The sequence below is a fragment of the Uloborus diversus genome, chromosome 9, assembly GCF_026930045.1.
Source record: "Uloborus diversus isolate 005 chromosome 9, Udiv.v.3.1, whole genome shotgun sequence".
Taxonomy (NCBI): Eukaryota; Metazoa; Arthropoda; class Arachnida; order Araneae; family Uloboridae; genus Uloborus; species Uloborus diversus.
Genome location: NC_072739.1, coordinates 157,793,369 through 157,865,457, shown reverse-complemented (window position 1 = coordinate 157,865,457; position 72,089 = coordinate 157,793,369).

Genomic DNA, 72,089 nt, shown 5'->3' with positions numbered 1-72,089 from the left:
AGCGAAAGCTTTTTCATACCACGTTCTCATCAATTGGGTGCATTACGAAAAAGATCCCCACAATCGTCCCGCCAAGTCCAAGTGCCCGCCCCTTCAAAACGAAAAAAAAAAAAAAAAACATAATAAGCCTACAAAAAGTAAACTTTCAAATCTCACTTCAAAATACCATATTCTCATGCGCGATGAAGAGTTTTGCTTCCCCCCCCCCCCCTTTCCATTCTAATCCTGGCAGGATTACGAGTTGCACCTCCCGTTCGAGGGCCCTCATCCTCTTTTAAGGGTCAGCCATCCATGGATCTCAGCTGGGGTAGTCCTCCCCTCAAAGCGCGCGCAATGGAGCGATACACCAGCACGAGCCAATTTAAAGGGACATCTGATTTTTGACTACTTGCCGGTTTCGATCTTTTTATTTCTTTGGACATGAGCACTGCTTTGATAACGTGACAATAAGCCAGACGCCCTCAAGTGGGAGTGAGGGGTGCTTTGCCGAGTGTATAATTGCCCTGCGCAAACAGCAAGAGGTTTGTGTACCTTTGTTTCTGGAGGACTACATGAGGTTTTAGCGTTGAAATAATGCAGCGCGTGGGAAAATAGGCAGGGAAGATTTACCCAGTGAATTGACTGGAAGACATCATTGCATTGTGAGTTCGGATGCCGATTGCGGTTAAAAAATGGAAATAAAGGAAGCGTCGAGACTCATTTTACGGATGAATTTCTTCTTAGACCTTGCAGAAATTGAGTTCCCTGTATTGATATGTTTCACCATTTATCTGATGAAAAACGCTACTTTCTCGAGTCAATTTCCTTTTTTTTTTTTTAAAGTTCCTTATGCAAGTTTAATATGATGGAGTGAAAATATCTATGACTATCGTTTTACGTATTTTAATCTGGGAAATTTTGAATTGCTTGCAATGGCAACTGCTATTTTCGAGCATATCATCCACTGCAACTTATATTTTCGTTTCTTCTGAACATTTCTAAGCTTAAAACCCAATTCGTTTTAAATGAAGCTGTATTATTTTTCTATTTCATTTAGAGTTCAATACCTCGATTTAAATAACTTTTATAATTTTACTATTATAGTACTGCTAATAAATACTTTAAAAAATCCCTTCTTCTGTTATCTCGTCATATCGCTAACTCTTTTCAACAACGTCGTATCTCAAAAAACGTGATTTTTCAGGAGAGCGATTTAAAAAAATTAATGCAAGATATCATGCCGTAAAACTATATTTCAAGATACTGATTGAACTTTTTCTTATGCATTGGGTCTTTATCAAGAAAATCTGGTGTTTCTTCCCTGGTTTCATGAAGAAGAAGTGTGAAAAGTGTAAGTGTTAAAAGGTTGCGTTTTGTTTATGACGCTCATGTACTAAATTTCAAAGATACTATTTGAAGTACCTCAAAATATGTCATTATTGTTACTAATCGTTCTCCTCAAAATACTGATATAAATGTAAATAGTGCTTTCTTGATTTAAAAATAAGAATAGAAAATGCTCTTTTTTGTGCAATATTGTTTTTGGAATGAATATATTGTCTTTAACTAAACAACATAGGTGTTTCATTCCTAATGGATCAAGCTCTATCCAACATTTGACGTTCTTGAAAAGAAAATTCCAAAAATACTTGAAAATGCAAAAACGACACTTTTATTCCCTAACCGCGAAATATTAAGTCATTGAAATGCAGTCTGGCAGAAATATGCTACTCATTCATGGCAGTTCAGAAAAAAAAGACGTAACTCAAATTTGCTAATTTTTGAAATTTGAGATATGATGTTTTTGAAATAAGTGAGCGGTATAAGCAATAGTAAATATTCGATTCTCCCCCCCCCTCTCTATCCGTTTGAGTACAAATTTAAATCACATCAATTTGAATATAAACTACCAATGTCAAAAAACTAACTATTTGAGTTATTAATAAATTATTTTATCTTATAATGGGTTGAACGCTAAAAAAAAAAGGCCAGGGAGATAAAAAGAAAAATTGGGTCTCTGAAGCCCTAAAGCGTTTATTTGTAACTTTAATTGCTTGTCTGTTCCTCAATTTATGAATCTTCATAGTACAATAGAACCTCAATAATCCGACCTAATTGGTACCACTAATGCCTCGGATGTCAGAAATCTCGGTTAACAGAAACTTTGTATGAAAACAAAAAAAACTTGCCAGGGTAGCAATTTTTTAAATGTATTAATTAGAAATACAATCGAATATTTTTTAAAAAATGAACACATAAAAAGTAACGTTTTACAGATAAAACACTAAAATAGAAAATAATTTATAGTAAGTCTAAAATAGTCAACTGAATTTTTTTTAACACTACCAAGTAAAATTATTGAAAAAAGCATTAAAAAACACAAATTTCCAGAAACTGTTTTTATTTTCAAATTGAAAATTCATCATTTTATCAAACTTACATTATTTTTTTTTTAAATAAACTTTATTATCTGCTGGGTTTACGGAAACCTCGGTTAATCGAAGCTCGGCTAATCGAGGTACTGCTGTATACCATCATTTTTGTAAAATGGGACAGGCATCTTAACTGTTCAAGACATGAGGTAATGAGTTTTTATGCTTAATTGAAAACGGTTGCAAAATTTTTGGGTTAATTCGTGATCACTTTCTTAATAAATATTGAAGAAAAGTTGTTTTACTGCGGGTATTACAAACGTGGAAATTATAAGTGTTTTGTAGTTCCCCAAATTTGCTATCAGTGAATTAATTCTATTTCATACCATGTCTAACAAAACATTGTTCCAAAATACTGTACATAAAAAATTATACATCGTTGCACTGTAAGCCATTTTGTAGTTATGTATATTGTTATTATATATATATTTTTAAATGTATGTGTACTTCTTTTAAAAAGGAAAAAAAAATGTCTCGTGTGCCGTACTAAAATGTCTTTTTTTTTTCTAAAAAAAAGGCATCAAGTATTTTCCTTAAAACAACTTTAATGTGGTTGGTATACAGATTTTATTTATATTTATTTATTATTTTGCTTGCACTAAAAGATCTATGAAAAAAAAAAAAAAAATTCTGAAGGATCGATTTTCAGTTACTTTTTACTAATAACTTAACACTTGAACAAAAAGTTTATTTTATAAATTTTTGATTTATAAATAAACCGTATTCGAAATTTAGAAACCAAATTTGAAAGCTATTTTCTCTATATAAATCTCTTTACATAAAACATTTTTTGAGAAATATTAATACGCTAACCTGAAATTCATAGAATTCAAATTCGAAAGAGATTTTTTTATTTGAATCGTCTTACATGAAACATTCTTTGACAAACATTGACACGCAAAAATAAGGTTCAAATCTAAGTACGTTATGAATCTTAGTTCAAAACAGCGCTTATTATTTTCCTGAACCAGGAGCTTACTACCTGCGGCTACTTGACACATATTTCAGAATGGGAGGGGGAAACTTTTATACATGGAGGAATAACAAGGTACGAACAAAGAATATTTGCGCGTTCAAATTCACCTTAACTCGAAGGTGGTCAACAGAGGAGATGTTAGCAGGAGGGCAAAGCTACAAGTCGCATTGCCAACAACTGACTTCATTCTTCTCATTGCGACAATTCTACTTAAACGATCGTAAAAGACAGCAAATTCGCTAAATTCTTTGATAGTTAACATTTTCATCAGCTAAGTGAACTTCATTAAAAAAAAAAAAATAAAGAAGTATTTTACTCAATCCACAAGTGTTATTCTTCTACGCTTATATTTGCACTTTATTCCTGGAATTTTTAATTTTGGCCTTTTTTTTTTTTTTGTAAATGTAAACAACGATTGTGCATCACACTGCCATGGGTAGCTAAACGGTAGTGTCTGCAGAAATGTGGTTTCAAGTTATTTGAAGAAACGCGTTTTGGATTCAATACTAACCATAGGGAAATGTTAGAATTAGAAGTCTTTTTCGCGCCTATTTCTCAGCGGAAACCAAATAAACGAGCTTGTACAATAAAGATAACATACAATAGATGGCAAAAATGCAAAAAAATGAAAAATGAGAAATTTGCAGTTACTGCTCTTTACCTGCCCTTATCAGCATAGTACGGAGTATCAACTTTCTAAAAGTGTTTTGTACTTAAAAAACAATAATTATTTGTACGTGTTCTGGAAGTGATGTGGGGCAACACCCACCCTCGTTTTTCAGACTTTATTTAGTCTGCTTATTGATAGAATCGACTAATCTTTACAGTTGTAAAAGTGCAAACATTCTGCTGCAAACTTGCCTTGTAACCACTTCACATAAGAAGATAAGTGTAATTTCATCAGTATGAGTAACTGCCAACTAGAAGGAAAAAAATCGTGGATTTTTTTTTTGACTAAGCCAGAAAAAAATAGTGGAAAACATTTTATAAGGTATCAAAAACCTTCAAAGTAGTAGGAAATCTTTTCAAACACACTTCGCTTTCTAGTAACGTTAATTATTCAAAGCAAATAAAACTACATCTAGTATGTGTAATAAAACTTTATTAACTGTTAAACATTCCAGCTAAACTGTTTGATCATTGGTTGCAGTTTTTGCGGTTCAACCGTTGATTTTCTCATAAAAACTTAAATTTCTTGTAAAAACTTGAAAAGTAAAACCATTTTTCTGCAAAACTTATCATCTGGGAGTTCTGTGCAAATATACTTTCTTTCTAGGTTAGTATTTTCGTGCCAGTTACTTTCTTCGTCATTACGTCAATTCTTCCTGTATCTGATAGTAATTTAATGAATACAAAGAAAAAAATGTACTATTAGTTTCTAAGACAAAAAAAAAAAAAAAAAAAAGGTTTATTATACTTTTGAAATGAAGCATGCTTTTCCGTGGAGTGGTCCATTTTCAGAATCCTATCCTAACTGAAATTAGTTTCCAATCTCAAAAAGAAGAAACTAAATATTTGGACATAAATAAGAGCACATTTCTCTCCAAAACAGAAGTGCTTTCTCTATGCTTGCTTTAAATTGCAAAGCAATAATTTGGAATATTTTGATATTTCCATTAGTTAATATTCAAAACTTGTACCACAAAAAGAACTATGTAATCAATTGTTACAGTAATGTTCAGTAACACTAAATCTGTCCTTTATTATACAAATTTTGAACTGAAAAACAACGTTTGAATAAGTTCCGAAATACATTCGTACTTTTTTAGTATTTACTAACTGCGTTGTCCGGCTTTGCATGGTCTTTCTCGAAAATAAAAGTTTTGTCAAGGGACGCGTGTTCACTTGAATCAAACAATCACGTTTGAACAAAAAAAAAAAAAAAAAAAATAAATAAATAAACATAAAACATAAAACTTTGCAGCAGATTCCGGAAAAATAATTAAAAGAAAAACATTTTAAATCTCCGGATAACAAAAAGAAAAAAAAAAAAAAAACAGAATTTTACTTGTTTATATTCGGGAAAACAAAATGGCAAGAGATGTTTCTTCTCAATGATTTTCTTCATTCTACAAATTTCAATGTTATGTTTAATAGTCAACTTAAAGACGGAAAAATTACGAATCCATCGATACCTGGTTCGATGGTTAGTTTACTGACGTTCGGGAGAAGTCAGGCCATTATAGTAGGGTTCTAGGGATTAGTAACTCGGACATTGCACAGATAGGTACATTCGCTCAGTTTTTAATTATGTAAGATTTTCAATTAATAAATTTGCTTACCCATTATTATTATTAGTTGTAGTAATTTTAAATTATTAAATTTTATCTGTTTTTAATACTTCGACTCTTTTTATTTCTTTAACAACCGACTTTAATCAATAATAAATAATGAAACAATTATCGATAAATAAATAATACCAAATTGAGGTTTTGAACTGGGAAAATGTCTTTATTGGTCAATCGGTAGGACTGTTTACGTCTCCCTCTACCCCCCTCCCGCCTGTCCTCACTATCTAGTAACTTTACTGGTCTAGTCAGATTCGTGAGAAAAATATTTTTCATTCAAAATATTTCGGGTTGGATATCTCAGTCCCTAATTTTATTTTCTGATTTGCACATTTTACTCTTCAATTTTCACAATTCAAAACAAAACAAAAACAAAAATAAAAAAATCTTGAATTTTGAGGTTTTGAATACACAAATTATGTTTTTCGCAATCTCGGATAGTGATAGGATCCTACTCGTTGGATTTCCTGTTTATACTATTGGCTTTTTTGCAACCCTAATTTAAATTCAAGGCGTCAAATTTCAAATGATTGCCAGGGCTGGATGTTGTGTGTTGGCAGGACGTGCACGGGGGGGGGGGGGGGAGCGGCACCTGCTGGCAGGGACCCTGGCCTGAAGGGGGTCCAATATTTTTAAAACTAGGTGTGAAATATAGGGGCAAACATTATGGAGGGGGGGGGGGGGGCCGGAAAAGTCATTTGAAAAGAAGCATTGTAATCACAAAAAACTTTTCGTTCGCATTTCGAACTAAATATCTATTTTTCACACCGCCGAATGCATGTTGACCGTCATTTTTGAAGCATAACTGTAATAATTATTGCTTTTGTATATTCCATAGTAACTGGTATAAAAACAAATTTAACTTGGTTTCAAAAAAAAAAAAAAAAGAAGAAAAAGAAGAAGATGAGCACTATAATTTTAACTTAAATATTTTTATTGAAGATTATGCTCATACAAAGATAAAATTTGCTACTACCTTTGGCTTAAAAAGTTTTATAAATCGAAATAAACTGTTTATCCAATTAAAGAAAAGACAAAAATTGTGAAAATTAGTCGGAAATGACGATTTTAACGTGCTCGGAAACTTTCAGAGTATTTTAAAATGCACGTCCAAAATTGGTGACTTTCTTTGTAAAATCGAGCTTTTGCTAATCTTTACTAATAATAAAGCCGAAAGTCTCTCTGTCCGGAGGATGTCTGGATCACTGTGACGCGCATAGCGCCTAGACCGTTCAGCCGATTTTCATGAAATTTAGCACAAAGTTAGTTCGTAGCATGGGGGTGTGCACCTAGAAGCGAGTTTTAGAAAATTCGATGTGGTTCTTTTTCTATACCAATTTTAAGAACAAAATTATCATAAGTCGGACGAGTGAATTACGAAATTATCATGACGTGGAACCGTAACATGGGTACAAGCCAATTAGCGAGAAAATTCACCATACATTATTTGTAAATATACAGATGAACTAAAAGACCTTTTAATTTTTCTATTGCGGGCAAAGCCGTGCGGGTACCACTAGTATTAAATAAAAAGGAAGCTTGGCCACGTACTATATCAAAATTTATTCTTGTGTTAACATTCACTAAGTTTAGCCATAAGAACTTGTCATTGTGCGCACATCCCACTTTAAAGATAAATTAAAATGTCTATTTAAGCTTATTTTCACCGCAAAAATGCTACAACAACGCAGCTTCACATCAGTAGTTGTAATTCGCTGCCCGCAGAGCCTCATTTGCAAGTGAATCAAAAGCCAAACTCCGGATCGTTAAAATACCATGCGAGTCGACATTTTCCCCATTATAATCCCATTCAGGCATAGATACGCAAATCAGGCAATATTTTAATAGACGGCCAATAAAAAAGAAATCTCTCACGTGCACAAATTTGATTCAAAATCAAATTGTCCTTCCTGTTATTCTCCTCTTTTCGGTTATCGAAAAGGTGTCAGGAGCTAGAGGGGGGATGTCTCCCCTCCCCTCGAGGGGCGGAGCCGTTAATAGAGTGATGAAAATACCACCTCGCCAGATGATTCCCCTTCCAAACGACCGCACCGAGGGTCCTAATTTGCAGTCTACTTCATTTATACGGAAACCTTAGCAACTTAATCTCTGCTAAAGGTCAGTCAGTCTGTGTGTGGATAAAACTAATGGAACGTTTGAGGGAGGAGAGAATAAGGGTGGAGGGGGTCGGCGGAGTTGGAAGTTCCATTCGAAACGCGGAGTTTTATAATGGAAATCGGGTGCCCTCTCTCCCCTCTGATAACAGGATAACAGGATGCTGAATTTTTTTCTTTCAGTGTTTATTTCGTGTAACACGTAATAAAGGAGGGGGGGGGGATTTTTTCTTTCGCTTACTGAGTGTGACATAATAAACTTGATAGTTCTGACACTACGAAATATGTGGTTTAAATTGAAACATTTCATTACCAACTAAAGATTAGTACTTTATACTATAAAATATTGGGTAAACTGCACTATAGCTGACAATTAATGTTATATTATTAACGTTAGCATTGTATTCATAAAGTTAGCATTGTATTTATAATGTTGGCATTGTATTTATAATTTTTAACACGATGAATACAATGTTAATGTTCATTATGTTAATGTTGTATTGAGTAATGTTGGCATTGTATTGAATAATGTTGGCATTGTATTGAATAATGTTGGTATTGTATTTATAATGTTAACATTAACATTGTGTTAATAATGTTAGTGTTAATAATGCTAATATTGTGTTAATAATGTTATATTATTAATGTTAGCATTGTATTCATAAAGTTAGCATTGTATTTATAATGTTGACATTGTATGTATAATTTTTAACACTATGAAGATAATGTTAATATTCATTATGTTAACGTTGTATTGAATAATGTTGGCATTGTATTGAATAATGTTGGTATTGTATTTATAATGTTAACATTAACATTGTGTTAATAATGTTAATGTTAATAATGTTAATATTGTGTTAATAATGTTAATGTTAATAATGTTAACATTAAAAGGTTAGCATTGTATTGAAAAATGTTAACAGTGTCTGTATTTATAATGCTAACATTATATTCACATTGTTCACATAGAAGTTACAATTAAGGCTTAGCTTGTTTGGGAGCTCACGGACTCTGGGCGCTGCCCTTTTTTTCAATTTTAAGTAAATTTTAGTATTTTAGATGAAATTTTGCTTTTTTCGTCCAAAAAAAAAGAGATTTGAGTGAAATAGGGCTCCTGTACTTCTTTTGCTAGAAAAGTAGGCCCTCATTGCAATTAATAATTTGTTAATAATTAACATTACGTTTTACATGACAAGAATCATGTAGAATAACTAAGAATCATGCATCTTTAATTTTTCAAATAACATAAAAAAAAGCTTTCAATTTTGAATTAAAATGTTAACAAAAAAGTAATTATATTGTGTTGTCATATTTATTTCTGAAATCAGAACAATTTTTTTTTCTTAATACACTTAAAACAAAGCAATAGTAATTAACAAAAAACTTATCCTAATTACTTAGATCATTATTATTTATCATGGATAGGAATTTTGTTTAACACTTCCATTATGCAATTATTTAAATGAGAAACACAGCGAAGGTGGGTTGAGGCTAAAAAAATCCCAGGAATCTTTGATTTTAAGCCACACTGCCAATCTTGATATGGTAATACAGTGAAATCCCGTTAGAATGAATAACAATACAACGAAATATTCGTTTCAGCGAAGTACATTTTCAGCCCAGATTTATTTGCCATGACTTTACTGGAGCTAACGGGATTTCACTATATATATATATATATATATATATATACATTGAAACCTCAATAAGTAGTCGACCGGTAAGTGGTCACTCCGTTTAAGTGGTCGTTTTTCTTTGGTCCCGACAAGGTCTCATTCACAGTTATGTAAAATGACCCTCCTTTACTGGTCACCAAATTTAATTTTACCCGCCTAACTAGTCACTCAAAAGTTGTTTTCTAAAATTCCTTTTTTATCGGTTCTTAGAAAATAGTGTCAGATTTAGTTGAAAGGCTGTTTGATATTTATTTTCCTTGAAATCTCGATCCTCGGTTCTGGTCATTCAAAGCATAATTCTTGCAGTGACTTTGCCAAGTGCCGAGAAAATGAATCTAACTCCTTCCAGCAAGACAGACAAAATCTAATACCTGGAGAAAGTTAGTCAGTATTTAACATCCGTTCACAAGGAACAAAAAACACAAAATTTAAAGCTTGATGTACGTTAGAAGAGATAGTTCTTTTCCGTAAGCAACAACTTCATCAGTCAACATTGAAGGATTGTATTAATGTACCGTGACTACATTAAAATAAGTTGTTGTTATTAAGTAATGTATAAGTAAGAGAAAACAAAACAAAGTAACTATCATTAGTATTTTTCCCCTTTTTAAATTTTCCACTAATTTATAGACATTTCTTACATAAGCTATTGTTTTTCTCACAGAATTCTACTGCTATTCATAAATATTAGTAAGGCTTTTTTTTTCTTCCTTAATTTCCCACTCCACATAAGTAGTCACTCCGCCTAAGTGGTCAATATATATATATATATATATATATATATATATATATATATATATATATATATATATATATATATATATATATATATATATATATATATATATATATATATATATATATATATATATATATATATATATATATATATATATATACAGTAAAATCTCGTTAAGTCGTCACTCAAGAGACCAAATATATATATATAAGGTATGTTATAAACTTCCCCACCACCAGAAAATAATTCTGAATTGTTATGACCAAAGCTTTTCTGGGGGGGGGGGGGGGAGGAGAGAAATTGATAAAGAGCGATAGTTTTCTAGAATCCTAACATCATTTACTCCAAAAAACTTGCTTCCAAATTGACATGGCGGTCACATTAGAATATCCGCTGCTCTGGAAAGTTGCCCCTATTAAGGAATGATTAGCGCGCACCAACTTTCCGTTAATTAAACATAATTAGAGCTTCTAAATTGCGAGTTTTTGCGATATTTAACGCTTTCCATTCTCGTAATTGAGAGAATAAGGACGGAAGGAACAGATTTCAGCAATCAATTTGCCTCCTGCCCGGGTAAACCTCTCGTGATATTTTTTTTTAATCTGCGCCAATTTAAGGTATTAACCTCTTAATGAAATCAATTTCTGGGGATAAATATTAAAAATGGCTTCTTAATCATTTACACAAATTAGATTATTGTTTAACAATGTGGTCCAAAATACACCAAACACTTTCTGCATTCTTCGTAAATAAAGCATCGGGGGTTTGCAAAAATTGCTGCCATTTATTTCTTGTGAAAATGGGGTAAACGATTTCTTAGTCAGATAATGGAATTCATGTACTTTTTAAGAAACTACTGAGTTTGTTTCTTTCTTTTTTCATTTTTTGCGTTTGCGCTAAAGTAATTGCTATATTATAAATGTACATCGAAAAGAGCAAATCAATACTTTTTTAAAACCTTTCTCTTTTTTATACGTATTTAAAACTATTCTAAGCATAAAAATAGCTAAGTATTGTTCTCCTTACTTTTAGAAGGGATTATACTTTTCTTTTTTTTTGTCAAGCGTAGATTTCTAAAATCAATATTTATATCAGAAATGGCTTATCTTAGCTGTATTGTAGTTTTTTCCATGCTCAAAATATTCATAATTCTAGAGCTTGAATACGCTACCTTGAGGTTGTTTAAGAAACAACCAAAACAGGTAAAACATTCCGTTCCACGTTTCTCTCTTGGAGTAAAACACAAGCTTCAGACAGTTTCAGAATGTTAATGTAATTGCAAGAGAATAAAAAAGAAAAACTCTATAAACATGAATGAATATTGCTTTCATTCACTAAGCTTAAAACATATTGTAAGTTACGACATCGATTCGTGGTTTCACCTCATATAACTGCTATTAGTCTGTGTCTGCTGGGCCCTACTGACTGCAGTGCCCGTTCTCCTACAGTTTATTGAAATTCCCGACCGAGGTATCACGAGGCCCGCTTAATGGGCTCCTGCCGCCTCCTCCCTTTAGCGGAGTGCCGGGATCGCATCGGGACTGATTCCGCGGCTGTATTGGGTCGGGCCGCACTCGGCAATCGAGTGGGCCTGTGCCCCGCCGCACTCGCAGGTCCTGACGTGCCCGTGGGAGGCTGGTGGATGCGAACAAATACTGGCTAAGCGCTGTCGGCAGTGCAAGAAAAGCTGACGATAGCTGTTTATTTCATTTAGAACGTTATTTTTCTGGCTGAATAGATAATGAGGATGTAAGTTTAATATACTATGTACTTTTATTTTATCTCATAAATTTTTGCTATTAACTATGTTGTACTGTTTAATTTATATTTGTATTCGTAACATATATCGAGATAAACACATATAGTTAATTTATTTATTATTATGGAAAATTCTTTTGAAATTCCTTCTCCAGTCACCATAAAGTAGTTACAGTTCATAAGTATATGAATTTATCACTAACATGTGTTCAACGAAGTTTCGAGGTACGAGGTTTTTAGCCAGTAATGTCGTTTAAAGTTCAGCATTAACTATTTTCGGTAACAATTGATGCGAGATGATTTAATCCATAGGTACAATAAATTTTTAGTAAAAATATTTTAAAACTGAATCAATGTTGGATAAATTAAACTCTTCGCATTCATGGATTCCTTGAAGGAAACAAAAAATCTTCATTAGTAGCATTAACACATTTAAAACGTTCTCATGCTTGGAAGATTGAAGTCTTCTAAAATTGTCCATTATTCAAGAATAGTAAAGATTCAAGCAAACGAGTTTTGTAGGTGTGGAGTTGAATCTTCACTAGCTTGCTCAGTTCTACTCGAGTGTTAGTAGTTCTAACCTAGTTCAATAGAAGTGAAAATCTTCAATTGTTTTTATTTTCAATAGGATATTTGTTTATGTGTATCATTTTCAGCAATAAATTACGTTACCGGAAAGTATTGTGAAATCAAACCAACTTAAAGTGATCTAGAATGACAATCATAGTAAAACGAGGAAACTACTGTTTCATGAATAAAGGTCCAACGAGAGGTCATGTCAGCCTAGTCGGAAACTAAGGACCTGGGTCCTGGGAGGGGGTGACACTGAAGCAAAAAAAAAGAAAGAAAGAAAAGAATGAAAGAAAGAAAGAAAAAAAATTGGAAGAAAAAAAGGGAGAAACAACTCCGAGTAATAGAAAACGTGAAGATTAAGTAAAATTTACCATTTTGGTATTTACTGTTGTGGTTAATTGTTTTCCAGTAAGCAGGTTTGATCCCCCCTTTTTTTTCTTTCTTCTCTTTTCCCCCTTTTTTCTTCATTACCCCCTTTTTCTTTTTCTTCTTTTCTTTTGGGGGCGGGAGGGGGCCCGGCGACATAACTGACAAGGATCCTACCTTGGCTATACGTCAAACAATGTCAGTTGTTTTAGCATTTTGACTCTCAACACTTGTATGAAAAATATTTATGGTACAGCTGAAAATAAGTCCAGATATTATTTCCTTAACTTAAACTTCTTACCATTAAAAGTTATTATTACCAGTAAAATAGGTGACGACTCAATGTGAATTTTTATGCAAGTTTGTAAAAAAAAAAAAGGTTTTAAGATTAAAAAAATGTGATTTCGTTGTGCATATATTGAATTGTTTCGTCAAAGAGTCATCTTTTCGGTAAGATTATTTTATACCAGAAGTTATTGCTCAATTGCAAACGAATTCTAATTCCCAAACGCATCTCAGTTTGCAGTTTTTATTGCTTTTTTTAAAATTGTTAATTCGCAATAATTCTGTCACCTATTTCCTGAATACCAATTTGTTGGAGAGGGGGGGGGGTCGAAACAAAATCCGGGAAACGGAATATTTAAACCCAATAATAATGATAAAATTATTACATTTACATTTTGGAAATTAATGTAAAGTTTAGTGTGGTTGTTAATGTGGTTGTTTAGTTACATTTTGGAGCATTACAAGAATCCTAAGTATTTTAAACTTAAATTTTGAGTCATAACATCGTTCTTTTCTACACGTTGACGGAAAATTTTACGCTATTCTTTTTTCTTTTATTTAAGGCTGAATGTTAAACATGCGTCACTTGACGCAACATTGGTTTTTGAAATAGACCGTGTAATGCTGGGCAACGTAGCTTGTTAATAATAAAATGCAAAGTTTGATTTATTAATTACTGACAAGTGAACTTTCTGAGGCAGTTCTTATCAGTAAAGACGATTACGCTATTCTTTCTTCTTCCTCTATAGTAACTTCAAAACTCAGACGGTTTTATCAATTCGCATTCTATACCTGCTGCTTTCTCCCTTTTTCTGTGTTTTGTTTCGTTTTTGTTTTTCTCCTCCTCCTCTCTCTCTCTCTCAAATGTCAATACCTCTTTATTTAAAAATACATTACTTCAGAAGAAGATTTAAAATAGCACCAGCGTTGCCAGATTGTTGGAAATTTCCCCATTTTGGGGAAATCTGGTGCTCTCTGGGGAAATTTTGGGGAAATGGATTTTGAGGGGAATTTTTTGGGGAAAAAATTTTTTCTTGGGGAAAACCTGGGGAAAAAATTGTGATTAAATTTGCGTCTTGACATCTAGTAGTTACGTTCAAACAGCGTTGGTTTAGCTTTGCTCAACTTTATGAAATTCGCATTTCGTATTATGTGGAATATTATGCTACGGAATTTGTATTAATAGTTTTGCTTGAGTTACTAGTTGATACGTGAAACAGGCAAAAAATAAGTATACGAAGAATGTTCTTGGATAAATATATACAAAAATCATAGTTTAAATGCACATACAGAAGCAGAGTAGTAAATGCGAGTGGAAAAAAAAATGGCTATTTCTTATCTCTCGGACAGGCGCTTGTATTTATGACTAATGGCACCCGCATGGCTTTGCCCGCAGTAGAAAATTAAAAGGTATTTGGTTCCCCTGTATATTTACAAATAATGCATGATGAATTTCTCGCCAATTGACTTGCCTACGTTACGGTTCCACATTATGATAACTTGGTAGTTTAGTCGTCCATCTCATGATAATTTTGCTCGAGAAAATGTTCTTAAAATTGGAATAGAAAAAGAACAAAATCGAATTTTTGAAAAATCGCTTAAAGGTGCACACCTCCATGCTACAAACTGATTCTTTGCCAAATTTCATGAAAATCAGTCGAACTGTCTAGGTGCTATGCGCGTCACAAAGATCCTGACAGAGAGAGAGAGAGAGAGAGAGAGAGAGAGAGATCCGGAGAGAGAGACTTTCAGCTTTATTATTAGTAAAGAAGGTAAAAAAAGATAAAGCCAGAAAAAAAAAAGCGAAAATGGGAAGAAAAAAAAAGTTGGGGGAATTTTATAAGAAAGTTTGGCTATTTGGGGGGAAAAAAATTTCAAGAGACAAAAATATCAGAGAAAGTCGATTCATTTTATAAAAATATTAGTGGAAAAATAATTTTTGTATTTGGGGAATTTTGATAGAAAACATCGCTTTTTGGGGAAAAGTTGGGAGGTAATTGGGGAAATATGGATTTGACCATCTGGCAACACTGAATAGCACAGCAAACAATGCAGTAGTTGCATGTTGCATCTCAAGAAATGAAGTAGCGTTTGATGTATGCAATGGGAACAACTGTAAGCAATTGCTATGTTAGGATGATAAATAAGATTTCTTTAGATTGTAATTGAAAGGCAATAACTCAGCACTGAATGTATTTCGGCTTTCTTCCATTTCTGTACGACGTCTAAGAACTTTTTCTTTTTTTCCTCTCAAAACTTATGAAATAAATAAATCAATCAATAAATAAAATATTTTTGAAGAAATTCATACTTTTGTATTAGTATTTTAATCTAAACATGTTAGTAACATCAACAAAACGAATAAAAAACATGAAAATATTTATCTCCTTAAATATTTAATATATACAACCGGTTTCACTATTAGGAAAGTATATGGGTTAATCTCACTCGTCTAGAGGACCATTTTGTGTACTTGGTTAAAAAAAAAGGCTAATTAGACTAGTCAACCACGTACATCTAAAGTTTTTGCAAAGTTTTCTCTTCATTCACTACCCTGTGCATAGGTTTAAATGCAAAAAGAAAAGAAAAGAAGGAAAAAAAAGAAGAAAGAGAGAAAATTATAATAATGAGATTTCAATATTAAAAATAAATAAATAAATCAGAAGTTGGAAATGCCTTACAATGGCTATTACCAAATTTCTTTATTATTCGTCAAATTATTTTAAAAATTGAAGAGCTTTAGAAGCAAAGACAATATTTTACTAGATTTGTTTTCGTTCTGCATTTTAGTTACGCTTTTAAATTCACGCATATGAAAGTTTTTTTCTTACTTTCCCCACTAAATGGTACTTTAACATTTATCGAACGGTTTGCAGTAGGTACAGGACTACAAATTCTTACATGCAGACAGGTTAACTTTCGTTTAAACATGTAAAAAATATTTTATTATTTTTTTTCCAAATTTTCAGTCGGAGTATTTAAGAAATGTCATCACAATTATAAAAATTACTGAAACATAAATTAAGTAAATTTAAATTCTCTGAATGATTTATAAAGGAGTTTGAGATTACATGAAGAAAAAATGAGTGTACTAGTTTTTAATTGGACTTTAAGTTTTATCATAAATGTTTCTTTGCTCTATTTTTCAGCCGTTTAATTATCATTCAAACAAATTATGGACGTCGAAAAGATTTTGATCTGATTTGTTCTTATGCAGCAAATTGGGAGAGAAAGAGGAAGGGGGGAGGGGGATCTTCAATTGTAACTACAGTACAACCTCATTTGTCTGGACTAACTGGGATTAATGGCAATTCAGTTTAGCGAAAATCTGGTTAATCCTGATGGTAGTATGGGTATTAAGAAAACACACTCTTAAATTAGAGACTTATCTTTTATTTCAGCAAAAACAATGCTTTTTAACAAAAGTACATAGCATCGTTTCTTGCAAATGATTGCAAAAATATAGTTCAGCTGCAGTGGCATAAGGTCGGACTGACGCTCTAAGTACGCCATGTTGCTTGTCAGCCTCGTACTGTTCTTTGTTGTACGTTCTATACAGGAGTTATACGTTCAATCAATAATTCCATCCTTGCTCTCATAATTTAAAATTATTATTTCAGTTAATGTAACTTTTTTACTCTACTAATTCGATCCGGATAAACAGGAGGTCCGGATAAACAGGAGGCCGGATAAAAGAGGTTCTACTGCGCTGCTCATCTGAACAATTTTGTTACATTACGTTATTCGTTGTAGCTGTTGGCTATTTCCATGCCTCTTGCTGTCATTACTACGTTCATAAGTATTATTACAACATTTTCTGCCTGTCATTAGGGGAATTCGAGGCAAGATATAGGGCAAGTAAAAGAATATCGTGTTTAATTTTTTAGAAAATAGTTTATAGTTCTGGAGCCTTGAACAAAGCCTTGAACAAAGAAAAAAAATCTGTAAAATATCTCGACAGATCGCAGAAAAATAACTAAAAAGAAAAAATTTTAATTTCCCTGATTACAGGAAAAGCCACCAAACAAAAGCAAGAATTTTATTTGTTCACACTCGAGAAGAAAATGACAATGGATCTTTCTTCTCAATAAAAAGTAACGAAAACTGAGCTGCCGGCAGACGATAAATTTCCGATTTAAAATTGATTTTCCCTTGCTCAAAAGTGCTTATAACTTTTCTCCTGATGATTTTACAGCCTTGGCGGTTTCATTTCCAGCGGAATAAATCTTGTAGGGATGTATTTCTAGCAGGCTTCCGTATGAGACTCAAATCGAACCGATCGGCTAACTATTTCGTGCGCAAAGAGCCATTTAATGCCATTTTCTTGTCCTAAAAATAAAATTCGAACGGTTCGGTACTTTTTTAGCGTTTGAAATCCCTCCCCTTCCCTACGTTCCTTTTCGGGTGCCTAAATAACTCCCTGTCAAATTTCGTCGAGATCCGACGTAAACGATTTGTGTACGGAACATACATACATACATACACACACACACACATATATTCTTAGTTTTATTTAGATTAAGCGCCCAGTGGTTGCTCTAGAAGTTTTCTGGGATTATATTTCTTTTTATGCATTTCCCCCCCAGAAAACTGTTACCATTTTTCCCCCCGCAGTTTGTTAGCTTTCGTTGCCGGTTCTGGCCTGCGAGAAATAGGTTAGAGACCCCTTTTATAAGGTATCGTCAGTTCCATGAAAGTCACTTTTATACTCGTAGCAATCGCTATAGAAGTTTGAAATATTACATTTGAATGGTTTTTTTTTTCATTTTTTTGAATTCAAAATAACAAACACTAAAATATTACCAATCAAAATACTGTCCATATTTTGATTTTCCCTGTCCTCCTTTTACTTTATCCTTTGCAAGTCAGATATTTTATGGAATTATTTACTGTAATGGTCTTCACTGTTTTCGCATATTTCACTCTTCCAAACGAATTTCTTTTTTTTTTTTTTTAATGCCAAGGATTATTTTCATGTATTGAAAAAAATCCTTGCTATAGCTTTGATCACAAGTGATATAATAATCTTGTGGTAACAGTAATATTTATTTCGTTCTTTAAAAATTTTAATCTGGAGAAAGTTGGAACGTATGTTTTATTTCGGTCGTTGTCCTTCAAATTGTATTAGACTAAGCACCAATCACGACTAGCAAAAAGACCTCGGAGGAATAACATTTCATAGATGAGTTTAAACTATTTGAGTGCGTGCGTGTGTGTGTATGTGTATGTATGTGTGTGTGTGTTTGTGTGTGTGAGTGTGTGTGTGTGGCGTTAGAGAGATAAAGAGTTGTAGTTTTCGGTGTACCAAACTATTGGTGGCTCAATTATTCTTGTTGGGGAGAAGGAAATAAATATTTATAAATTTATTATTTAATTTTAATCTAAATATGTGAAACTTCAAAGTGCATTTACGATGCTAATTTTTCCCGATCATTCCACTGGAAATTTATTATTCTAGATACGTTCAGCTCACTAAACAGTGACGGAAAAAAAAGATGTAACTACAAATCAGAGCCAACATTTAAATCCGCCTCAACCTGTAAGCAAGTGTTAAACTGCGCAAAATATTGCACCATATTGGTTATTAAAATGATGTGGCAAAGTGTGTCTGCCTGTAGAATATTGTGAATTGCCGTTCTTAAATGTTTTTCTTCTTAAATGAAAAGGAAAAAAGATGTAATGAAAAAAAAGGAAATATATTTTTTAATATAAGTTGAAAATCCTAAAAGGAACAGAGAATGCCAAAATACACTGCTTGACAATTGCTAAGGAACAAGTGGTTTATGCAAATTTGTACCTCAACCACCTGGCCAATGGAAATAAATTTAAGTTCAGATGGCGTGGTAGACCAAGACTCGTTATCTGTATAAAAGTGCATACACGCTCAAGATTCGTACGAAAATTCACGCTGTTTGGTTTTTAACAAAAATAGTTCTGGAAGTTAAAAAAGGTTTTTCTCTGAAATTCTGTTTGGTTCTTGAAATACTTAAGAGTAAAATGTCAGCAAGACATCATTTGAGTATCTACGATCGTGGACGAGCCGTTGGACGACTGGAAGCAGGTCAAAGTGTCACCACTGTGACTGCTGCAATGGGTGTGTAAAAAAGTTCCACCTCCCGATTAAAGACGGCTGCTGAAGGTGGAAATGTTTTGCAAAAGCATATCGGGGGTCGTGGTAGGAACACCACACCTTCAGAGTATCACTATGTAGCCCTCGTGGCGAAAAGGAACAGAAATTTCACTCTTGGACAGATAGCTGCAAATCTAACAACCGCTACCGGTACGCATCTTTCTGCAAGAACCATCTCACGGCGAGTAAATAATGTCGGTTTGTATGCAGGGAAGCCCGTACGTTGCATCCAAGTTTAACCACGCCGTCGTCGAGAGAGATTACGCTGGTGTAAGGAACATGTTGGTGGGATCATCAAAATTGGTCTAGAGTGATGTTCTCTGACGAATCTCGTTTCAGTGTGACAAGTGATTCTGGTCACCAACTACTATGGAGAGAGCGTGGAACACGCTATGCACAAAAATTTGTTTGCGAACGTGATCGGTACGGCCCAGGCGTCATGGTGTAGGTAGGCGTCATGCACAATGGCAGAACACCGCTTCACATTTTTGAATAAGAAAGCGATACGTCGCAAATGTATTGCGGATATGTTATGCTGGACCATGTTCGTCTTTTTAGGTGGGCTGTAGGTCCAGGCTTTCTCTTTACGGACGACGAGACACGGCCACACTGGAGCATTGAAGTGTCAGACACATGAAAAAGTGAAAACATTCTCCGTATGCAGTGGCCTGCTTACTTTCCCGACTTAAATCCAATTGAACTTGCCTGGGAGGTTCTTAGCAGACGTGTTGCGCGAGGAACCGTCCCTCCCAGAACAGTACAAGAACTCAAATCCGCATTGAGAGAGGAGTAGTAAAGCATCCCCCAAGCACTCCTCAATAATTAGTGGGGAGTATGGAAAACAGATGTGAATTGTGCATCGATGTCCCTGGTAATCATACATCATATTAAGGTACTCATGTCTCCATCATTCTGACCTAGATCATTTTTTTGTGGTTGTATGAAAATAATCTAAGTAGGATTATTTTTTTTATTTATAAGTTTTTACTTCATTGATGCAGTAATATCTGTATTATTTTGTACTTATAATAAAGGCACATCCTCCCTACTAACTATAAATTTCGTTCTGTTTCTTTAATCTTTATCTATTCTTAACTATTCCAAAAAACGTAATTGTTCCTTAGCAATTGTCAAGCAGTGTAAAAATCGGTACAAACCTCGATATTGGTCTTAACCTGATAAAAAAGGCGTGTGGAAGTGTAAAAACAGTAGGTCAATCCGTAGAAAAATTTATACTGCGATTTTTAAATATTTTGTAGCTAATGGAGGTAGGAAATAGGAAATTGTTTTTAAAAAAGAAGAAAAAAAAGTGTAAAGGTGATCAAGTTGGTATTTCTAAAGCGAGGAATAACTTAAAACACTCAGAGGTGAAATTTCATGAAGAGGGTAAAGAAAGGTGAATTATAAGAAAATGTGTCAAATTTGATGATCATGAAGAAGAAGTAAACTTCGCGGCGAATTTAATTCCGAAATACTCAAATGATGCAAAGTAGATTCTTGCTTACGATGTAAATTATGGGTAAATGTACGGATCGAAACAAAACATTTGCTTGACTAAACTACTATTCAGATATGTATGATGTCTATGAATGGGTTATCAATTCATTTGAACTGTATGAAATTAAATGTTTTTTGAATTGAAGATTATACTCATATAGTTCATTTTTCGAATTTTTTATTTGGTACTTAGATGATTGTGGCAATTGTTGTGGTATTTGTTGCTTAAATATATACAGTGCTACTTAACTTATTTTTTTTTCTTCTCATTCATTTAATCAATCTTAAATTGGACCTTATCATATGACAAACTATCTCCAAGTTGTGTAAGTAGACTCATTCCGCAAGACTTTAAAAGATTTTAAAAGGTAGCTTCTCCGTATTTACATCCGTAAAACAGAAAAGTGGGAAACCCTTTATCAGGCGAGTGTGACGATATCTAGTGGCAACAATGTTTCATAACTGTCATTCAATGTCCTCTTTTCTTAATACAATATCAGGATTGAATTTTGAAAATTCTTAATCAAAAACAAAATGTGGTAACATATGAGTCGCATTTATGATATGTTGATGAATTGAAAGTACAAAATTGCTAGTAACTTTGTCTTGAAAATTATACGTACTACTAAAACTCTATTATAGAATTTCTATTTTTTATTTTTACCCAAAAGTTTATACATTTTTTATTTTAACTCTTTTTGAATTTGATTCAATGCATTTCAAAATGTTGATGCGCGTACAATTTTTTCTTACTCAACACGATTGCATTTCTTACTCAACACTTTAAACGCAATTATCATCTTTATCAATATCATTTTTTCTTTAACACGATTAAACAATAAATTATTTTTCACATATCAACTTCAAAACAGTCATTTTCTGCTTATTGCTTAAATAGTGGCATCTAGATTGAAAATTAGTTTAAATTTAATTGAGGGAAGAAAGAAGAGCATAAATCTTAGAGTAAAAGGCAAGTTGAAAATATTTGGCAGCATTGCTTAAATGTGTAGAAATATCATTAACAAATAAAAATTGACAATAATGCCGATAACATCGTTAATTTCCGCAACATTGAAGGCTAAAAGTATGTATGGATTATATAAAAGCTATCTCGCTAATTTTTAATTTTATAATCCAGCAAAAGACGAAAAAAAATGTATTTTTGCCATAAAAAAATTAGAAAGCTAAATAAGTTTTTTGAATTTCGAAAATCTCCCCGAAGAAATTTATCACCCTCTATAAATGGTAATTTACAAACAAAAAATTTGGTATTTCCTATCAAATGGGAATATTTAAAATTAGTAGTATCCGCACGGCTTTGCCCGAAGTTGAAAATTAAAAGGTCATTCGGTTCGCCTGTATATTTACAAATAATGGATGTCGAATTTCTCGCCAATTGGCTAAGTTCATTCGCTCTTCCATTCCACGTCATGCTAATTTCATAATTTACTCGTCCATCTTATGATAATTTTGCTCCGGAAAATGTTCTTAAAATTGAAATAGAAAAAGAACAAAATCGAATTTTCGAAAAATCGCTACAAACTAACTTTGTGCTAAATTTCATGAAAATCGGCCGAACGGTCTAGGCGCTATGCGCGTCACAGACATCCAGACATGCAGACAGAGAGACTTTGAGCTTTATTATTAGTAAAGAAAAGATGTATGGGCTTACTTATTTTAATTTCTACACGTTAAAAAGTAGAGGAGTACATTGAAAAGGAAATAATGATGCAAATTTCTAATAAAAAGATTCGAGTAGGTGACAACATAAGCATATGGGCAATTCCTTGTGTGGCGAAATAACATTTTGGACGAAGAACAATAGTTAAACTGGCAACAGAGAAATTATTTTCATTAATACGGATTTTTTTTTTTTTTTTTTGCACTTCATCATTAACGATTAAAACATGAAAAATGAAATAGAAGAAATATTTTTACTCCTCTATTTTTCAATTTCTATGCCATTTTTTGCTTTGCGACGGATACCAAACTTTTGGACTTCCTAGTATAAAACGAAATTTCTGTCAATTATGTGTAAATGAAAAGAAATATTAAGACAGAGAAGTAACAATAACAAACTATTCAGTTGAATAATTTTTCAAGCATTAGAGTTTATGTGTTGTGACGGAGTACCAAGAATTTTCTAAATCCATTTATTGCAATAAAAATGCCCATATTTTAAAAGGAAAAAAAAAGTGCACTTGGCTCATATAAAGTTACTGACTAAAGTGTAATGAGTGAAAAAAATTAGATAATTATTCCAATAAAGTTAGTAAAAAAGTATTTGCGTAAAAATCTGTCATTTTTATGGAATAACCCAGAATATAGTATTTCATGTCATATGGGAATATTTAAAATACAGTGGCTCCAAAAGTGTTCGTACACCTACGACTTTCAATAAAATAGACCCCTATGCATTGGTTAGAATAAATATTTCGGAATAGATATTTAATTATAAGATCTATGATCAATTTTTAACAAAACTACACGAAAAATTTTAATAAAACATTAAAACTTAATTTTTTAAAAATCAAAAACCAAAAAGTGACGGAAATTTTATCTCACAAAAGTTTTCGTACACTTTGAAAAAATGTCAAAAAATTAGTACATAATCCAACATTTCGCAAAATTATTATTTAGTAGAATATCATGCAGTATCAACAACAGCTTTTAAACGTCTGGGAATAGATTTCATTGTTTTTTCTTTCTTTTTTTATGCAATTTCTGAATAAGTGTTCAGCCGCACTTCGAGTCTTACTGTTTCTAGTTCGCTTTTCGTTTCAATGGTAAATCTTCGTAACCTAGCCACCAGGTGTCTCCGAATATGTTTCATTAAGTTTAAATCTGGCGATGAGGAGATATTTCTAAGTTTAAGGACAATTTTTGAGGCACCAAACGCAAACGTGTACTTCTTATCGTTATTTTGATAAAAAACAATGTTGTTTCCAATTGCCAAATTTTGGGCTAATTGTTTAAAATTGCCTTTTGAAATATTTAAACGAACAGAATAATTCATTATTTCATCAAAAATTCCAAATTTCCAAGTCCTGATGCTGTTATGCACCCTCACACAAGAACACCTTCGCCATCCTGATTAACTGATCCAGATAAGTTCTTAAGATTAAATTTCTCATTTTTTTCTTCTATTGACAATTATACAACAATTTAACCCATAATATTGAATTTATTTTCATCTATAAGTAAGACGTTCTTCCAAAACGTTTTGAGCTTATTTATCATTATTTTTACGACGGAAAGCGTAAGCATATTGTTTTTCGCATGAACAAGAAAATTTCTGCGGGAAGCGGTCCCTATTAATCCAGCTAATGAGAGAACTTGGCGAACAATTTTAGGTGAATGTTTCATTCAATTCTTCAGAAACTTTTTCAGCGCTCAAATGTGTATTTTTCATAATTTTTTTAACTGTAAACCTCCGATCACGCTTTGTTAACTTTGCCAGTTGACCCTTTCTTACCTTGTTTTCGATCCGATTCTTGTCTTTAAAACATTTTATCAAGCACTTCACTATAGAATGGTATAAATTAACTAATTTAGAGACATTTCAAACCAATTTATGGCTACTGTGAGGGGAAAAATCAAATTTTGAATCGTGTTTCTAGTTTTCTACATATACCTGCCATTTTAAAATAATTAGCAAGGTATTATTGAATAAATAAACGAAAAATTAAAGTCAAATGACTTTACAGTGTCATTACAATGCCACCACATATGATACTTTTAATCATGAATCTATTCGAAAATATTTCAGTGTACGATGACTTCTGTGGCATATTTTTTCTCTGTCTCATCGTTTTTTGACAAATTCCAAAAATAAAATCTGGCAATATTTTGAAAAAAAAAAAAAAAAAAAAAAAATTGCTGGGTTTTATTCAGAATGGCATAGGAATGGTGTGAAAAAAAAAGGACTTCATATTCGAATTCAGTTTTGCGTGATTTTTGTTTTACTACAAAATTTCAAGGTGTACGAACACTTTTGGGAGCCACTGTATGTGGGCTTGCTTGCTTTAATTCTACATCGTAAAAAATGAGAAGTAAAATTTGACTTTGATTTAAAGGTAATAATGATGCCAGTTTCTCCGAGAAAGGTCGATTACGATTTTAGCCTCATTTTCTGAGAAAAAATATTTTATGCACAATGGGGTAGTTTCCTTCGGTCAAAAGTACTACTTTTAGTCACAGAAATTGTTAGAATAAGCAAAAAAAAAAAAAAAAAAAAAAACATGGACCCAGAAAATACTTTTATTTTCCCAACAGTTATTTTTTACTTAAAATGTCCAATTTTTCAAACAAGGCGTTGTCTTTATGACGTCACAAATGATGTCCTTGGCGCTTTTTTCACTGCGTTTCCACGTTATGATAATCAAGCAGCGAATTAAAAATTGCCTCTACGCTTGCTATCAACCATGTCGTTGCCAGTACACGTGAGTAAAGATGCGAATTAAATATTGTGCTCTTCTGAATGGCAACAGTGAATAGCATTTCATCATTTGTGATGTCATCGGCAGAAGGGTTAAACAATAAAAGCGCACCGATTAAAGTAATTTTTTAAAAAATATTAAACTTAGTTAAATTATTTTAAAAAATGGTCAAATCCTTTGTTTTTAAGCATGCTCTTTCAGAAATAAATACTTTTAAATTTTTGGAAACGACCCCATTATAAACTTTAGATCATTCGAAAACTTGAAACTTTCTGTATTAGAAGGAAATTGTTTGAAGTTTCTACGAGCCTTAAGAGATGTGAGAATTGTTTTTAAATAAACCCGAACCGAGGCTTACCTTAAGCAAACCAAGCTAATCTAAATACTTGAGCTTGAGAATAAAATCAAAAGTTTAAAGATTTAAGGGAACTCATTTTCGCAACTAAAATTAATATTTTGTTTTGTTGTTCTGGTTACATATTTTAGCCCCTATGTTTTTTCTTTTTTTTTTTCACATAAATATTGTTTCTTAACATTTTAAAGAATTACTTTATTTTACAGCGACCCAAACCATAATGTTATGTTAAATGGAAATAAATTTGCAACTCCAGAGCTTGAATACGCTACCTTGCAGTGATTACCAATACTACCGAAAAAGGTAAAACATTCCATTCCACGTGCTTTCTTTGGGGTAAATTGCAGGCTTTAGACAGTTTGTGATGCAATGTAATTTCAGAAGAATAGAAAAGAAAGCTTCCCACAAACACGATGAAAAATTACTGCCATTCACTAAGCGTCAAAGCAAATTATAAGTCACGGCAATTGTTTGTTTTACCTTTTTCATTCGCCATTAGACAATGGACGCACCGCCCCCTATAGTTAATTGGAGCTGCGAATTCAAATAAATTCATTGCTCAGAAAAAATCGACTGCATTTTTTTTTTTTTTTTTTTTTTTGGACGTAAAATTTTAACTTACGTTAGTAGTAAAATCACGGAAGTAATGGAACGGAAGTGACGTCTTAAATGGGCGAGCATTTGATGACAACTTAATGATATCTCGAAAATTTTGAAGCAGTGATGTGCCAAATTCAATGATAAACGAACATTAGTAGGTAGGGGAAAAGGGGGCACATATGAGTACGGGGCACAAGGGAACATGGTATGTTTTTTTACTAGGATAACGTCAAGCAAAAAATCTTTAAAAATTCTCAAGTAATGGCAGCACCAGCCCTACTTCTTAACCAAACTTTCAGAGCAAGGAACCAGTTTATGTTTTTGTAGTGACAGCTTCTTTGTTTTAGCGGATGCTGATGTACTTTTATAACTGTCTTCTTCGTGTAAAAACATGTTTTTAACTACTTAATAAGCTAAATTTAATTATTGCAAATTATTATATGGACATTCACGTATATTTATGCCAATGTTTGTATTTTGTAATTAAATTAAAAATTATTTTTTTTTTTAAAAAAAGTTCTAAGGCAGATGTCGGGGCACTTGTGAACACAACATGTAGGGGCTCATGTGAACAGTTCCAATATCCTCTCCGCATTATAAATATTACTGTACGCTTATTATAAGTGTTAAAAGAGATGTAAAGATTTATAACAGTTATTTTATTGCAATCAATTTGCATATTTATTGTTAATTATTATTACATAATTATTAATCATTATTTTATTATTTTTTATTTTTTTAATTCTTTAATTATTATTTAGTTGGCCAAAAATTTAGTGTTATGTAATGTTTGCAAAGAAAATAAAAACAAAATGTGTTCCTTTAACTGAAAACTGAAGTTTAGAATAATTTTAAAATTCATCATCATAACGCACTAACGCACTATACAAGAATAAACTTTCCAAAATAAAACATTTTTTGTATTGTTTAGTCTGATAAATTTTTTTTCTTGTTGATCCAGTGATTAGAACATGCTATGAAACTTTAAAATTTGACAGTGAGCAGAATTAAATAATTCGGTTTTTTTTTCTTAATGACAGTTACTGTACAATTCAAACTGACACAGTATAGGTTACAAATCCTTGAATGAAATTGATATATGCGTATACGCTTCATTATAACGAGTTTTTCTTTGAAACATGATGCTCCTCCTGCGTTTTTCAATCGGGTTCACACGTGCACCAAGCTTGTTCTTATGTACCCCTCTATAGGGGCACATGTAAACAATTGAATACATTTTTTAAAAATTCCATAAAGCAAAGAAATATGTTTTTTATTTTTTTTAATCTGAAAAAATCCATGGCAAAAAGAAAAGACTATTGAATCATGGGAACCCTTTTTTTTATGAGAAAATGATAATATTTTCTGAGAAATTAAGAAATTAAAAAAAAAATTTCACATGTGCCCCCTTTTCCCATACATGTAACCATGTTTTTGTTTTGCTTTTTTCTCGCAGAAAATAGTTGTTACTGCAATAGAGCGTGACATTTCCGCATGACATTAGCGTGTTCATAGAAGAAAAATCTTCAATCGTCTGGGTATACGTAGAAATCTTGAAAAACAATATTAATGTATGCATAACAGAAGTTACTTATAAGTATACTGGCAAACCACGTAACATTTTAACTTTTCACCACCGACAAGGCGGTGCGTGTTCCTCGAGTATTAGTGTAAAATAATAAAGTCCTTGTTACTAGCGTTTTCAATATTAACTGAGACCTACTAATATTCAGTGCAGCTCTTATTTATTTAATTAATTTTAAGCTTTTTTTATTTTAAATGTTTTGTATAATTAGTCCGGCGCATGCGGAGCAAAGTGGATCCGGCAAAGTCAAATAATTCATTTCATTTACAATCATTCATTAAGTAACTTATGTATTCATTTTTCTAATTAATTTGTTGACATTCCTTCATTTAATAATTCATTTATTAATTCTTTCATTCATTTATATTCTTGTTCATTCACACTATTTTATTCACTCATTTATTTTTTTATGTTTATTAATTTATTTATTCTTTTAATGGTTCATTATCTATTCCTTTATTCATTCTTTCCGTAATACTCATTCATTTGATCAAAAATATTTTCAATAATCAAATATAAAATAGTTCATCAGAAAAGTATTTTATTTTTAACTTTTCCCAATGAAAAAAGTGAAAATTTCCCGTCTTTTTTTGAAAGTACAAAAGAAAAAAAAAGTTTCAATGCAAATTTTATTATGAACTACATTGTTCTTTCTTTATATGCTGTAGTTAAAAAAAAGTACAGTACATTAAAAATTAGTGTGATCATTTTAGAAAAAGTAAGTTATCTTAACTATTTCACTTTGCCCTTCAGATAAATTTTTGTGACAAAAATGGAATAAATACTTTTCTTAACAAATTAATTAGAGGAGGAAAAATGAATATTTTGCATTTTATTATGTCTAATTTAAAAGCATTACAACAAATGCATCCAAACCGGCGGAGATTAGTGCAGAACCTTTAGTTAAGAGCAGAAAAAATCTGATCCATTCTAACAATTATAGTTCTAAAAAACATTTAATAAAATATGAAAAAACTGAAACAAGTTATAAGAAGCCGACTTAATACATGTTATATTTTTATCTTACTAACTGTTTTGACACTTGGACGCCGTGCTTATTGCTAATTTTAAGCTGCTGCCAAACAAAAACTTGAACTTGCTTTGTATGAACAATACTATTTAAACTATAATCACGTTTCCCCACAAATAAAATGGGGGGGGGGGAACTAACTACTATTATCCAATCTATTATGTTTAATTTAAAAGCATTACAACTAAACTTCTTCACTACGAACTTTGTTGAAGCGTAACTATTTGGGGGTTACGAGTGGAGAAAATGTGTGTGTGTGTATGGTCAGATACAATATTCATCGCACTAAATTAAATTGTTTGATGCTGTAAAACATTACACACATCTCATTTAGTGAACTAGTTACTGATTTTTACTGCAAACTTTTTCATATGCAATCATTTTCAAAATTAAATTAAAATATATTTGCACTGGAATATTAGAGAGATCTTCAAAAAAAAAAAAAAAAAAAATTAACGTTTTACTTTTTTTGGTACATAAAAGAATAAAAATAATTTGAATCAGTTATATCTTTATTTTAAAGAGTTATCCTTGCATGAACAATATCAACGTCAAGGATTAATGCCAAGTGTAAAACAAAAAGCAAGGGGGGGGGGGGGGTGGAACACTATAAAAATGAAATAAATAAACACTTTTGTGCCGAGAAATAACAGGAAATAATCAACGTTTCGTCGCACAAATAAACAGGTTACTGCGTACAAGTGCTTCGAGATTTCAATCTGATTTATAAAAACTTTTACCGGATGTCTTTACATCCAAAAATCTCACAATTTTGTATTGAAAAAGGGGTTTTTTGAAACTCCAAGACACGTGTACAGAATAATCGGTATATTTTTGCAACAAGACGTTGGTTATTTCCCTTTACTATAAAAATGGTTTGACATGACGGAAGAAAAACTCCCGTTCTTTATTGCTCGTCTAAACTGTTATCGGTTCCTTTTGGTAATAAATTGATTAAAATACGTTTTATAACTTATCGGCAGAAAATGTAATATCAAACTGAAAACAAAAATATCCTTCTCCAACTAAACTGAAAGGCACTCACCGTTCGGACACCTGGTTGTACTGTCAACCGCTACCTGTTGATGTAAGCCTTCGCAGTCTTTGAAATCCGGCCGTTGATCCTCTGCCGGACCCAGAATGTCCCGGATGAGGAAGGACCGCATGCGAGAGTTCAGCATCGTTCCAACCAGAAACGCGGCACTTGGTTCACCTTCACCGAACATTCACCACTTGTTGATGACAAGTTCTTTTAAAGTAACGAAACAACTCTTCTCTTTACCTTTCTTAAAGTTCGGGGATAATTTTATTTCATTTTCTAAAATATGCTACCAACTTGTATCATTAAATGCGTTAATAGGGGAACTTCGTAATGCATCATATATATGTCCTGAAGTAGATTTTCCTGGATTATAATTTAGTGCTTGATGGACAATTATTGTATGCAGCAGTAAACGACTAAATTATTTTCTTTTTATGTAAAAAAAAAAGTTATGCCATTTGCATATTTTTTATTGAAAGCGCATTCTTTTCAACTGAAAATTCTCATCACTTCTGATCTAGCACTTCTTATACTTAGCATTTTTTAAGCATCCAACTTTGTTACGTTATAATTCTTCGCCAACAGTGGTTCAAAAATTTTGAAGAATACTATTTTTTTTTTCTTTCAGGTACTTGAGGGCGTAAGATTGGTTTTGGGCTTGACTACTAAATATTGATCTGGATCTGAAAGTTTTTTTTAAAGAAAACTTCAGCACTTGCGAAGTTGGTTGTTCAGATATGATAAATTCAATTAATATAGTCTCTGAAAACGTCTGAGACAAATTCAATGAATGGCTCAGTATTCGACAAGATATTTACCTAAAAGTGATGATATCTGTTTTAGAAGTCATAACGGAACTTTTTTCTAATACATGATGCTCATCCAAAAATTTTAATCTAAAGATATTTCACAATCGATGACATTTTCGGTGTGTTTTAAATAATGAAATTTTTTTCTTCATTTAAGCACATATTATTTCCTTCAAAAATTGCTTCCGAGTTTTCTATTAATTTCTTTTCTACTGCAGTAATGGAGCTGAAAATGATTACGAAATAGATTTTTTCATCTGATCTGTCACGTAAAACAACTTCTTCGAAGTATATATCTTCTGGAATGATATTTGAGTACAATGTCCTTTATATTTTCTCACACTTCTGCTATTTTTGAAAACAGCTGCTCTTTCTCTTCCGTAAAATATAGTGAAAATTTCAACAATTTGTTCAATTATTGAGGGGTTATTCTAGAACATAACTTGTCCGTGCTGTTTCTGCCCAAACTTTTTACTAACTAAGCTTCGCTCATAACAATTACTCTTAATGTCATCACTTGCTTTGCATCAGTCCTTTAATTGAATTGAAAGTTATACATAATTGACGCTCGACCTGTTGCATAAAATAAGCATTTTTTTTAATCCTCCCTTCGAAAGGAGAAGTATTTTTCACTAGCAGATCAATTTTCTTTTTGCAAGTCGTAAATCGAATTACCTCTTAACGCCTTAAACAATTTCCTCTCTTCCAATAAAAACTTCAAAAACTAAAACGACGATCTCGTTCCAAAGCATTAAACAACTAAACTCTCCCCGATTAAACCGTTCTTAAACGGCAGTGAAAATGTGTCTGCTAAAAATGTTTTTACCGCGTTTACGAATCATAAAGGCAGGGTCTATCAGGATTGAGGCGGCCTGCCATTGGACGACGCGGGGGGTGCTCTTTAATGACGTAACAGATCGTGGGATGGGCTTATAGGTAAAATTAAACACGCCTTATTAGAATCGGGGATGGGGGGGACTCGTAGCTTATTGGTCGGAGAGAAAGCTATGGACAATTTGGTTTGGTTTCTGTTTTCACTCCGTTTTGCGTGCTGTATTGATACGAGGAAAAAAAATGATATTCTCCAAAATTTTCGGTATTATTTTGGGAGTTTTGAAAAGAATGCTTTAAAATCTTTGTTGTATTTGATATTTTTCTACATTGGAATTTTTGTTTTTTGAAAAAATAAAAATTTCAACTGAGGCGTTTGGTATCTAAACCTTTCAATACATTTTCAAAAATTTTACACAACAAACAAAAACATTTCAAAATCTGACCTCTTCATTTTTCTAAAAGATGTGTTTTTTGTTTGAAACACATTTGGTTTGTGACTTTATACTTGTCTTCTTTCTTAAACTAGCAGAAGTGTCTAGTTATTTGCAAAGAGAAATAATTTGGATTGATCTGGTTCAGAAATAAATTTACCTGATTAAAAAGAAATCTATTCAAATTTGAAATAAATTTATGTGGTAGGGTAAACGCCTAGTAATGGGTAGCTTCTCGTACCATTTACTACTCTTAACTTAATTATTTAGACAATAGATGACCTGATTTTTTCTTTTTTTTAATCTAAAATTAAGAATATTTCAATTGTTTCGATATTGGAAATTCCTTAGTTATTTTTTTAATTTGTCCCCCCCCCCCCAACTTTAAATATTTATTCACTACTTCTTTTATCGAGGTATCCCATTATCGGAGGTATTTCAGTTAATGCATTCAGTGTGGCATTAACTTAGTAAATTACATAATACATCAACGCAAACATTTTAGATTAAATACTGAAATATTTAATGTACACTACATGTATTTCAGAATCATTCAGGTTTTTAAAAATAGTCTTTTAAAAACAAAAATGTTTTTAAAAATTTGGTAATGGCAAAGTTTTGCTACTTACCACTGAAATTATTTTGAAATATTTCGTTACTTGGATGTATTTGAAATCATAAAATCTGTACCTCATAGCTAGACTGACGCAGGTTCAAAAATGGCAATTTGTGGTTATCACTGCTTTATAGTTAGAATCTTATTCTACATCGAATCATAACAAATTAATTCTATAAGAAATATTTTATAGTTATTTATAAGCACAAAAGAGCGCCAGTTCCCATCCTTTGAATGCACCAGACGTAAGTTTTTTTCGCTTTCCTGTTTAGCAGCAACAATGGGACTTACGTTAGTCTTAGGTACATAAAATATACTGCATCATAAATTCCACAAGTACATTTACATTTTTTTTTAAATCTGAAGACTTATAGAAATTCTCTTCAGATCCAGAAAACATTTATGTTACTATTGGTGCTCACATTTCAAGTTTTCTATAGAAAACTTTTCGTAGGCCGTGCACTATCTGTGTGCGCTGAACCTACATTAATATATTACTGAGACGAAAGAGCATGCGTATAGATTACATCAATAATTTCAGACTATTACAGTAAAACCCCCTCCAAACAGACACCCCTCAAGTGCGGACACCCCTCTTATGCGGACAATTTTTAATTCCCCGATTCCAAGGCAAATAACATTATTAAACCCCTGTTCCGCGGAAACCCCTCTATTGTGGACAAAAAAATTTGTCCCGTTAGTGTCCGCATAAGAGGGGTTTTACTGTACTTGCTTTTTTATACGAGTTTCTGTTAAATTTTCATCAGTCAATATTTCAACAAAAAAATTAACTTTGAATTCAAGTAAATTCAATATTTCTTATTCATTTATGCATTAACTTTTTTAATTTTTCCCTGTGACTTCCTTAAACAGTGTCTCTTACTTAGAGGCAAATACATTTTAAATGAACTGGGACTCGAAAATTTTCTCTTAAGTAGAAGTGTCTCTTATTCGGAGAGATGTCCCTTAAATTAGGTACAACTGTATCTTATTTAATATGATATAGCCACTTAAGCACCCCATACGACAGTTGAAAAAAAAATCACAAAAATTTACTTTTGTACACAAAAACGACTACGGATGATTCTCAAAAAAAAAAAAAAAAAAAATTTGAATTTTGTCATCTGGAATTCAAATTATGTTTTTCGAAATCACGAGTGTGTGTATATATGTAAGCGTGTGTGTTTGTGTGTGGGGGGCATGTGTGCGTGTGTGTAGGCATGTGTGTTTGTGTCTGTGTGCAGGCATGAGTGTGTGGGTAGTTGTGTGTATGAATGTGTGGGTGGTGGGGGGAGGTATGTGTATGTGTGTGTAGGCATATGTGTTTGTGTCAGAGTGCAGGCATGAGTGTGTGGGTAGTTGTGTGTATGTGTTATTTGGGGGTATGTGTATGTGTGTGTAGGCATATGCGTTTGTGTCTGTGTGCAGGCATGAGTGTGTGGATAGTTATGTGTATGTGAGTGCGTAGGTGTTTGTGTTTGTGAGTGTATGTGTTTGTGTATGTGAGTGTGTAGGTGTGTGTGTTTGTGAGTGTATGTGTTTGTGTATGTGCGTAGGTGTATATATGTATATGTGTGTAGGTGCGTGTATGTATGCGTGTAAGTGTAGGACATGGATGCAACCTGGAGACGGCTTTCGCTATAGGAGCAGCATCGTGAGGACCCGGTCGACGGTGATACTGCAGAAGGTGGCGGTGGGAAAAATGATAGGAATGTCAAAAACAGTCAAATAAAAGCAATAAGCAATCGTGATTGCTCAAAAAACAGATTCTTTTAAATACGCAAGTCAAATCAGTAGAAGTCATTAGCTTCTTCATTAGACTCTCGATTCTTGGCCCAAATGCACTCGAAAATTAAACCTCCTGTATCCACTGTACCCGATCGGCTCTTCAACAGAAATGAATAAATACTTTTACGCTCCAAAATAACAATAAGAAAACCAACGGTCAAAAATGCACATATTTGCAAAAAATTACAGACACATGTTTCGGGGTTTCGAAGAAACTCTTTTTTAATGGCTTTTGTTGGATGACTTGACTTTCATAAGCTCAAGCATCCTGCACTGAAAAAAAAAAACCGCATTCTTTGGAACATCGAAACACTTGTCGAAAAATTGTTTTAAATGTATGCATTTTTAGAGGGTTTTTTCCCCTTACTGTTACAATTGATACAAACAATTCCATGGCAACAGACGTAACTAATTTCGCACAAAAGACCGTGCAAAAACTTCAAGTATGATAGATTCTTGTTTCATTGCTAGAACTTTAAAGACGTATTTCTTGAGAAGTGGGCAAAAAGTATTTTTTCTAGAAATCTACGAAATTGAGTTGCATTATGCAGGAGAAGGAGTCCATAAACTTCATAAAGTTTATGCAATGTTAAACAAAGATTTAACATATCTGGGGTCTTTCTCAGGGGCGTAACCAGAGCGGGGCCCGTGGTTTTGGAACAGTGTGTTTTTGGAAATTAAATTTAGAAAACTTGGTGATAAGAGTTATCGATTTCGCTCTATTTTTCAAGAAAATCAATCAGTGACAGCCCCTAACTCCCATCCGTTACCCTAACGTCAACAAATATCGCGTTTTTAAATTTTCAATTTCTGAAAATTTCTGTTGGAGCCCCTTAACCATTCCTTCCCGTAGTATCGCCAAAGACCGTCGAAAACTACGTTCTAAGGACTACAACTTCAAAATTTTTCCAAGGAAGAACTCCCCGACCCACTATCAGAGAGGGAAAGTTTTAAGAGCGCCCCCTCTCCCCAATAAAAAAATATATATGTAAAAAACTTTTTTCTGGTTTCGCCAGGCACCACTGGTCTTTCTGAGGTGTTCTGTACAAGAATGGGATCGTTTCCAAAATTTTAAAAGTATTTTTTCTGAAAGAGCATGCTTAAAAACTTAGAACTTGACCATTTTTTAAAATAATTTATTTAAGTTTAATTTTTTTTAAAAAAATTACTTAAATCGGTGCGCTTTCATTGCTTACACTTCTGTCGTGTGACATCACAAATGATGAAATGCCATTCAATGTTGCCATTCACAGAACAAAATATTTAATTCGCATCTTTACCCAGGTGTATTGGCAACGATATGGTTGGTAGCAAGCGTCGAGCGCAATTTTAATTCGCTGCTTGATTATCGTAACGTGGAACCGTGGTAGAAAGATGCGCCAAATTGCATCATTTGTGACATCATCAAGACCACGCCTTTTTTGAATAATCGGACATTTAAAAAAATTAATTTTAAAAAATCTGTTGGGAAAATGAAAGTATTTTCTGGTTCCATGTATTTTTTTTTTTTTTTTTTTGCTCATTCTATCCATTTCAATGACTAAAAGTAGTACTTTTGACTGAAGGAAACCACCCCATTGTGGTCTGTTAAAGTGTGCCCATACGTCACTTTCATTTGAGTTTTTTTACGAGTCCTCAAGATCTGGGCCTAAGTCTAACCGCACTTTTAGCCCTCTCCCCAGCATTTACGTCTTCCAACTCTCCACAAACGAGTTTATCGACAACCGAAGGGCCCGTGAACAAACAAACACCGCATAAACTCGTTTTCGGCCTGCCTTCCCGTCGACGCAGATAGGTCTAAATTGGCCCAAAGCTATGTGTGTGCATTACGAATCGCGGAACGTGGTAATAAGCAATAAAGGGGCGAGAAAAGTGGGCCTGAACCCTAATTGACGCTCACAAAGAGGAGATTCCCGCCCCCCTGCCAACCTTTTTCGCCAAGATCACCCCATCTGGCGTTCGGGCACGGCCCAAATTCGATTCCGGTAGCGCTTAGGGATAAACCTCGAAGATATAGAAACACCTCCTGCGCTCCCGGATTGCTGTTAGAGGGCTTTTGTTTCGTCGCCGGATCTTCCCTTTATTTCTTTATTTGCGGAATTTCGCTCCTTCGTTTGATCCTGGTCGGTCTTTAGTTTTTGATCCGGAGACATCCGGTGCGGGGATCCAAAAGATGTGCATCAATAGTTCTTTGCGAAAATCTCAGGAAAAGGATGATGCTGGTGCAGCAAGACACTATTCCTGATGTTCATAGATATTTGATCGCGCGAGTCATCTTTAGACCTATATTCATAATTTGCTGTAGAGAAAATCCTTGGAATACTGTGGCTATACTACTTTATTCAACATTTCAACTAAGGCATTGGAGCTCACGAAAGCTTAGTTCCTGCGTTCTTTTTTGGAGCAATCACGATTGCTTATTGCTTTCATTTGACTGTTTTTGGCGTTCTATCATTTTATTTTCCCACCGTCACTCTCCGCACCATCACCGTCGACCGGCTCCTCACCATGCTGCTCCTATAGCGAAAGCCATCTCCAGGTTGCGTCCATGTCCTACACACACGCGCATACTTACAGACACCTACACATATACAAACACAAAAACATACACACACACACATACATACAATTACCCACACATTCATGCCTGCACACAAACACAAACACATATGCCTACACACACATACACATACCCTCCCCGCACACACACATTCATACACACAAGTACCCACACACTTATGCCAGCACACAGACACAAACACACATACCCCTACACACATACACATACCCCTTACACACATACACATACCCCCTACACACATACACATACCCCCTACACACATACACATACCCCCTACACACATACACATACCCCCTACACACATACACATACCCCTACACACCTACACATACCCTACACACAAACACACATATCCCCCACACATAAACACACACATACATACAATTACCCACACATTCATGCCTGCACACAAACACAAACACCTATGCCTACACACACATACACATACCCTCCCCGCACACACACATTCATACACACAAGTACCCACACACTTATGCCAGCACACAGACACAAACACACATGTCTACACACACACATACACATACCCCTACACACATACACATACCCCTACACACATACACATACCCCTACACACCTACACATACCCCTACACACAAACACACATATCCCCCACACACAAACACACACGCCTACATACACGCACTCGTGATTGCGTAAAACATAATTTGAATTCAAGGTGTCAAAATTCAAATTAATTTTTCTTTTTTTGTTCGATGTTCTATTACGGAAGCATATCTAACCCTATTTACGTATGAGAATGTGTGTTAAAGAATACACTTTGTCGGTACATTTCTTAAAAATTAAAATCTTATTCGAACTTTGAAAAATCATTACTTTTTCTCAAACAATTTTAGTTAGTTTCAGCACCAAATTTCACCAAGTAATAGGGGAGATTAGGGGAGGTTGAGACATTTTTCATACTTAATTAAGGTAATTTAAAAGATCATTGTACCGAGAACAAATGCGCATTTTATTTAGCTTAATAACATTTGAAATGTAAAAATGACAAATGTAAACTGATACATAAAATACAAGTCTTAGTTTTAGAGAGCAAGTCAGAATCAGAAAATACGAAATCATATGCAGAGTAAATACGTGTATGCATTTTGAGTCTTTCCCACATTCAATATGTGTACACTTTTTGCATAGAATACACTGTATCCAGTCTTGACTTGGTTTTGAAGCAGGATAAGGTTCCAGACAGACTTGAAATAAGGCGACATCCTCTTCTTCGGACTCGGATTCAAATTTTGACCAACAATATCAAATAGTTCTTTCATTTCATTTGTTTTCATTCAAACCAAATTATGCAAAAATTTCCTAGCATTTTCTACCTTAATTACTTTCTTCGATAACACAATTTCGTAAAAAAAACTTTTTTTTTCAGCTACATGGAATATTTTTGGTACATTTTATGCTTTTGATGATGTTGAATCAAAAAAAAAAAAAAAAAAAACAATCCCCCCCTACCCCCCTCACGTACGGTTTTTGAGAAAATAGTAGCGGTGCAAAGTATTAAAAATATTATAAAAGGGACAATACACTAGAAATCCCTCCGACCGCGTTGCTTAACTTTTTTGATTTTTCTAACCTTTTAACCGACGAAAAAATGGAGGAGGTTCTCAAGTCGACCCGTACATATTTTTTTATGCATTACCACGCATAACTTTTTACAGAATAGTCCGACTTTGATATTTTTTTTTATTATTATTATTGAAAAGAGTATACCCCGAAGTCGGTCCCATATAAATTTGGGGGAAAAAATATATTCTAAGGATGGAAAAAAGGGGCTGATTTTTTATTCACTCACAAATTTAATTTTTTTATATATATATGACCACGCATAACTTTTTACAGAATAGTCCAATTTTGATTATTCTTTTTTATTGGAAAGGGTATACCCTGAAGTTGGTCCCAAACAAATTTGGAAAAAAATCCCATCCTAAGGGTGGGAAAAAGGGGGTGATTTGTTGTTCACTCGCAGATTTTTTGATGCTGAGTTGGGTATTAAAATAAAAAGAAAAACCTCACGATAAAAGAGCTTCAGACTTGTCTGCCTCTCGTGTGTACTGTCGTGGGCAGGTAGACGGCAGTATCTGCAGAAATAAGTTTTCGAGATATTTGGAAAAATATGTACTGGATTCAATAGTAACAATAGGAAAATGATGGAATTTGCCTTTTTTTTTTTAGCGGAAACTAAATAAGCAAGCTTGTACAACAAAGCTAACGTACAATAGATATCAAAAGTGAGAAAAATATGAAAAATGAAAAAATTGCAGTTACTACCCTTCACCTGCCCACGGCAGTGTAGACGTCTCAATTTCTGGTATTTGTGATTAGGATTAGTTTTTAGTGCCTGCCGTTTAAAATTCTTTATGTTCGGGATTTGTATGACAAATAGGGTGAAGTTTAGTGATGGTGACACATTATTTTTGAAATACGTTTACACTAAAAAGGATTAAATAAAAGTTTTTAAATAAAAAATAGAACCCACTGCAAAAACTGCAGCTGGAAATTGCTCTAAAAATAAAAATAATTTCATTCTTTGAACAGCATCTATACTACTTTTTGAACATAGTTTTTGAAGTCGGCGCGAAAGCAGTAGATAAAATCATACTTAAAAATAATTCAATTGCTAATGTAAATTTTAATGGACCCAGGTTCATCAATAGAATTCGCATACAACATTTTAACAACATATTTGTGTTTTCATATAAATGTTTCGTTCGGATTTTGACTGGTTTTCATGAAAAGGTAAATGAAAAATGGTTACACATCATTTTCGCTATCATTTTTGCGCCGACCTTAAAGTCGGTTCTATTTTTCATTTAAAAATTTTTATTACCAGTTATTTCCCACTACTAAGTTCAAAAGTTAAAAAAAAAAAAAAACATTTTTTTTTCGGCTGATAAGTTTCTTTGACGCGTCATTTTAAGTTTGCTTCGCAGACCGTTTTTCGGCAAAAACAAGTTTTACTTAAATGCATCTAACCCAGTTAATTTTACAGCTATCAAGACAAAATAAAATCCAGCATAATCAGAATGATTCCTTAGATACGTTTCCAGTACTCAATACTATTTAAAGGGTCAGAAAGGGAAGAATAAAACACACAACTAAATTTTGAAAATTAGTATAAAATACGAGTTTTAGTGCTGCAAAACTAGTAAAAAGAGGAGAGTCTTAGCTCTGTTTTTTTTCTTATGCTGATGTAATATAGCACTACTTGTTGGAGAAATTTCAAACTTGAAACCTTTGTCCTCTTTTTTTATAAAATTTTTCAAAAATGGCAAAAACCGTATTTTGTCAAAGAATAAAGCATAATATCTCAAAAAGGACTGAGTGAAAAATTATTAATTAAATACAGGAAACACCTTTTTATGATATGAAAATATGATAGCAATCTGATGACTGAAACTCAACTGGTACTGGAGTTATAGTGCATTAAAGTTGGTCAAATATTGCATTACACATACATAACATTTAGCATCATTAATGGTAATAAGCCACATTTTAATTTAATCTTCTTAATCTTTTTGGATCTGAGTTGGTTACAAAAATGTAGTTAGTGTTAATTTCATCAGTTAGTGTGTAAAATTTATCTTACCAAAGTATTGAAAACGTTGAAATTTCAGTGCACATTTTGTCTCGTATTCTGTACTTTCTGTCTCGAAACCATTCTTAGTCATTAAAAGGTTATCTTTCTTATAACTTTTCTTTCATAAATTGGGTGACATATAGCAATAAAAATATAAAAATACTTTTTGAAATGAAAAGGTGAGAAATTTATTGATATAACTTTATACACAACTCTTTATACATGCTCAGAAAGGAACTAACACCTATTGAGACCAATTTCACCTTGAAATACACAAAACTTAAATTAACTCACAACAGTAAAATACAAAATGGTTAAACTCATTTAAAAAAAAACTTTCGTCAACATAGCAACTATTGATAAGCTCTCATCGCAGGCTATAAATTAAAATGTAATGAAGAGGATAATAAACTAATCGTTAAAGCGAGCTTAACTGGAACAATAATGAAATTCTCCCTCATATTTGAGACTGAACAGTTATTTTATTCATTTATTTATTTTACGCAAATTTCTATTGCCTGAATTTAATTTATTGAATCACAGAGAATGTAAACAATAATGTGATTTTTTAAAAATATATTTTCCATTAAATTTTTATTAATATTCTTTATAATGCGTTTAATTTCGTTTATTTATTTTTTTATTTTTTGTGCAGATTTTCTGTTGCAGGTATTTACCTTACAAAAAAAAAAAAAACCAGTAACATTTGTTGCTGTTAAATATCCGGCAAGTGGATTTTTTCCATGAATCAATAATAAATTTTGTGTACGTATAATGCAATATTTGGCCAACTTTGATCTACCGTAACTCTGGTATGAATTTAATCTCAGTCACCAAATAGTTATTATAGGTTTATATCATAAAAAAGTGTTATGTGTATTAATGTCATAATTTTTCACTCAACCTCTTTTGAGATATTTTACTATATACACTTTGCCAAAGAAAGCTTTTTGCCATTTTTGAAAAACTACAAAAACAATAATAATAATAATAATAATAATAATAATAATAATAATAATAATAATAATAATAATAATAGTAATAACAATAATAACAATAGTAACAATAGTAATAATAATAATAATAATAATAATAATAATAATAATAATAATAATAATAATAATAATAATAATAATAATAATAATAATAAATAAAATAAATAAATAAATAAATGTTTTCAAGCTTACAATTTCTACAAGTAGTCCTACATTATATACACAAGGAAAAAATAGAGCTGAGACTGTCCTCCTTTTACTAGTTTTGCAGCACTAAAACTCGTAATTTGTGCTAATTTTCAGTTTGTAGTTATGAATTTTTTTCTTCATCTTTCTCACCACTAAAATAGTGTTGAGTAATAGAAACTTAGCTAGAGCATCATTCTGATGATGCTGGATCTTATTTTTTCTTGATAGCTGTAAAATTAAACGAGTTTGATGCATTTACGTAAAACTTATTTTTGGTCAAAAAACGGTTAGAAAGTGAACTTAAAATGGCGCGTAAAAAAAGGTATGAGCGTAAAAAATTTTCTTTCAATACTTTTGAACTCAATTAGTAGTGAAAAAATACATGGTGATAAATTTTTGGAAAATCAAAAATGTCGAGCAACAAATTTTATTCTTTTTGGGTGATTTCAAATGCATTGATCCAATAGCGATGAAAAAAAAAAACTCTAAATTGATTTCATTCAGCTAATTTATTTCATACTAGTGGTACCCGCACGGCTTTGCCCGTAATAGAAAAATTAAAAGGTCTTTTGGTTCGCCTGTATATTTACAAATAATGTATGGTGAATTTTCTCGCCAATTGGCTTGCCCATGTTACGGTTCCACGTTATGATAATTTCGTAATTTACTCGTCCATCTTATGATAATTTTGTTCGGTAAAATGTTCTTCAAATTGGAATAGAAAGAGAACCACATCGAATTTTCAAAAAATTGCTTTGAGGTGCACACCCCCATGCTACAAAATAACTTTGTGCCAAATTTCATGAAAATCGGTCGAACGGTCTAGTCGCTATCACCCCCCCCCCTCAAATAGGAGCACATGAGAAAAATAAAAGACATTACAAAAAAGAAAAACTCCATTAGATAAAGAATTAAAAAAATATATATATCTGAAAAAATTTCATAGCACAAAGAAAAGACTATTCAGTCATAGAGACATTTTTTGCTCTGAGAAAGTGATAGAATGTTTTGAAAAATAAAGAAATGAAAAGAAAGTTCTCATGTGCTCCTCTTTCCTCAACCTATAGCTAAAATAATTGATTTAAATTCTTAAATTCAACTAATCCTGACTCTAATCCTAAAATACTGAATTTAATGTTAGGATTACATATTTACTTTATTCAATGAAATTCGGAGTTTTGTTTCTAAACTCTAAATCTTTGAGAATTCATTAATAATTTAAAAAAAATCTGTATTTTTGCTTTTATTAAATTTTAAAAAATAAACATTACGTAAAGAAAAAAATCCGAATAAACTATACAGGTGGAAAAAAACATCTTTCTACTAAAACAACGTTAGTACGTTTTATTCACGCATAATCGCAAAACCAAGTTTTAACTCAGTTGAGTACAATTGGCATACAAACTAAAGTAGCGAATTTAATCCAATCAATGATTACTGAGTAAACTCGTTGTTTTAAAAGTTAGTTACTTTTGCCATTAATACGAGCAGTTTTTTCTTTTGATATTTCCGAGGGGAAAAAGTCCAAATTTATAGTTAATACATGTGAGTTAAACGCTTTATGATTTTTCTGGGGACATAGATTTCAGCACAAATAATACAACAGTGGTAGAAAAAGCAGGGCCGTGGAGTCGGAAGCAAAAAGAGAGACTCCGGCTCCGGAAGTGTTAGAACCTTTGACTCCGACCCCTTTACCCCAAAGCCATAACTCCAACTTTGCAAGCACTTACAGAGTTGCGGACTCTGAGGGAAAATGACTGACTCTTGGAACTTTATGCCTTCTACTCCCGTCTCTGGCTCCGGCTCCCAGGGAACCCATAGGGGGGGGGGGTATGGCGCAAGTTGTGCCATCACAATTTGGGGGAGGGGATTTTTTAATTTTTTAAAAGTTTATTTAAACTAATTTTTGTTTTAAATTATTTATTTTATTTTATTTTATTTTATTTATATTTTATTTCACTTATTTATTTAGTTTGTATGTGTGTGTGTGTGTGTGTGTGTATGTCATAAAAGTCAGAACTTTTAATAATAGTCGTAAATAATAATTGAAAATAAATAAACATATAAAAAATATACATATTTTAAATAAATAAATTAAAAAAGAGAGCTGAAAATAAAAAAGATAAAGAGGGTTGAGAAAATTTGGGAGGGGGCGGAATCTGCGCATTGAGCTTGGGGGGGATAGGCACCCCTTCCGACTCCTTTACCCGAAAATCAGTCCGACTCTGACTCTGCAGCCTTGGGAGAAGGGGGAGGAGAGAAGAAAAAATACTAGCTATCTTTTTCAGTACCATTCTGTTTTTTTTTTTTTTTTTAACTTTATTTTATTTTTCATCAATCATTCTTTTCAACAAGTCACTTGTTTAATGCAATTAAAACAGGAGTAATTGTAGCTAATATTACTTTAAAGATAAATTAGCTGAAAAAATCATATTCCGGATACCCCATCGAAGCACGACTCGTGAAGAACTACTTTCAAAAATTCCGCATTGTGTGATTTACTGCATTTGACGATACGCTGAATAGTAAAACTACTCTTTTAGGTAGAAATAAAGGAAATCAGGTGGAAATTCTATTCAAGCTGCATTTTCTCTACACTTGGCATCGAAAAAATTGCTTTTTCCTCGCTCGCTATCCAGAAATAAAGTTTTGGGAGGAAAAACAGAAAGCAGAAGGGGGGTTCGATTTATCCCTCGTTCGGGCACCCAATGATCCTTTAAGCACCTCGTTAGCTGCCTCTCCAAAAAAAGAAGAAGAAAAAAACGCGCATTTTCCCACCGAAAAACAATAGACAAAGTGCACGGCGTGGCTTTTAAACAAGCAAAAGAAAAACAAACCTACGGTGCCTCAACGCGGTCCATTTGCTCCGCGAATTTTTTATGCCAACGCTATCGTTCTCTTTTCGTTGCCCCATGCTGCGAACGATAAAAAGTTAATAAAAATAACCGATCATGCTTTTTCTTCCTTTTATCGAATATGGGGGGGCAGAGTGGGCGGTGGCAGACGGTCGAGTGGAGTAGAGTTGTCGTGCGTTCGAGAGATGAGTTTCGCTCCGTAGTGCTCTGAAGGACCTTTCGGGACAGACGATTGTTTGTCCCCGCTCACATCGAGGAGCTCGCTGGAGTCACGGCTTCCCTATTGTCAGCGAGGGAAAGGGGCGCCTTGATTGGCGCGTTATCGTCATTTTGGAAATGTTCCTTTATAGCGTTGCAATTGAACAATTACAGTGACCTCTCACTTATACGCGACCAAAGGGGACAACGAAATTTTCGCGCACAAGTGAGATTCGCGCATAAGTGAAAGACCCCAAAAATAAGCTTAAATACAGCAAGTTATCAACAGTTATAGTACTACTAATAGTACACTACTGATACTAATGAATAAATACGCACATAATTTCCATTTATGCATTGTAATTTAATAAAGATGTAAAATTTGAAGTTGCACGTTTTGTCATTTTTTATACACTCTACAGTATGTAAGCGAATTCCACAAAACCTAAAAACTGTCGCGTGATCTGTGTCCTAGTCTGTGAGGATAAAAAAGATCCTCGATAGGCTATGTCAATGCTTCCCGCTTCACCACGACTTTTAGGAAGGTCAACCTTTTTGCATGCAACCCGTTCTCCCCTCTCGATGTCAATCACAAGACTAACTACACCCCCAATCGCACACTTGCGCGAAAAAAACGCGTTCTTGGAAACAATTTGAACATTGGAATAAAGATGTGTGAAAGCATTCCAAGAGACATCAAGAAGGGTATAAATCTTCCGATAAGCAAAGCGTGAATAGGCGATTTAACTAAAACTTAAAATTTTTTTATCACGCATAAGTGAAAGGTGCATTTTAGGTTTCGCGTATAAATGAACAAGAGTTAACATTGTTTTCCTATATCGCTGGCCGGGCCCGTGAGAAAAACGCGCATAAGTGAAAAACGCGTATAACAGAGGTCGCGTATAAGCGAGAGATCACTGTAAGCATAGCAGAGAAAATATCCCTCCCCATGATCGCGCTTTTTATTCAACTTGACTTTAATTTGCAGTCAGCTTTGTATAATTCATGTGGCAACGAAAGATTTTGCTATATTTTTATTTTGATTATTATTATTTACTATTTTTATTTTATTGATCAATCACATTGCTTATTGTTTTCATTTGGTCTTTGAATGGCGTTCCTTTGATTTTATTTTCCCCCCGCCTCCCTCTGCAGCACCACCGTTGACCGGCCCCTCCCGATGCTGCTCCTATAGCGAAAACCATCTCCAGGTTGCGTCCATATTCTACACACACGCACCCACACATACCCACACAATCATGCATGCACACAGACACAAATACACATACACACACTTACACACACACACACACCTACACACACACACACACACGCACCCACACATACACACACAATCATGCCTGCACACAGGCAAAAAAACACACATACATATACGCATACACAAACACCTACAAAAACACACGCCTACATACACACACACACGCACCCACACGCACCCACACATACACACACAACCATGCCTGCACACAGGCAAAAAAACACACATACATATACGCATACACAAACACCTACAAACACACACGCCTACATACACACACACACTCATGATTGCGAAAAACATAATTTGAATTCAAAGTGAAAATTCAAATTAATTTTTCTTTCTTTTTATTATTATTATTATTATTATTTTCATAAAATGTGTTAAATTTGAAGTACATATATGTAAAGATATTTTTTTTCTACACATAACTACTTCGATAAAAGAAACTTTTATAAATTTTCCCTCATTTTCCGAAAATTTCTAGTTTTTTCAAAAACTGTCCTAAAATTTATAATATTTTGAACTTTGTCCTAAATAAATTTCATCCATTTCAAAACTAATGGTTGTTAACCTTAATTCCCGCCCAATAATTTTTATGTGACAACGTAAGACTCCTCTTTACGTGTAATATATTTTCTTTTGATTTTATGTGTGACAAGAGGAAACTTTCCGACATACATATGCTTTATGATAAAACTAACTTGGAGATAGCTCCTGATTTTCTTTTAACAACAATGAAGCACATGCTCAAAACAACTGTGTTAATTGACATTTTTGAGTTTTATTGTCCTAAAAATGTCCAAAATTTTGTCAAAATTGTGTCGATTTTCTTTTTTTTTTTTTTAAATCTCGACTCAGACTTCTGAAATTACAAAAACCTAACATGAAACCAGAAGTTATATTAAATGAAAAATTAAAAGAAACCTTTGAATCAAATGAATGATAGTTAAGAACACTCGATTAATTCAAACACTCTTTATTACTAATAATAAAGCTGAAAGTCTATCTGTCTGGATATCTGTCCGGATCTCTGTCTGTCAGGATCTCTGTGACGCGCATAGCACCTTGACCGTTCGGCCGATTCTCATGATATTTGGCACAGAATTAGTTTGTAGCATGGGGATGTGCACCTCTAAGCGATTTTTCGAAAACTCGATTTTGTTCTTCTTCTATTCAAATTTTAAAAACTTTTTTCCGAGCATAATTATCAAAAGATGGACGCGTAAATTACCGAGTTATCGTAACGTGGAACCGTAACATGGGCAAGCCAATTGGCGAGAAATTCATCATACATTATTCGTAAATATAGAGGCGAACCAAAAGACCTTTTAATTTTCTACTACAGGCAACACCGTGCGGGTGCCACTAGTAAATAAATAAATAAGTAAGAAGTCAAAATCGTTTCATTCATTTACCGTTTAGCAGCTACAATGAAAAAGACAATCAAAGATTTTCCTAACAGGAAACAAGACCTAATATTGAATTGACAATTAGAAAATTCAAAAAAAAAAAAAAAACCACATTGGCTCAAATGAATCTCTACATAGTATAAAACGAAGTCTCCAAAAAGCGTCTGTGTGTTTGAACTCACAAAACTCAAGAACTACCCATCCGATTTTGCTGAAATTTCCCAAGTTTGTTCCTTTAAGTCCTGAGAAGGTTTGCAGACCAGTTCGAAAACAATTCGATGAATAATTCTTTATTTATTCCAATTTATTCCCAATTTTCACATAAATTCCCGAATATGGGGCTGAAAAATTACTCGCAAATAGTAATATTAGATATCGTTAGAAAGGGTTTTTTTTTTCGAGAATAAAGAAAATTTCGAGAATATCGAAAAAAAAAGAAATTTTTCCGCGTTCTACGTAATTTGCATCAATGCTCTAACTTTATTACGGCGGGAGTTATTTGCGTTTTTAGCTCGAATTTTTTTAGGCTTAGCTGAAATTTAGGCACTACTTTCCTCATAAAACAAATCAATAAAAAGTGAAGGAATTGTCCCACAGCTTTCTTTTTGATGCCGTTCGAAAAAGCGACTTTTTTTACTCCAGATCTAACTCGACCTATGGTCGAAAAAAAGAGCTTTTATCTCGAAAGGAAAAAAAGTTACAAGCGTTTTTAAATCAAGTTTAAGAAATCTCGATTTCATTAAAATTGTGAACCATTTTCTTTCGCATTTCAATTCCTTAAACTTATTTTATTTTGTGTTTCCATGGTTACGCATTTTAAATCCATCTTTCTGGATTTAATTTCTTAAAAGTATTTTAATATCTGTCGTCATTGTTTGGAAGGGAAATTATGATGTTTTTTTAATTTATTTTTACGCCTGATTGTTGAATATACGTCACTTGACACAATATTTATTTTCAAGGTGGTCCGGGCAAAGCCGGGCAACGCAGCTAGTCACAGCTAAAAACTCTCTGAAGAACTACGGTAGCCCAGACGGACGCATAAATGCGCATGGAAAACTAGTAATCCTCCTCTTTTTGAATCGGGGATTAAAAATACTAGATACAGATATGAGAATCGAATAAATGGAGATAAGATATTGTTAATAACTGTAATACGGCTTTCATGAACAGAAAACTTGAGGTTAAAACTTCGTTTTAATGTTACACTAAAATAGCGCAGAAACTTTGACAATAAAACTGCTAAATGGAGACAAATCACTCAAAAAGTGCAGTAAAACTAAAATGTAAGTAATAATTTAATTTCATCACTAAGTAGGCTTGATCAAGACAGTCCCAGTTTTGAGACAAAATCCCGGTGTCCCGGCCGGTTTAGTTTATGTCCCGATAAAAGATAAATGTGATTACAGATGATTAAAAAAGTCAAAAAATAATGTATTATTTAGGATAATCTCTTTATCGTTTGAAACATTCTCTTGCAAAATTAATATCGGATTGGCTTGTGAAGATTTTTACAGGAAGATTGAAACCAAAAAAGACTTTCTAAAAATGACATAGCGAATGAAAAGTACTTGTAAATATTGTTCAATTTTTTATTCCTCATTCCAAGTGTTTTTTTTTTTTTTTTTGACCAAAGTACCTTATAAATATTAACATGTAAGGAATAAAATGTTTAAATTTATCTGCTTTTGTCATTTATTAATACCCCGGGTTTAGCCTCATAATTGGGAAGTTGCAACCTATTAAATGTTCTATTTTGACTATTGGATATTGTTAATTGACCCTCAAAACTAAAAAATTCACCATCGCCGAATTTAAAACACCGTGATTTATTTTTAATCAATTTTTAAAAATCCAAGCGCAAAAGTGCGCTCTTCTGAAACATCACGAGCTTACGTCATAGGGCACTAATGGGCAGCCTTCCGCCGAAGATCCCTTGTTTTCGCTACGGACATTTTGAGCGCGCTGATATTTTTATTTTTTAGAAATTCAATAATTCGTTTGAACACGCTATGGAGGCTGGATTCGTTAAAGCACAATCTAATAATCTTCCGCAAGTAACATCAATGATGGTATTCGAATATTTCTGAGAGGATAAGATGTTTAATGTACCAGAAAAGCGAGGAGTTAAATTCGAGGAGGTAAGCCTTACGTTTCGTCTTCGAAGTCTACTGCACATCCTTCGGCTTCTCCCGCGGCGGAAGAGCGCATAACGTCACTTCCTGTGCCATTTGACGTCACAAACGCTTGAACTTTAAAAAATAATTAAAAAAACTACTTATCGTACCGCAAAATTTTTTTCACCTATGATGTTCATACATGTTACTCTATCACATAAAAATAAAATTGAAAAATCGAAAACTTCCCTATTGGTTACCATTTTCGTAGCACTGTGAATGAACTACCCTCTAAAACACTCTAAAATCAAGCCAGGGATGTTTACCCTTTTGAATACTCGCGATGTTGGGAGGGGGGTAGGGGGGCGTCGTTTTGGTGTCTCGGTTGAACATTTCAAAAATCTGTCAAGTAGACTATTAAAGATATGAAAATAATGAAATACGTTGTAAAAAATAAAATAAAATCCCAATAATCTGAGGCAGCTCGTTTTTGCTATCATCACAGGTCCCAACAACAAGAAAAGCAGTCACATGTAATGGAGCGCTAAAAAATAGAAATTATTCCAGGTAAAAAAGCGTAATCTAATACATCCAGAAATAAAAAATGAAAGCAAAAATACCGTTTTTCTCATTTCTTTCTTAATTTCAACAAACTGAAAAAAGAAAGGGGAAAAGTATTCAGTTAATGTTTCCCAGTGAAGTTAGCAAACTTCGTTTCCACGCACTATACAAGTAATTCCTAATAATGCTGAGAGTTTCTGTAATTTTTTGCATCTTAAAACGCAGTTTTTTCAGGAATGTAAGCTCGATATTACTCTGTAAAACAGTTTTCCTTGTCGAAGTATTGATGGATAGACAAAAAAACAACTTTACGTAAAAGAACTCGAATTGCAGCTCATCCTTTTATTCACTTTTTTCTTGTGTTGGTGGTATAAAGTGGAAATGGTAATAAAAAATAATTTGTCGCCAAATTTTTTTTAAATTTTAAATTTGAAGCGAATATAAAAAAAAAGAAATAAGACTGCTCTAATTTTTTTTTCTTGTGCTCGGAATTCTAAACAACTACAGGCAGTTTTGTATTTCATTTTCAAACATTTAAGGCTCAAATGCGAAGGCTTCAAAGATATAACATATTAAAATTTATTTCCAAGTTTTTCCTGTATTTAATGAAGTTCTGAAGTGTAAACTTCTGCTCAAAGGTGGTTAAATGACTTTTTTTTATTGATTTTTTTTTACAACAAACCTGTTTATCGTTATTTCAATTTGATTTTTTTGGGCGTATCTATGTTAAGAACTAATTGAATATTATTTTATTATAAGCAATTTCTCAATAACTATTGTAAGTTTATGCTTTTGAAATTAAAAGTTAAAATATTATTTGAGTATATTGATCTCCATGAAACTTTTGCAATAACAGTGAAAAATCTCTAGGGCGACGCAAAAATTTTAACCGTAAATAATGGGTGTCCGCAAGACAAGGATTTATTATTTTGTTTTATATATTTATTTAATTTATTGAGCAATCACGATTGCTTATTGTTCTCACTTGACTGTTTTGATGTGTTATCATTTTGTTTTCCCACCGCCACCCTCCGCACCACCACCGTCGACCGGCTCCTTACGATGCTGCTCCTATAGCGAAAGCCGTCTCCAGGTTGCATCCATGTCCTACACACACGCGCATACATACACACTCACACACACACACACACGCACACGCACACACACACGCACACGCACACGAACCCATTCACACGCATACACCTACACACATACACCTACACACACATACACAAACACATAAACACACACAAATACATACAGACACCTACGCATACGCACAAACACATGCACACACTCATACAAACAACTACCCACATATTCATGCCTGCAAACAGACACAAACACATATGCCTACACACACATACACATACCCCCCCATACACACACATATTCATACACACAACTACTCCCACACGTATGCCTGCACGCAGACACAAACACACATGCCTACACACACATACCCATGCCCCTACACACAACACACATACCCCTACACACAACACACATACCCCCACACACAAACACACACGCCTACATACACACACACTCGTGATTGCGAAAAACATGTTTTGAATGTCAAAATTCCAATTGATTTTTTTTAATTTTTTTTATTTATTTATTTAATTTATTTTTTCCTTAAGCATAACTATATTTATATTATGCACTTTAATATCTGCATAACTTTTTAATTCACTAGTTGTTGTTTTTTATTATTATTACTAGCTGCGTGCCCGGCGTTGCACGGGCTACCTAAAAAATAAAAGTTATGTCAAGTGACGCGAGTTCAACACTCAGGCTTGAACCAAAAAAAAAAAAAAAAGGTCCGTGTAGTTTTGCGGCAGATTGCGGAAAACCCCCCAAAAAAGTAAACAATTTAAATCCCCTGATTACAGGAAAAGCCTCAAAACAAAAACAAGAATTTTACCTGTTCATATTCGAGAAAAAGAAATGGCAACAGATCTTTCATCTCAATGATTTTCTTCACGCTGTAAATTTTAATAAAAGCGTTCATCCGGAAAGTTGAGTTGAAGCACTGAATAATAATTTGAATGGAGGAAAGCCTTCGAAAAATATGGATTTTATTTTGAAATCTAAGAGTCATAATTAATAATTTTTAATTGATATCTCCGCTAATTATTATCGGAGGATTATGTTAAATAGCCAAACCTGAAGACGGGAAGATTACGAATCCATCGATACCTGGTTCGATGGTCAGTTCACTGTCGTTCGGGAGAAGAAGCTTGGACATAGATAGATAGATAGATACTCAGATTTTATATGTATAAGACTAGCTGCGTCGCCCGGCTTTGCACGGTCCACCTCGAAAATAAAAGTTATGTCAAGTGACGCGAGTTCAACACTCAGGCTTGAACCAAAAAAAAAGTCAGTGTAGTTTTGCGGCAGATTGCGGAAAACCCCCCAAAAAAGTAAACAATTTAAATCCCCTGATTACAGGAAAAGCCTCAAAACAAAAACAAGAATTTTACCTGTTCATATTCGAGAAAAAGAAATGGCAACAGATCTTTCATCTCAATGATTTTCTTCACGCTGTAAATTTTAATAAAAGCGTTCATCCGGAAAGTTGAGTTGAAGCACTGAATAATAATTTGAATGGAGGAAAGCCTTCGAAAAATATGGATTTTATTTTGAAATTAAAGAGTCATAATTAATAATTTTTAATTGATATCTCCGCTAATTATTATCGGAGGATTATGTTAAATAGCCAAACATGAAGACGGGAGGATTACGAATCCATCGATACCTGGTTCGATGGTCAGTTCACTGTCGTTCGGGAGAAGAAGCTTGGACATAGATAGATAGATAGATAGATACTCAGATTTTATATGTATAAGATTATCACAATCAATGCTATTTTAGCAGTCTATGTTATAACAATTTGCTTTTCTCAATCCTACTTGACGCTCTAACAAATACAAACTTTCAAATTCATCATTTTCACAAGATTTTCACTCTGACACATCATTTTTTTTCATCCAACGCGATGAAAGCAACTTGCTAATGTTTCAATTTTAACTTCCCCCCAGCTTAATTTGCTCAGCTGATCTGTAATGAATTTTGAAGGCGTAATTTCAGCATCCATAGGTTGACATTTTGACGTTGCGCTTGCTAGTAAGAAAATATTTTCTATTTTTTTAAACTCCTTCAGTCGGAATTATGAAATATTGGACCAAAAATGTTGATATTTAGTACACAGTGTACTATAGTAAAGGGTATCTTATAGACAAAATTTTGAGTTTGTAGGAGAAAATTAAAAGAGTTATGGCACGTCCAATATTCCGGACGTATATTTTTGAAATCAATATTTCATATACGAAAACGATAAAATACCAAACAAACTTCATTATAAAATGTTCTACAAACAATTATAAAACATAATATAAGCGTTTGAAACGATTAATCAAAAATTATATATTTTTAAAAAATCAGAATAAAACCTCGCTTTTCAGATGAAAATCCATGGTTGGAAAAATGAGCCACTCTCTATCTCTCAATCCTTATATGTCAGTGTTGTCAATTCCAAAACGAAAAATTATTTCGCAGGTTATAATAAGTAGAATGTAAAGAGTCAAATACAAAAAAAATCAACGAATTAAATCAATTATTAAATGATTAGCAGCTGTTTCAAGTGTATGTCCGGTATACCGGAAGCCAGGTCTAAAGGGGTTAATGTATGTCTTTTAAATGGACGTTAAGAAGAAAACAACATGCTGCTTTTCTGTACAAAATCTTATCCAAAGACACAAGCAAATCTAACATAATACTGCTTCACTGGCTGTCACTCAGACTGTTTAGTTTGAATCCCAAGCAAATGGTAAGTCCCTTTATAGCCAGAACTTCAAAGCTCTGAGGTCTCGATGCTTTACGACTGACAACAGGTTTCAATTTCGTGCAATCCATGCTGGCTCTTAACAAAATTGTTATGCGTTTTTTTTTTTTTTTTGAGCAATCACGATCCTATTGTTCTCACTTGACTGTTTTGATGTGCTATCATTTTATTTTCCCACCTGCTCCCTCTGCAGTATCACCGTCGACCGGCTCCTCACTTTGCTGCTCCTATAGCGAAAACCGTCTCCAGGCTGCGTCAATGTCCTACACACACACACGTATACATACACAACTACACACACGCAAATACATACATCTACACACACACATACACAAACACATACACACACTCAAATACATACATACACACACGCATACATACAGACACCTACACATACACACGCACCTACACACAACTACCCACACACTCATCACACTTATGCCTACACACAACTACCCACACACTCATTACACTCATGCCTGCACACAGACACAAACACATATGCCGACACACATATACACATTCCCCACCACACACAAACACTCATACACACAACTACCCACACTCATACCGTCACACAGACACAAACACACATGCCTACACACATACACATACCCCTACAAACAAACACACATACCCCTCCCTTCACACACATAAACACACATGCCTACATACACACACACACACACACACACACACTCGTGATTGCGAAAAACATAATTTAAATTCAAGAGGTCAAAATTCAATTTTTTTTCTTTTTTTTTTTTTTTTTTTTTTGAAAAGTGTTCACCAGAGCAACTTTCTCTCTGTTCAGCCAAAATGTTATCCAGCAGAGCTCTCTATAAAACAAGTGATTTTCATTATTTTTATTAAAGCAACTAACTTTCCAATGATACTTATTTTATTCTCGAAAATAGATTTTTTATCTCTAAAAATATTTGTCCGCGAAAAACTGTATATCAGTGGAAGTGACTCTCAAAGTTTTGTCCGTGTCCGTACGAGAGCGGTTTCTAATACATTAGGCGTGATTTAGTGCCGGGGAATTAAAAACTATCCGCATAAGAAGGGTGTATATAGTTAAGGCGTGTCCATTAAGAGGGGTTTCATTCCAGTTTGTTTGCACTGAAAATAATCCAAAAAAGAAAATATGTAAAGATTGACTTTTTTCTGATTTAAGAAACATTTCTAGCAAACAGAGACTCCTCAATAATGATTTTCAAGTTCAGTGGAAACACCAGACGGTATAACAGGAAATATCCAACGTTGTTTAGCACAAATAAACAGATTTCAGAATACACGTGTTTCGAGGTTTCAAGGAACCCCTTTTTCAATTCAAAGGTGTGAGCTTCTAGATGTAAAGACACCCAGTAAAAGCAATGAAAATGGACAGCAGACAATTTAAATATCAAAATAAGCAATAACAAAAGCAAAACAAGACAAAACGGAACTCAAAGTCAAGATTTATTGCATGATTCCCTCCCAGAGAAAACTGTTAAGCAATTAATTTCAGTGAAAAGACCCGTAAAATACATATTGCTGTCAAAATGAAACCGCTTATTAATAAATTAGCAATAAATTTATGTCCGAAAAAATTTTACTACGAATCAACTGTCACTTTAGCGAAAGGAAGAATAAACATAATTCAGGAAAACAGAAAGAGGTTGGAAAACAACAAAAAGTTAAACAAGTACGTTTGGCATCAATCAACAAAAATAATAATAATAATAAAAGGTTTGTATTTCGAGCGCAGATTTTAGACAGTAAATCAGTTTGATTATTGCTCCTGTAGTAAAATATTTTGGTGTGAAACTTCTTTTTTTTCAAACAAGTATCTTCTAATTTTCTCTCCTAATTTCTGTGCCTCGCAGTCAGACTAACGTAAGTCACAATAGCTCTACTTTGCAAGAGAGCATAAAAACGTTTGTCTGATGCAAACAAATATTGGGACACGCCCTCTTTTGTGATATTTACTGATCTAAGAATTTTATTTTTAAACGGAATTATTCTTATCGTAACACTGTTAAAATACTTAAAATAAAACAATGCTGTGAAACTCTCTTGAAGTATTTATTCAACTATTTAAATTTACGAACAAAATGCAAAAATAAAAGAAATTTTCTTTAATTTTACAATCTCTTCAACCAGTTTTAAAAAGCCACTGAATGAAGTGCTCGGAAAATATTTACGTAAAATTGTTTTTGTTAACATAATTCGACAAGAAAAACTTTTATGACGCAATGATTAAGTAGTCGAAATTATAACACTAAAAACGGTGCAATGTTCGTATAATTTTTGTTATGAATTAAATCAATAAATTAGCTTCTGCCAGCTATTACATATAGAGAAAGAACGTTCTTTTTTAAATTTCTTTTTCAACAGGGGGATGGGGGGGGATATCTGAATGAACTGGAGATAAACTGCAAAAGGAATACATTTAACTATAGTTGTTTTGGTAAACATATTTATACTTCGACAAGAAAAACTGTTTTACAAGGCGATTGTGTACTTATTCCTCAAAATCATAACACTAAAAATGGTGTAATACATGAATTGTTTTCTTTGTGAATTAGATCAATTAAGTTACTTCTCACACTTATAACAGAGAAAAAAATACCTTCTGTTTATGTTGTATCTTCACGCAGTTGAAAAAAGAAAAAAAAAACTATATGAATTGAAAGTTAAATGCAAAAGATACATTTACTTAAAGTTGTTTTTGCTAGCATATTGATACTTCGACAAGAAAAACTGTTTTACAAGATGATGATTGACTAAGTCCTCGAAATTATAACCACTAAAAATAGTGTAATGAACCCACTATTTGCGAGGGTTTATTTTACACGGATTTGATAATACGCGGGTTAATAATGGACGTCTTTATTTTGTTTTATGCGGATTTTGCGCGGAAGCGGCAATTTAAGCAGAGAAGTTTTTCTCCACTTTCAAAATCCACACCGCTCAGATTGCTGACAACTTGCAATTAGGGATTGCAATATCGGACTAAATATGCAATACCGGTATTCGGTATTTTCAAAACGTGATACCGGAATACCAGTGTTTGGAAATTCGCAATAAATGATCCAAAAAATATCGTTTCTTTTTGCCCATTATTTCAGAAAATTTATTTTGAACAAATTATAAGCCTGGAACTCGTTTAAGTGTTCCTATTCCTTGCAGTTGAAAATAAACTTTTTGAATTCCCTCTAGTAGGTGGTACTCTTAGTAATGCGCTATACACCTCCTCTAATTGCCTCGAAGTCCCTAATCTTCAAATAATTCGGGTTGTCGCTTTCTGGTGTAAGATATATCATATTTTGGGTGTGTTTGTATTTCTTTTCTACTGTGTGCATGTATGTTATTTTTAGTAATTTCTCTTCGCGAGACGGTTCTTTTCAAACATTAACATCATCTTCAACAATTTATCTTGATCTTGTATTCGTGTGTGTGTGCTCTAGGCTTATATTTGCGTTTTATTAAGCCTTTGGTTTGAAATTTAGGATGAATTTAATTTGATTTTTTTTGTTATTTTTGAGCAATCACGATTGCTTATTGCTTTTATTTGACTGTTTTTGGCGCGCTATCATTTTTCCCACCGACGCGGCGCCACCCTCTGCCAGCACCACCCGTCGCGTCGGCGTCCATATCCTACACACACACGCATACATACACGCACCAACACACACGCACACACAAACACATACACACACATACACAAACACCATCTTACACACACATGCCCCTACACACATACACAAACATATACACACACGCATGCATACAGACACCTACACATACACACAAATACACACAACTGCCCACACATTCAAGCCTGCACACAGACACAAACACATATGCTTACACACACACATACACATGCCCCGCCCCCACGCACATAAACACTCATACACACAACTACCCACACACTCATGACTGCACACAGACACAAACACATATGCCTACACACTCATACACATACCCCCCCCCCCCACACACACATACAAACACACACTCGTGATTGCGAAAAACATAATTTGAATTCAAGATGACAAATTTCAAATTAATTTTTTTTTCTCTGTTTTGTTTTCTCTTTCTTTTCAAAATTCTCTTCATTTTTTTACATATCTGGAATAGTGTGCCAGTTGATTATGCATTTCCTTTATGTAATTTTTTCAGGTACTATCTAATTGCTAAGTGTTATCTCGCCAAGTATGCTGCTAAATAGCGCGAGAGAACAGCACCCCAATACCGGTGACAGCAAATCAGCATTTGTTAGACTGAAAAGGAAAGGTTTTTCTCAAAGTTCAGTACAGTTGAGTCAAATGTTGAAAAATGTATGTCATATAATATTGTTGCAATTGATGGTTGGAATTAGTTATTCACAGCGCAAATGCATTCGTAATTACACTTAAAATTAACTTTTACAAAAGAGCAAGGATATTTTAAAAAATAAAACATGGTGTACTCTGTACATAAACGCACAAAACTTTTATCCATTGATATTCTATTAATGCTTGCTATTGAACAATTAGTTTTACATCAATAGCTTGATTTTGGTACTGCCGCATTGAAAAATTATTCCTACCTTTAAAATAACAATAGATATTTAATAAGTTAAATTGAAAACTCTTTAATTGAAAGATATTTATTATTTTCATCTAATACCGAAAATACCGGTATTTTACCGCAGAAAATACCGGTATTGCGAAATTGCAAAATGGCTCAAAATACCGGTATTCAGTATACCGGTATTGCAATGAACAGTATTTTGGCTTTCTAATAAATGAGTTGGGGCTAACTATACTTTTCTAAAAAGTATACTTGCTTCTTCAAAATCGTACAAATATACAAATGCATGCAATTTCGTACATATCACGGACAGACATCATACGATTAGATATCTTAGGGTGCAATGAGAAATTTTTAATTCTTCCAATGGTGTTTTTCTCATCAGTCAAAAGTACAACTTTTAATCACTAAACTTGATGGAATAATAATAAAAAAAAATTAAAAATAAATAAATAAATAATTAACATGGAACCAGAAAAACTTTTATTTTCCCAACAGTTATTCTTTATTTATTAATTTTTTAATCTCCGATTTTGGAAATAAGGTATTGTCTTTATGACGACACAAGTTTTGTACTTTAGCGTGCTACTCCACTGCCGAGCTAAATGTTAACGCTTTGCTGTCAACCGCGTGGCCAGGTTATGATAATTTGTGCTGTGCACTAGTGGCATCAATGAATGGCATTTCATCCCTTGTGATCGTAAAACCAATTAAAATAATTGTTAAAAAATATTAAACTTTATCAAATTGTTTAAAAAAAAGGTTAAATTCTATATTTTAAGCATGCTTGCTCTTTCAGAATAAAAACACTTTTGAAATTTCGGAAACAACCCCATTGTGTCATGACGTAAAATTAAAAAAAAAAGGAAATCATTGAGTAATAAAGATCTTAACATATAGTTCAAACAGTAAATAATATGTTCTTAAGCAATATGTCTCGGGTGAAATCAATATGTTGAATACTATTACAAATACTATCGAGTTTCAAAATTTCTTTGTGATAGATACATCTGCTTCCAGAGCAAAATAATATCTTTAAGTAATTAATATAGACCAGAGTCTCTTAAACTGTGTTCCGAGGAACCATAGGGTTCCGTGGCAATCCTTCAAAAGCTCCATGAGACTTGCATTCTTTTGCAAAAATGAAATTACTCACTTAAAAATCGATGAAAATGGAATTTATTTGTAACTTTAAATTAAAAGTTTTCGAATGAATAGTAAAGAAATAATCAAAAGGAATTGGGTATCAAAAATCCGTGTATTGTCAATCTATGACGCTCTAATAATGTCAGTACAAGAAACGAAACATTTTTTTTAAAGATATCTAATATCAGTTTAACCATTTGTTTCGAAATAGTTTAGTATGGGTGAAACTTAACATGAGGATTCAAATTTCATACGTAAAGCTGAAAATTAGCTTTTTAAGTTACTTTTTGACGACAATAAGCGTTATTTGAAATAATTTCTATTACAAGTTAAACAGTTTTTGAATGTCGCAGTAAATTATACTGCCAAAGAAAACCAGGGGTTTCACGAAAAAAGTGAACACTAAAATGGTTTCACTCACCAAAGAAATTAAGAAACGCTGCTCAGATGGAGAAGATCAAGAAAGGGTACAGGTGAGAAAAAAAATATAGCTTCATTAGACCAGTGGTGCCCAACCTTTTTCCGCCCGAGGGTCACACCTCATTTTAAAATCAATTTCCGCTGGCCAGAATAGAAATAAAATTTCAAAATATTTCATTTTTTTTCTAAAAATTATGGGAAAATATGGAAAAGGAAGAAAAATTAAATGCAATGATTGTTGTTATCAATTACTTGATGCTTATATTAATAAATGCATCCTTGTTACAGAAACCAATTTTCGAATATTTGACTCCTAACTTGTGAAATTTTCCCTATTTGTGCTTTTGATTTGTTTTGAGATATAGCAAAACAACGGGCCACACGGATCAGCTTCGCAGGCCGGATGTGCTCCGCGTGCCGTAGGTGGGGCATCACTGATTGTCTAATTGATTTGTCTAACGATTAAACAAATTAATAATAAAAAAAGAAAAGAAAAATTAATTTGAATTTTGACGTCTTGAATTCAAATTATGTATTTCGCAATCACAAGTGTGTGTATGTAGGCATGTGTGTTTGTGTGTGGGGGGTATGTGTGTTTGTGTGTAGGGGGTATGTGTATGTGTGTGTAGGCATGTGTGTTTGTGTCTGTGTGCTGGCATAAGTGTGTATGAATATGTGTGTGGGGGGGGGGGTATGTGTGTGTAGGCATATGTGTTTGTGTCTGTGTGCAGGCATGAATGTGTGGGTAGTTGTGTGTGTATGTTTTTTTTGTGTGTGTATGTGTAGGTGTCTGTATGTATGCGTGTGTGTATGTGTCTGTATGTATGCGTGTGTGTAGGTGTATGTGTGTATATGTGTTTCTGTATGTATGTATGTGTGCGTGATAGGAGCAGCATCGTGAGGAGCCGGTCGACGGTGATGGTGAGGAGGGTGGCGGCGGGAAAATAAAATCAAAGGACGCCAAAAAACAGTCAAATGAAAGCAATAAGCAACCGTGATTGCTCAAAAATACGCATTAGTGAAAATTTATTCTTGAAATGAAATACGAAGTTTCTTCACACAAGGCTAAACAATAAAATCTACGCCGCTCCATCGGACATTTATTTCGTCAGCATCCTCCTTGGCGACTTTCGTGATTACCTCCATCAAAACGTTCACTCCAAAATGATTTCTTGGCAACCCTGCTGTCGAACAAACCACGATTCTCACTCTCCGAAGGATAACTATTGCACGACAGCGTCCAAACGAAACTCTCCGCCCTAGGGGGGAGCTAATGCAGCAGCGCACATATATCTATAACCGCACGCCTAGCCACTCCATACATATCTATATATTTATACTTCACCCTAGGCGAAGTCACTGGTTTTCATGGTACAATGGCCAATTAACCACCGGAAATACGGAACCTATTAGCCTCGTCCTCCTATTCAGCCTGCTCCTTCAGCCGTGTGAGTACACACTGCATTCGACATATCTTCTGAGAGCGAGGCTTTTTCCTCTAGTTTGTTTTTCTCTCGAATAAATTCTATTTATGTTCTCTTTGATGTTATTTTGTCCTCTAAGCGCATATCCCCCCCCCACCACATCAGCTAGAATAAAACGATAGTTGTTTGTATTTATTTATTCGTTAACGTTTTTCGAATTTTTACAATGACGACATTTGACTCGTCGCAGACGATAGTTCAAAAGGATCTCAGCTGTGATTCGACTGTCGTTTTGTCGCGAAGAGGGAAAAGAGAGAGAGGAAAAAAAAAATTAATGTCGCTAATAAAAATGAAAATTCCCTCCGAATTCGAAATTTACGTGTCGTTACGCCTTTTGAAAGCAGAGTGGGCTGATGCGATTTGCTTTTACCTCCGTTTTCGGGGGAATTAAAGGCCGTTTGTCTATGCAAATTGAGAGGTCGAAAGTTTTCATTTCAATCGGATTTCGAAATTGCTTTCAGCTTTATTCTTCGGCCTTTATTCAGGCAATTGTTTTTGCACGAATCTCGGAATTTGATTGGTTTGTCGCTTTTTGGAATAAAAGGTAATCATCAAAGGAGTTCGTTCATTCGCGTTCAGAAATATTCGCATGTTATTTTAGTTAATGGAATAACCTTTAACTGTGTAAAAGGTTGCGTTTACTTGAAAATAATAAACATTTCTTTAAAATGTAAGATTAAAGGAAAGCAAGGCCAGAGGTTATTTGTATGTTTGAGAGTCAAGTTCTGTTCTTTTAGTTTAACTATTCATCCTAGAGCTAAGATAAGGAATACAGGAGGAAAATCTTTGTGCATTAATATTTTCTGCAAATCAAACGAAAACCTTGCAATGATTTTTTGTATTTTTGATGCAGTTACTCCTTTGCTTATTAATATTATTGTAAAACTAATTTTATAAGTTTTTTTTTTTTTTTCAAGTAAACCATTATCGAAAACTGCGTGTTGTAAGATCTACAAAATAAAATTATTGAAAATTTCTCCGAGTTCAAAATAGTTTGCATAGGTTACATAAGTTCAATGCAGTATTTTTAGTTGAAATTATATGGGTTTTAGGGCTTTAGCAAGCAAAACGCAAACCTTTTTTCTTAAAAGATAAAATAATAGTGAAAACTTTTGAACGATTGAACTTTATATTTCTGCTGACATATTTTCTTCTTAACTTCTAACTGAAAATTTTTAATTCATTAATTAATTTATTAATTCATTTTTCTTGCCCGTAAGTGAAATTCCCGACTCTTCCGATGTTAGTAAGTCCTTCTTTGAAGCTCTAGATAATATATATATATATATATATATATATATATATATATATATATATATATATATATATATATATATATATATATATATATATTCTATTCTTAAACAAAAAACACTCACAACATGTTTTGACATAAAAAGGCTGCCATTTGTTCACGCGTTACTAATACCAATTTCCTTGGTTCACACTGAACTCATATTTTATACACAAAAATTATCATTTAACATTTTAACCAACAGTGGTTCAAATTAAATCTCTCTCACGATTAGAACTTTTTTACCGCTAACAAAAGTCGAAGTACTTTTATAGCTTCAGGTTTTAATCAATTTATTTAAAAAAAGTTCAGCAAAACTGCGCACTCTATTAACGCCGCATAGTTAGCTTGGTTTTCACATGTTAATGTGTGTGGATGTAATAAATTTACAGCAAATCCTTAGTAAAACGTAGTATGCTTTAATTCTTTGTTTTGTTTCATCTGTTTATAATCAAAACAAAATATATGTACTTATCATATTTTTATAATATGAATTTTCTATTAACATGCCCAATCATTTAAGACATTTTTAAACTCCTTAAATTGTCTTAGACTATTCATTAACTATATATTAGTTTCTTCCATAAAGTGTTTACTTTTTACTGTATTTTTTTTAAAGCTGCATTATCCAACATAAAATTCTGTCACGATACACAAAATCAATGATCAATGGAAAAGGGAGACATAGAATAAAACAGAATGGTACGTACGGTATGTAGTAAGAGTGCTGACGCATAATACTAGTACAATAATTACATTTAAAACTTAAAAGTTGAAGATGGTGATTCATGCTGCGCAATCAGATCGTTATTCTAATGTCTTTTTACTTTCTTCTATATCTAATATATAGAAGAAAGTATTGGATTCGTGCAAATTTTCGAATTTCGAATTTTGACGGATTCGAACGTTTTGAGGTGTGCTGAGTCCATTTCGACTATTTTTGGAAAATGTCTGTCTGTCTGTGTGTATGTGTGTGTGTGTGTGTGTATGTGTGTGTATGTGTGTGTGTATGTGTGTATGTGTGTCACGTCTGTGTGTGACCAGTTTTTTTGGCCGCTCTACAGCAAAAACTACCGCATGAAATCGAACGAAATTTGGTACACATATGTGCCCCTATGTGAACTTGTGCCCATTGGTTTTTGGCGCGAATTCATCCAAGGGGGGTGGAGCAGTGGGACGTTTTTTGAGTTACGCGTGATTGCTATTCCTCAGGAAGTAACTGGCGGAATCAAACAAAATTTGGTCCATATGTTGCCAGTAACAGGAACAGATGTTGATTCAATTTTGGTGTCAATAACTCAAACGGGGGTTGAGCTATAGAAAGTTTTTTGTCGTCAATTGTGACTGCTGTATCTCAAGAAATAATGAACGGAATGAAAGAAAAATTTATCGGCAAGTAGCCCTTAGTGGGTATAAAAGCTGATTTTATTTTGGTGTCAACAGCTAAAAAGGGGGTAGCGCAATCGCCCGTTCTTTTTTTCCATTGTGAGTGTCCTATCTCAAGAAGTAATGCTACGTTCTGGTTGAAATTTGGAATATATGTGAATCCATATGTAAACAGGCGTTGGTTTAATTTTGGCGCCAATCGCTCCATGGGGGCTGATTTTTTTTTTATTTGTGTGAATAAAAATAGCTTTTTAATTGCAACAATAAGAAAGATAAATCGTAATAGATTGTCGTCTGCGTATTTCTCGTGATTTTAATTGTATGGAAATGATCGGAAGTATTATCTCAATGATTTAAAATTTTTAACTGTTGCCATCTTATGTTTGTTAACAAATCAAATATTTGTAATTAATTCAAGCAAGGCTTTTAAAATAACTTTCAATTTTCGCTCTTTGCTTTCTTTGCTTTTGCAATAATTCAGACATTGGGATGGTCGTCAAGTTTTTGCATGTGTAATTTTGTTTTTGTTAGGAATATTGCTTCCTTGTCAAGCATGGGGAGGGATCAGAAAAAGGAAAAATATAGAAGAAAGTTTCGTGATGGCCACAACATACTAGTTTTCAGTTGTTTCGCATTTACTTGTATGACGTTTACATCTATGGTAGTACCAGTCTTCTGTGACCTCTACAATCAACAATTCAAAAGCAGCTTCCAATTTTAGTGATTGCATTTTGCTTAGACATTACTCTGCGAGCTTCATGTTAAAACTAAATTCTGAACTTCGACGGAAGCGGTACGTATGGAAGATTCACTCATATCTAACTGTCGCGCTACCTTTGATTCGTTATTTAGTTGTTCAAGCATATGAAAAATCTTTACTTTTTCTTAAATTGTCGTAAACCTTCCCTTTTAAAAAACAGTTCCCGATTCATCTCAAAAGCAAAGCAAAGAATGAAAATTGAAAATTATTTTAAAAGCCTAACTTAAAATAATTACAGATATTTATTTGTTAACAAACACAAGATGAAAACAGTTAAAAAGTTTAAATCATCGCGATTTTCTTGTCATTTTTCCAACAATTAAAATCGCGCGAATTACGCAGACGACAGTTCATAACGATTTATCTTTCTTATTGTTGCAATTATAAAGCTATTTTTATTCACACACAAAAAAAAAAAAAAAAAAAAAAAAATCAGCCCCCCCCCCCCCCATAGAGCAATTGGCGCCAAAATTGAACTAACGCCTGTTTACATATGGCTTGAGATTTATTCCAAATTTCATTTAGAACGTAGCATTATTTCTTAAGATATGGCACTCACAATGGAAAACAAAGAACGTTCGACTGCGCCACCTCCTTTTCAGCTATTGATGCCAAATATAAAATCAGCTCTTATACCCTCTAAGGGTTACTTCTCGATAAACTTTTATTTGATTCCGTTCATTATTTCTTGAGATATAGCAGTCAAAATTGACGACAAAAAACGTTCTATAGCTCAACCCCCGTTTGAGCTATTGACAACCAACATTAAATCAGCACTTGTACCTGTTAGAGGCAACATATGGACCAAATATTGTTTGATTCTGCCAGTTACTTCCTCGGGAATAGCAAGTATGCATAAATCAAGAAACGTTCCATTGCTCCACCCTCCTTGGAGGAATTCGCACCAAAAAACAAATGGGCACTAGTTCACAAAGGGGGCCATGTGTATACCAAATTTCGTTCGATTTCATGGGGTAGTTTTTGCTGTAGAGCGGGCCATACAAAAATGGTCACACACATACGTGACACACACACACAGAGACAGACAGACACACATTTTCCAAAAATGGTCGAAATGGACTCACCACACCTCAAAACGTTCGAATCTGTCAAAATTCAAAATTCGAAAATTTGCACGAATCCAGTACTTTCTTCTATGTATTGGATATAGAAAAAAGTAATAAACAAAACTGAAGAAATAACTTTTATATGCTGAAAAGAGTTAAGAACGTAGGCTGTAAAAAATAAACTAGTATGTTGTGGCCATTACGAAACTTTCTTCTATATATATATTTTTTTTTTCTGATCCCTCCCCATGCTTGATGAGGAAGCAATATTCCCAACAAAAACAAAATTACACATGCAAAAACTTGACGACCATCCCAATGTCTGAATTATTGCAAAAGCAAAGCAAAGAGCGAAAATTGAAAGTTATTTTAAAAGCCTTGCTTGAATTAATTACAAATATTTTATTTGTTAACAAACATAAGATGGCAACAGTTAAAAATTTTAAATCATTGAGATAATATTTCCGATCATTTCCATACAATTAAAATCACGAGAAATACGCAGAAGACAATCTATTACGATTTATCATTCTTATTGTTGCATTAATAAAGCTATTTTTATTCGCAAAAAAAAACAACAACACTTCTTGGAGCGATTGGCGTCAAAATTGAACCAGAGCCTGTTCACATATGGATTCACATATATTCCAAATTTCAACCAGAACGTAGCATTACTTCTTGAGATAGGGCACTCACAACGGAAAAAAAGAACGGGTGATTGCGCAACTCAATTTTTAGCTGTTGACACCAAAATAAAATCAGCTCTTATACCCACTAAGGGCTACTTGCCGATAAATTTTTCTTTCATTCCGTTCATTATTTCTTGAGATACAGCGTCACAATTGACGACCAAAAAACGTTCTATAGCTCAACCCTCGTTTGAGTTATTGACACCAAATTTGAATCAGCACCTGTTCCTGTTAATGGCAACATATGGACCAAATTTTGTTTGATTCCGCCAGTTACTTCCTGAGGAATAGCAAGGACGCGCAAACTCAAAAAACGTCCCATTGCTCCACCCCCCTTGGAGGAATTCGCGCCAAAAACCAATGGGCACAAGTTCACATAGCGGCACATATGTGTACCAAATTTCGTTCGATTTCATGCGGTAGTTTTTGCTGTAGAGCGGCCACAAAAAACTGGTCACACACAGACGTGACACACATACACACACACACATACACACAGACAGACAGACATTTTCCAAAAATAATCGAAATGGACTCAGTACACCCTCAAAACGTTCGAATCTGTCAAAATTCGAAATTCGAAAATTTGCACAAATCCAATACTTTTTTCTATATATTAGATATAGAAGAAAGTAAAAAAGGCAGACGATAAATACAGCTTATGTCCGAATAGAACAAACAATTACCCGGTTGGTTATTTTGATTATGTTAGTCCACCTGAAACAATTGTTAAAATGTTATTTATTAACACAAATGTAAAATTGCAACAGAAAAAAAAATAGAAATCATTAGTTAGAATAAAAGATAAACGAAACTAATTTTTACTTTCTTCTATATCCAATATATGGAAGAAAACACTGGATTCGTGCAAATTTTCGAATTTCGAAGGATTCGAACGTTTTGAGGTGTGCTGAGTTCATTCGGACCATTTCTGGAAAATATCTGTCTGTGTGTGTGTGTGTTTGTGTGTGTGTGTGTGTGTCTGTGTGCCACACCAGTTTTTTGTGGCCGCTCTACAGCAAAAACTACCGCATGAAATCGAACGAAATTTGGAACAAATATGTGCCCCTATGTGAACTTGTGCCCATTGGTTTTTGGCACGAATTCCTCCAAGGGGGGGGGGGTGGAGCAATGGGACGTTTTTTGAGTTACGCGTGCTTGCTATTCCTCCGGATGTAACTGGCGGAATCAAACAAAATTTGGTCCATATGTTACCGTTAAGAGGAACAGGTGCTGATTCAATTTTGATGTCAATAACTCGAACGGGGGTTGAGGTATAGAACGTTTTTTGTCTTTAATTGTGACTGCTGTATCTCAAGAAATAATGAACGGAATCAAGGAAACATTTACAAGTGTTTTGTGTTTTTACATAAACACAAGTAGCCCCTAGAGGGTATAAGTGCTGACTCTATTTTGGTGTCAATAGCTAAAAAGGGGGTGGCGCAATCGAACGTTCTTTTTTTTTTTTTTTTTTTTTTTTTTTGATTGTGAGTTCCGTATCTCAAGAAGTAATGCTACGTTCTGGATGAAATTTGGAATAAATGTGAATCCATATGTAAACAGGTGCTGGTTCAATTTTAGCGCCAATCGCTCCGTGGGTGGCTAATTTTTTTTTTTTTTTTTTTAAATAAAATTGGCTTTATAATATTGCAACAATAAGAAAGATAAATCGTAATAGACTGTCCTCTGTGTATTTCGTGTGATTTTAATTGTCGGAAAATAACCAGAAAATCGCGATGATTTAAACTTTTTAACTGTTGCCATCTTGTGTTTGTTAACAAATAAATGTTTGTAATTATTTTAAGCAAGGCTTTTAAAATAATTTTCAATTTTCATTCTTTTGCTTTGCTTTTGAGATAAATCGGGAATTCGGAACTCCAGCGCTCGAATACGCTACCTTGCGGTGATTTATAAAACTGCGAATGCAACTAAAACATTGCCACGTTGCGCTCCACGTGTATCTGTTGACGTAAACGCGGTCAGTTTGTTCTGAGTAACGCATTCAACATGTCTAAGAACGCCTTCAACAACAGAAATTAATTCGTCCCTTAGTAGTATTCTCGAGCTTCTCAAAATAATGTTAGTTTTCCTTATTTCTTTTAAAAAAGTATTAAATGGTGGAAGCGTAAACAAGAAAACTCTGGATTAACAAAATTGGATAACGTTATACCAGGTAAAATTTTTATTGTTTTGTATGAATTTATAAGAATATGAGTTTTTTTTAATCTTAAATTAATTTAACTAATCATATTTTACAGCAGCATTTAGTTGGAATGGACAGTATGCAAAATATTTTCTTGAATTTATTATCGTAGAACAAAATGAAAAATGTTTAACCGAGAAATAATTTACTTTATTCCTTTTATTCTCAGCTGAAAGGTTTCGCCAAATTTGTTTAGGGTTATAGTTTTGGAATTGTGCGAGCAAAGTAGCCTTGGCGAGATTTCGCGTTTTTAGTTAAACCATTTTTAATTTTTATCATGAGTGGAATAAAATGATAGTAAGATTACAGAATTCGATAAGTAAAAAGAAATAATGGTCAATCAACTGAAAAGAAAATTACCACCATATATAAACTGTGAGTACACATTTTATTTATTTTGTTCTGAGTGAATTTGAATAAATATCAGTTTTTCAATTCGATGAAAAAAAAAACGAACTTAACAACATTGACTGGACTTTTCCTTAACCTAATTCCACAAAATGATTTAAATAACCTTTGTTACTACAGTATCCTACTGAAATAGAAAGTATGCAAATAAATTTTCTTGAAAATATTTATCGCAGAACAGATTGAAAAATCCAGAAAGAACGTTAAGAATTTGAACAATAAAAATAAAAGTTCTCCAAAAATCTGTTTATAGCGTTATGGTTTTAAAATTGTGTGAAAGAATAATGTATCTTGACAAGATTTCGCATATCAGGTAAATCATTTCCATGACGAATGAATTAAATGCATGATTTCTTTTGATATCCAATCATATAGTCATAGAAATAAATTATCTAGTGTTAAACGTTAATCTTGACAGTCTGCCACGTATGTGCACTATGTGACAAAAATGTCAACAAATGCCGGAAATGTCACGAAACTGAACTTAATATGTACTAATGTATAGAAAAAAACGGTACAAAATGAAAATGCCGTTCGAAGCGAACCAAAAATTTATGAATTCCGAATTTAACATCGTGAAAATGGCTGCTTCAGAACAACTTACTGTGTGTTCTGCATTAATTGTTTACTTTCGTAATACTTTTTGGTTTCTAATCTCTTTCTATATGGGTCAGAATAACCAAAAGACTTTGAAAAATCTTTTCAAATGAATAAAGCGAAAAAGTCATACATAACAACAAAAATCACAACACTTTTAGCATTTTCTTCGTTACCACATGCGTTTGTTTTAGTTTTTAATTCCGCCATTAGACAGTGACTGCAGTGCCCTCTATAGTTCGTTGGAGTTGCGAATTGGGATGGTCGTCAAGTTTTGGCGTGTGTAATTTTGTTTTTGTTGGGAATATTGCTTCCTCATCAAGCATGGAGAGGGATCAGAATTATAAGAAAGGTATGGAAGAAAGTTTCGTGATAGCTACAACATACTAGTTACAAAAAGATTTCCAATCTAAAAAATTGCTTTAAAGAGTAGTTTTAGGAATTAAGGGGGGTCCGGGACACATTTTGAAAAATTTTTTATTATGTACTTTAGAGTTTTGAAATTTTTTGAACTGATTCATCATTTATTTAATAAGCAAAATCATAACATAAATATGAAAAAAAATTATTTTCTTATTAAAATTTAATTAGTTTTTTTCAAAAAAATGGGGTTGCTTTAAATTGCTATAACTCAAAATATTGTTGGTCAATTTTCAATTTTTTTTCAAAAAAGTATGCACAAATATCTAAGCTTTAATTTTTATTCGGCGATTTTAAAAATATTGATTCAATAAAAAATAAAAAATATTTGAAGAAAAATTTCGAAAAATTCGAAGATACTTTTTTTAAAAAAAATCATAATTTTTGCAGTAAACGTTTCTTTCAAATTCGCCGAATAAAAATTAAAGTAAATTGCTTGAAAAAGATATGCTCCAAGTTTCATTACTTTATCTCTATCGGTTCCTGACTTATAAGAGTTTGAATGCAGGAAATCGGGAAAAATTGCATCATGGAGAAAAACGCGCTTAAAGTTTTAAAGTTATGTACACATTCGTTAGATGCATGCAACAAAAATAACTATAACTTTCGTTCTATTTAAGGTAGAAACAAGATTCAAACGTTCTCTTAAGCAGAAAAAAACGGAGCAATTTTTCAAATTATAAAAAAAATTTGCAAAATTTGAGGATTTTTGTGTCCCGGACCCCCTTAAACTAATTTAAAATTAAATTCTAGATGGAAACGTTGTTTTAAGATTTGGGCAGCTGCCAAAAAATTCCCCTTTAAAACAATTTTAGAATTTTATTTGCTCACATGCAAAATGGCAACAGGTAAGAACTAAAAATTCCTGAATAACGTAACGTTAATTAACATTTTAATTAATATCTCCGTTAATTAAAATCGTAAAATTACGAGATTGGTCTTATTGTTTTTTTTTTTTTTGAAATTTTCCAATCGATTGGTACCTGGTTTGACTCTCGACTTGCAGTGATTCTCGTGAAGTTCAATCTTCAGATGGACAGACATAGAGACAGACAGACGGACGGAAACAGATTTTAATAGTATGGGTAGTGATTTATTTTATTTATCGCTTATTTTACACATTTTTTTTTTATCTCTCTCTTTCGTCAAGTTCTTCTTGTCATTTTCTTAGACGGTTGCAATCAGCTGTCGGATCATTGTTTCAACAGTAGTCTTTTGCAGCAGTAGTGACCGAGAGAGAGGGAGAGAGAAAGAAAACGGCGATTTCAGAATTCAGTGATTAAACGAACGTACATGAATCATATAGTGGTTTTGACTACCTCATTACATTTGCTTATCGATTACGTTTGTGTCACTCAAAATTGCTGTCAAAATTTACGATACTCTGTATAAACTCAAAAAATTTCAATCAATCTCTCCAGAGAATCATCAAACCGTTTAAATCCTTACCGAGAAAGGTAACGGGAGTCTCTGGGGAGGGGGGGCATAGTACGTAGCGATTTACGAACGCAATTGAATATCTCTTGATTGTTTTGATCATTTAATAAAGTATGTCTTTAATTTATGTACATAATTGAACTCATTCAATTATGATCTTAAATTTACATGGTTTTCCTGTTTATGTATTACGTTTGCGTCACTCAAAATTGCTGTCAAA